Genomic DNA, 72,089 nt, shown 5'->3' on the forward strand with positions numbered 1-72,089 from the left:
CGCAGGAGTCTACCGGGCACTCCCCATTCGAGTTGCTGTTCGCGAGGCGGGTCCGGGGACCCTTGGACTTAGTCCGGGAAGGTTGGGAAGGGAAGTTTGCAAGCCCGGAGATCCCGGTAGTAGACTATGTGAGCCAAATGTGGGAGCGCCTAGCACGGCTGATGGATTTGGCCCATCAGCGATTGGAAGTAGCTCGAAGCCGTCAACGGGACGAGTACAACCATAGCGCCCGACACCAAGAGCTGGGGGTGGGGGAGAAGGTACTGGTCCTCGCGCCAGTACGAGGCAACAAGTTGCAGGCCAATTGGGCTGGACCGTACACTGTAGTGGGGCGACAGGGGACGACGAACGACCTAGTAGCCCACGACAAAGCAGAAAAGCGGGTACGGAACTACCACATAAACCGGCTCAAGGCCTATGTGGTAAGGGAGGTAGGAGCGGTCGCGATATGCTGCCCGCCCATGGACAACCCTGACGTGGACCGCATCCCTGACCTACTGGCAGAGGCCCGACGCCAGACAGGGCTGGCAGATGTGCAGCTTGAAGTCCAGCTTTCGCGCTTGCAGAGTAGGGAGATGGGGGAGGTGTTAGCAGCCCAGGAGGCCCTGTTCACCGCGTCCCCCGGACGTACCTCCCTAGTCGCTCACGAGGTCGACACTGGAGGAGCCCGACCCCTGAGGCAGCCCGCGTTCCGAGTGGCTCCCTCAGTGCTGACCGCGATGAGAAAAGAAGTAGAAGACATGCTGGAGATGGGGGTCATTGTACCATCTCACAGTCCTTGGGCCGCCGGCGTTGTGTTGGTCCCCAAGAAGGACAAAACCACGAGGTTCTGTGTAGACTACCGGCGGCTGAACGAGGTAACCGTTACGGATGCCTATCCGATGCCCCGGATTGATGAGCTGCTCGATAGGCTGGGAGGGGCACGCTTCGTGTCCACTCTGGATCTCAGCAAGGGCTACTGGCAGATTCCTCTGACCAAGGAAGCCCAAGAGCGCTCGGCGTTCATCACCCCGTTCGGCCTGTTTGAATTTACGTGCATGCCTTTCGGAATGAAGAACGCCCCCGCGACCTTCCAGAGGGTGGTCGACCGGATCCTCGTGGGGTGTCAGGTGTTTGCCCAGGCCTACCTGGACGATATCGCTATCTTTAGCGAGACTTGGGAGGAACACTTGGGGCAAGTGGCGCAGATCCTGGAGCGCATCCGGTACGCCGGCCTCACCATCCACCCCGACAAGTGCCAGATGGGGATGGCAGAAGTCGCCTACCTGGGGCACCGAATGGGCAGCGGACAGATCCGCCCCGAGCCGGCCAAGGTGGAGGCCATTCTCCATTGGCCCCGGCCGGCCAACCAGAAGCAGGTTAGGGCCTCTCTGGGAGTCACAGGGTACTACCGAAAATTCATCCCGCAGTATAGTACCCTGGCCAAGCCCTTGACCAACTTGCCGTCCAAAAGGTTCAGTCGACTGATGCCCTGGTCCCCTGACTGTGAGGCGGCCTTCGGGAGCCTTAAGACTGCCCTCTCCACCTCCCCTGTCCTGGCTGCCCCTGACTTCCACCGGCGGTTCATAGTCCAAACTGATGCCTCAGACGTCGGGTTGGGAGCGGTACTGAGCCAAGTGGACCAGGCGGGCCACGAACACCCGGTCGCGTACCTCTCCCAGAAGTTGCTGGACCGAGAGAGGGCATACGCAACCATTGAGAAGGAGTGCCTGGCTGTTGTGTGGGCTCTAAAGAAGCTCCAGCCCTACGTTTATGGGAGGAAGTTCACAATAGTCACAGACCACAGTCCTCTCAGTTGGTTGAACCGAACCGCCGGGGACAATGGGCTTATACTACGGTGGAGCCTGGTCTTACAATCCTATAACTTTACCATTTCTCATAACAAGGTCCGGGTCCACGGGAATGCTGATGGACTCTCTCGGCAGCAGGACACTGATGGGCGGAGACTGACAGCACCGGGCCCACATCTCATCACTGACCCGACAGAGGGTCAGCAGGACTGATTCTGGATCTAAGCTGGGGGAGGTCTGTGGCGGAACGGGTGACGTTTACAGGCATTGTACCCAAATACAGGTTAAGCCTGCCGCAAACCGTCGCACTCCCGCCATCCGGGTGCCATAGCTTAGATGGCGCACGGTGCTAGATGGGGATATGTCCCCTCAAACTGCATTACGTTATGTTTGATAACCAGTTAATTTGTATTGTATTGTATTCAGTGCTGCTTCACTGTCCTCCCCCTCTAGGGTTAATCTTACACTGAAGGAGAATGAGTCACAGGCTGAGAGCGGGAACTTATCTAATGTAAATAAGAAAAAGGAGGGGGCCTGTTTCCTGAGGGAGGGGTGAGTGAGGGATATAGTGGTGCTGGATGAGTTCTCAGTTAGTTGCATCCCAGGAGAGGATGAGATAGCAGTGTGAGCTGCAGGCAGGGGATGTCTACCTCAGAGATGGTACCTGACCTAGGGACAGTAATAGAGGACAAGTGCTGGAGTCCCATCTAACTAAGGAGGATCTGGAGACACCCCAAAGGATGAAAGGTACAGTGGAGAGACCCCATAGTGAGGTAGCCTCTCCCATCCAGCCCAGAGGGGAGAAGCAGCGATGCATTGGTTCTGTGTGTGTCTGTCCCTGTTAATAAACGCGCCGCTGTGGCTTGTCCCCTGTTAATCTGTGTCGCCTGAATCTATCGCCCACATTCTCTTGGCGTAAACCGACCCCCACTGACCCGGTTTCGCCACAGATATTTAAAGCCATATATGCACAGTAAAGTGAGAGGCTTTCTCTACAAGCGTAATTCCCGGCCACAGAGCTGACAACGCTCCGACTTGGAATTCTCACATTACAAAGCCCCTAATGTCACTGTCTATGTACAGACAGTAACATCAAGGGATCCTCCAGGAGCAGAATCCATATATGGACAGTGACGTCAGGGGCTCCCTCCAGGAGTGGAATCCCCAGCCAGTGCAATGCCAGTGTTCTAGCCTAGGATTTTGGCATCTTAAAGCTCCTAACGTCAGTGTCCATTTATGGACAGTGTTGTCAGGGGCTTCCCTAGGAGCAGAATCCCCAGTCAGAGCGTTGCTAACGTCAGGGGCTTTCCGAGCCTAGTGCTTAAAGTAACGCTGTGCCCGGGGAGTTCAGGTGATATATCCCACTCTATGCCTATACAGCCTTTCGTTGGAGGTATACGTAGAGACTTCTCCCAACGCATACCTCTGACGAAAAGAAAAAATTGATTGTGAACATACTCCAAGAAGCCCACAGCTCTGAATAAATATGGCGCAACATGGGTTGTCAGTGCTGCACAAACTGACATCTACACCAGTTAGCATAGATGTCAGCTATAATATCCGCAGGTGTAAATGAAATATGTCATGCAGGAGATCTGATCTCCCGCTGGTCCCGACTTACTAGCTGAAAAGACGCGAAAACAGCATAATGTCTCAAAAAGCTAAAATTTGTACTCAAAACGGGCATGCGCCAAAATTTCCCATTACATTACTTTACAATATCATGTATTATAAAGACATTTACTTTTGAGCTACTTTGACTAAATCGTTAGCAAATGGAAAAAAAAAACACCAAGGAAAAAAATGTAATTAAAAAACTACGGCCTCCTCCATTTCCCCTATAGCCGTCCTTTCCATCTCCAAAATGGTGTGTTTTCTACCATTTTAGGTAGAAAAATTTATATTTGCTCACCATTTAGGCAAAGTAGCAGGAGGGTATATTATGCAGCTTCTCAAACTCTACCTTGAAGAGCTGTGTGGTTTGTATTTTAATAGTAACTTTTTAATCTAAATTTACTTTTTACTCTGCCTGACTTGGTATTTATTTGTACAGAGTTTCAAGCTCACATTGACTTGGTCCTCCCCTATAGGACCTCTCTATCTGTTGAACTAAGTATCATTACTAAAACTTATCTGATTCTGATTCTTAAACATCTAGTTACTACTTCTGATCATACAGTAGAGTCAGCCAAGCATACCAAGTTACCAAGTTCAATCACACAATATTAAAATGAGTAAGGAGCATGGATACATATCAGCATTAGATACACATGGGTAGGGGGGCGTGGCAAGCAGCGAGACCGGACGGACGCACTCACAGAGAGCTCCTGATCAGCGAGCCTCATACCGGGTAATCCGGACCTCTTCCACTGCAAACCCGGGGCCCCCATCGGTGTCACGGTCCTCCTCGCCCCTCGCTGATCACTTTGACGCCGGTCTCAGCCACCTCGGCCGACTTCCGGTTTTGCGGCCTGCTGGCGAGACCGAAGCCGCGGCCTCGATTTATACAGCAGGCGCGGCCCGGAACGGTGCGGGCCTGACAAGTGACCGGAGACCTGAAGAGTGCAGGGCTACTTCCTGGTGCCCGCCTCCGGTTCTCAGCCGCATAAGAGCACGTCCCAGAGGATCTGAGACCTGGGAACTCCACTGAGACGACTGGGGCCGCCAGTTTAGTCTCCCCTCAGCCTGGACGTCTTTAGGGGTCGGTGCTGGTCCGTTGATCAGTACCGACTGTACCTGCCGGAACTCGTTTAGACCTGACCCCCTCTGCAGAGCCAGAGGGGTATCAAGGGACAGCTCAACTTCTCCGGTGTCAAGCTAAGATTACCGCAGCGATACCAATCGCTTCTTCTACACGCACTTCAAGACCACCGACGAATATGTAATATACTTACAACAGTGGCGAGCTTAAATAGAGAAAATTCTTCCGCTACGATATCTTCTTAGTTATTATGGTAAAAATCGGTCCGAAACAAACAGCTACGGTTTCGGGCCCACATCCGCAACCTCCACAAGCAGAGATGGACAAATTTGTAAAAAAACAAGGGGGGAAGTCGAGTAACTCCAAGTCAATCTCACCCTTAAAAGCTACGCAAAAACGGGGAGAACCCGAGCTGGAGCAAATGAGTGAAGACGACCAAAATATAGAGGATAAGGAACTTCCAGTCTCAAGATCCTTTATGAAGCGAATTTTAGCTAAAGCACTTGAACCGCTTGCCAACGATCTCTCTGAAATCAAACAAGAGCTCTTACAAGTGGGTAATAGAGTTGATGCACTGGAAAAGACGCAAACGACCTTGCTTTCCTCCTCTTCTGATCTCACAACCTGTCTACAGTCACAAGAAGGACACATTAATAAAATGTATTCCATACTAGAAGACCACAAAAACAGGGATAGGAGAAACAACCTGCGCATCAAGGGACTCAATTGCCAACGAAGATATTCTTACCGCTCTGACCGAGACGTTCCGGAAATTCCTAGACAATGAAGATTACCCAAACCTAGTTATTGAGAGGGCTCACAGGTCACTCCGACCAAAGCCATCCCCCTCAGATCCCCCGAGGGATATTATTTGCAGAATATTGGATTACAGAATTAAAGATCGCATCATACAGAAAAGCCGACTCTCAACAAACATACTCTATGGAGAGGCCCAAATTGCTATTTTCCAGGACATGGCTTCCACCACTTTATACAAACGTAGGTTCCTGAAACCCTTTACGTCTACATTGAGACAGAGGCAGATCCCATTTCGTTGGCTCTTCCCGTTTGGTCTCTCCTTCTCTGTTAATGGAAAGAGAGTCACAGCTAGATCCTCGTCAGACATCAGAAATATCTGCTCTGAACTTGACATATCTCTGGAGGCTTATCCCGACCTAGAAATGGTGCATGACGCGGCTCGTCTTCAACATATCCCTCAACTACCTCAATGGGAAACAGTTCAGGCACCCAAAGGTCAAAGGGCAAGACGGCGATCCCACAAAGCTCCAAGGTCCCCTTCATTGTCGGACCCTTCTTGAATATAAAGTATTTATTGTCTTATGCTCCAATCAACAGATTACACCCAGATGTATCCTTTCAAAGGACTGTACCGAGTGTGAACGGAGACTAGTTTTTTATGTGGTTATTTTGCATAGCTAGTCTTAATTGAATCTGAGATTTAGCCAATTATTTAGCCAAATGAATCTGCATTTATATTTATATTACCGCTTTTCTGGAATACATATATGTGATACTATATAGAGACGTCTACTCGATGCAACTCATACCTGCTTTGCTTACGCAACATTGATGTCGACTAAGTTACATTTTGTTTCTTCTATTAGGGTTTATATATGTAGGGGGATTTATATCCACAGTCAGAAGATTACTCACCTCATATATAAGATATATCTACTTCGACCAATTCGAGAGCCTCAAAAAGCCCTAGGTACACTCAGTTCATTCTGTTCACCCAAGTGCCTATACCTGATTAAATACCACCATTCTGTTAACATTCACCTAACATTTTCTCTATTGCTCTTCTACGTCAAATGACGATTGTTCACTTGCATCATCTGTTCATGGTGACACGATTCACCGATGATGCATTTACAGTACTGTTACAAGATACCCTAGTTATAGCTATGTTACTTATTCCCCTGTCCCATTTTCTAGGACACATCCCCGAGAGAGACCCCGCTCTTTACGGATCCAATTTGCCACGTCACTATAACTGACTCACATACAACATGGTCAATAGTTTCTTATAACGTCAGAGGCCTAAACTCTCCGGTCAAACGATCACAAATCCTTCAATATCTTAAAAACACTAAAGCAGACATTATATTGTTTCAGGAAACCCATCTACGAGCCCAAAAATTGCCATCTTTTCATAAATCATATTACAATACATGGTTTCACTCGCATTTCCCGTTCAAAAATTCATGTGGAGTTGCAATAGCCCTTGCTAAACATGTACCCTTTGTCTTACAAGATTCACTCTCTGACAGCGAAGGCAGATATATATTCATAAAGGGTCTCTTAGCGGGATCCTTAGTTACGTTGGGTAATCTATATGTAACTAATATCAATCAGGCGTCATGGATCCCATCCACACTTGACACAGTTATGCCCTTTATGGAAGGTATATGTCTGGTGGGGGGAGACTTAAACGTGGCTCTGGAGCCGGACCTCGATTCTTCTACAAAGAAATCCTCGCTTTCACGCAGAGCCCTTTCGCGAATTAAAAAATCACTGCAATCCTTCCCCTTAATCGATACCTGGCGATATATGCACCCAAATGCGATTGATTATACGCACTTCTCATCTCCGCACAATTCGTATCAGAGACTAGACTACCTCTTTCTTCCTCTTTCGTTATTGCCTAACATTGTGGAAGTACGAATTCTGACCGCTATACACTCCGATCACTCTCCCCTACTGCTCCGAGCCTCGCTAACACACAGACCGGCTGGACAAAAGACATGGTCCCTGAACGAAAGTTTACTCAACTCAGAAACAAATAAGAAACGTGTTGCCTCGGCTATACTATCTTATTTCCAAATCAATACTATAGAGCAATGTCCTATGCTGGTGATCTGGGAGGCCCACAAGGCAGTGATTAGAGGTGAATTGATTTCTATTGGCTCGTATCAAAATAGCAGTAGAAGACGGAAACTTTCGGCGTTATATGAGGAAATCTCTCAGCTGGAGAGGCAACACAAAAATGTACAAACACTAGATGTCCTCGCCTCGCTCACGGTCAAAAGACAGGCCCTAAAAGATTTACTCAATAAGCAGTCTGCCAAATTCTATTCTAATTGGAAAAATCAAATATTCATACACGGAGATAAAGTCTCCAAACTCATGATTTCGTTGATAAAGAAGAGGAAATCCAGGTCTTATATTCACTCCCTGAAATTGCCTAATGGTTTGAAAACTAGCGACACTGATCTGATTTCAGAGGCTTTTGTAAATTATTACTCCTCCCTCTATCAAATTCGATCTCAAGAGACTGATGGAGAGCGGAGCAGTAGGAAACAAATCATTAACTCATTTCTTGCGTCCCTAACTTTGCCCCAACTTTCCCCTACACAACAAGCCACTCTGCAGAAATCGGTCACGGAGTCTGAGCTCCAGTCTATCCTGTCGAAGTGCCCTTCGGGAAAAAGTCCAGGACCAGACGGACTTCCCATACATTACTATAAAGTATTTCAGAAAGAACTACTACCTCATCTCCTTGGTTTGTGTAACTCTTTACTACAAGGTTCTAGCTTTCCTAGACAGACTCTAGAAGCGCATATTACCCTGATTCACAAAGACGGTAAGGACCCTGACTTATGTAGTAACTACAGACCTATCTCACTTTTAAATACTGACCTAAAAATATTCGCAAAACTCTTAGCCAATCGACTAAGTCCGATACTACCGGACTTGATTGCTCCGGAACAAGTGGGATTCGTTTCGGGCAGGGAAGGGAAAGATAACTCTCTACGACTATTGCATTTACTACAGTTAGCTAAGGAGAAGAACAGATGTATGACATTCCTGAGCACTGATGCAGAGAAGGCCTTCGACAGGGTAGACTGGACCTTTATGGAAGAAACCTTAGACCGATTTGGAATTCCTAAAATTTTCACCCAAGCTATACTACAAATGTATACCACCCCAACAGCTAAACTCCGTATTAACGGAACCCTCTCATCTAGCTTTCAAATCCTAAATGGAACTAGACAAGGCTGCCCGCTATCACCACTTCTGTTTGTCCTTGTGATGGAGTCATTAATCCAAACTATCAGACAACACCCAGATATAAAAGGTATCACAACTCAATCAACACAACACAAGACAGCAGTATTTGCAGATGATTTACTCATAATCATGTCTGACCCGATTTCAGAAATACCGGCAGTCCTCAAATTTTTTTTCTAAATTTTGTGCTCTGTCCAATTTAAAAATCAACGCAGAAAAATCCGAAGCCTTAGGGATCAATGTTTCTAACTCTACGACACGATTACTAGAATCCCGATATCCAATTAAGTGGCCTCCAAAATGCATTACGTACTTGGGAGTCAAATTGTGTAAACATTGGCCTGACCACTTCGCCTTAAACTATCTCCCTCTCTTGGCCGGCACTAAAGTCATTATAGAATCCTGGTTAGCTCCCTTTATTTCCTGGATGGGCAGGAAAAACTTGATTAAAGGGTTAATCCTGCCCAAATTGAACTACCTATTCCAAATGTTACCTATTCACATTCCACAATCTTACTTCACGAAACTTCGCTCAATGATATTTCAATATATTTGGAATGGCAGGCACCCCAAAATTAGTGCAGAGACGCTTTCACTGCCTAAATCCCTGGGAGGAATTGGGGCTCCTGATTTAAAGAACTATTACCACACGGCTTCGATATCCAGGACTGTAGACTGGTTTCGGAAACAGGAGAATAAATTATGGGTCTCAATTGAGGAACTCCTAGCCCCTGTTCCTCTCAGAGCATTGCTACTTGCACACCCAGACAGCATAACAAACCTTTCATTTAAAAATGCTCTGACCAAGTTAACAATAAAATCACTCTCTCTCTTTAGGGACCTGCTGGTTCCCACACCATCCCCACTGACACGTATCTCAGACTTGGTGGATTTATACCAAGAGGGTTTGGGAAGTCACACTAGTAACCCTTCGGTCAGATTGACTGATACTCTAGACTCCATACTAGATGATGGGACGATCATATCCTTACAGACTTGGACTGAAAATCCAAACCTTCAGAATCTCCATTTAATGCACTATATGTCCCTAAAACAAGCAAACCTACCATACCTCACAGCAGGTTCCTTGGAAAGACCCTTGACTATCTTTGAATCCTTCCTCGGACAAGTAAAAAGCCCACGGAAATGTGTTTCTCAGATTTATAAATTGTTCATTAATAGGAACGTCTCTTTCAAAAGATCATATATCGCACTCTGGGAAAAGGATCTCTCCATTACCTTAAATAAAAAAGATACAAATATCCTTTACAGGAATTCCCATGGTCCTTCCCAGTGTATTAAAACACAAGAAAACTCTTATAAGTTAGTGTCACGATGGTATACCACACCGGATAAAACACATCTCTGGTACCCTTCCATCCCAGACACATGCTGGAGATGTTTGGGGGAAACCGGATCTTACATCCATATCTGGTGGTCATGCGCTAAGATCCAACGTTATTGGATACCTGTATTAGATCTTATAGCAAGAATCTGTGACATCTCAATCCAAATACCCCCAGCTGCCATCTTTCTTAACCTTCCATTGGCAAAAATAAGTAAATCCACAAACACTCTCGTTAAACACCTCTTAACGGGGGCCAAACTTCTCATCCCCCCAAACTGGAGATTGATGCAAGTCCCCACACTCTCTCAATGGATATCCAACGTAGAGCAAATTTACTATATAGAAGAAATAGCAGCACTCTCTAACCGCTCATATACTAAATTTATAGAGATCTGGAGACCCTTGACAATATTCCGCTCCTCAGATCAGTTCTTGGACGTAGCCTTGAATACACAATAGCCAGATCCGATGGGTCACCTTGTTGTATTTGTTAGTTTGCGACTAAGGTATATAACTGTAACCGATATTTCTTGACTTAGAAAAAATTATCTTGTAAATCTCTCTCAACCCCTTCCCCTCCTACTCCCTCTCGTTCATTTTTCCCGCTATCCTCCCCCCATTTGGCCCCTTTACAACCGAGTACTATTATTATACTCTTATAATGTATTGTTCCAAATTTGTATCTTAACCTGAATGTTACGGCATAGCTACGTATGCAATGTTACACTGTATAAATTGACACTTATCATTTGCTTGCTTGTACCTTCATATGCTGTTAAATCAACCTTTTGCTATTCAGTTGTATGATTCACTTTTGTTTAAAACAATAAAAAGAAAATTGAAAAGAAAAATATACACATGGGTAGAACTTATCATTGTCAAACCTTGTTCTTAAAGCTTAAAAAAATGGTTTCAATTTATTAAAGATCCTATCCGACTACTACCATAACAATTGACAGACATCAGGGGCTCCTTCCAGGAGAGTAATCACTAACCAGAGTATTGCCGACGCTCTGGCCATGGATTCCTGGGTTTTTAAACTCCTAACATCACTGTCCATATAGTGAAAGTGACATCAAGGGCTTTCCCAAGTCAGGAGTTCCCGGCCAGTGAGTGCTTGTGATGCTCTGGCCGGGGACTCCAGAGTTTAAAGCCAAATATGGATATTTAAAGCCATATATGCACAGTAAAGGGAGAGGCTTTCTCTACAAGCGTAATTCCCGGCCACAGCGCTGACAACGCTCTGACTTGGAATTCTCACATTACAAAGCCCCTAATGTCACTGTCTATGTACAGATAGTAACATCAAGGGATCCTCCAGGAGCAGAATCCATATATGGACAGTGACGTCAGGGGCTCCCTCCAGGAGTGGAACACCCAGCCAGTGCAATGCCAGTGTTCTGGCCTAGGATTTTGGCATCTTAAAGCTCCTAACGTCAGTGTCCATTTATGGACAGTGTTGTCAGGGGCTTCCCTAGGAGCAGAATCCCCAGTCAGAGCGTTGCTAACGTCAGGGGCTTTCCGAGCCTAGTGCTTAAAGTAACGCTGTGCCCGGGGAGTTCAGGTGATATATCCCACTCTATGCCTATATAGCCTTCCGTTGGAGGTATACGTAGAGACTTCTCCCAACGCATACCACTGACGAAAAGAAAAAATTGAATGTGAACATACTCCAAGAAGCCCACAGCTCTGATAAATATGGCGCAACTTGGGTTGTCAGTGCTGCACAAACTGACATCTACACCAGTTAGCATAGATGTCCGCTATAATATCCGCAGGTGTAAATGAAATATGTCATGCAGGAGATCTGCTCTCCCGCTGGTCCCGACTTACTAGCTGAAAAGACGCGAAAACAGCATAATGTCTCAAAAAGCTAAAATGTTTACTCAAAACGGGCATGCACCAAAATTTCCCATTACATTACTTTACAATATCATGTATTATAAAGACATTTACTTTTGAGCTACTTTGACTAAATCGTTAGCAAATGGGAGAAAAAAAACACCAAGGAAAAAATTTTTTATTAAAAAACTACGGCCTCCTCCATTTCCCCTCTAGCCGTCCTTTCCATCTCCAAAATGGTGTGTTTTCTGCCATTTTAGGTAGAAACATTTCTATTTGCTCACCATTTAGGCAAAGTAGCAGGAGGGTATATTATGCAGCTTCTCAAACTCTACCTTGAAGAGCTGTGTGGTTTGTATTTTAATAGTAACTTTTTAATCTAAATTTACTTTTTACTCTGCCTGACTTGGTATTTATTTGTTCAGAGTTTCAAGCTCACATTGCCGCAGACCCCTCGTAGGACTTCTCCTTTGTAGTTTAGGAACTGCTCTTATCGGTACATGACGCGGGGATGGAATCTTCGTCTAAACACCTGGGATGATGGTGGTTATACTCCAGGAGGACCGAATTGTGACAAAGCTCTTGAGACTGGAAGATATAATTTAAGACACTATGTAGTCGGGGGCGAGTTGTAGATCATGAACATGAATCACTGGAGTAGTTGTACTATTAATGTGTCCTGTACAGTATAGTTAGTGCACCAATGAGGACAGCACCATCATCTGCACAAGGCAGTAGGGAATGTATAGGTCATGAGTAACACAGAAGTTCTACACCCACCCACCGTACGGCTTCCTCTTCAATGTGAAAACCCGCGGTATATGAATTAATAGTGGAGATTGTCGCCCCCTCCTGATGGCTAGATCTCTGTACAAGCAGAGCCAGTTATCTGGCGCAGAACGTTTACATATCGGAGATCAGCGGTGAGAGCTCTGTTCTAAGGATCACGTGGGCGGCTCTTAAAAGAGCCTTTGTGGTTAAATGTGGATAAGCGGCGCTCACTTGCTCTTGGCGCTTTTGCTGCTCTCGGTCTTCTTGGGCAGCAGAACGGCCTGGATGTTGGGCAGGACGCCTCCCTGAGCGATGGTCACACCACCCAGTAGTTTATTGAGCTCCTCGTCATTGCGCACGGCCAGCTGCAGGTGACGGGGGATAATTCGGGTCTTCTTGTTGTCCCGGGCGGCATTTCCGGCCAGTTCCAGGATCTCAGCTGTCAAATATTCAAGCACAGCGGCCATGTAGACCGGAGCGCCGGCGCCGACCCTCTCAGCGTAGTTGCCCTCGCGGAGAAGTCTGTGCACACGACCGACAGGGAACTGAAGTCCTGCCCGGGATGAGCGGGTCTTGGCTTTAGCCCGCACTTTGCCTCTTTGCTTTCCTCTTCCAGACATGTCTATTATCTGATCAGATCTAACGGCTGCGCTCCGACCGTCACTTCTTATACCCAGATGGAGCAGAGGGCTTCTTCTCTGATTGGCCGCATCTAAAACTTGTATTCAACGCCAGACACTGTAGCCAATGAGGAAGTAGAATATTTCTATAGACTCGCAGATAACACCACGCCCCCTCCTCCGTCTCTACCAATAGGAACATCTCCCGCCTGAACTCGAATGGAGCAGGAATAAAGCAGCAGCGGCGGATTCTTCTCATTAGGCTCCAAGTAATGTGCCCCGTCCCTGCAGTAAGAACACAAAGGCTCTTCTAAGAGCCCCCACCAAGTCTACAACAGAGCTGCCGCCTCCATCTTGTGCTTATTCGTGTGCATGTCTTTATTCCCGCTGGTCTCCCATGTCTGGAAGAGTCGTTCAGTCCGTGCAGCCGCTCCTTCATGCTGCAGGATATGGGGGGACATTCCCGGGTGTGATAGCGCAGAGCTGCTGCTGCATTAGGGGCTTGTTATCTGCGGGCTGCACGGGCTGATTCTTCTCTATCCAACGATACCGTGAAACGCACAATTCCAACGTCCGCTACCAATCTCCAGTATAAAGGTGGTGACGTACAAACATGTAACACGTCTTTATTACATCCGTATCGTTCCCCAATTACCGGCATTATGTCCCTGTCCTCTCATGTGACCGGCATATTGTCCCTGTTCCCTCATATTACCGGCATTATGTCCCTGTCCTCTCATGTGACCGGCATAATGTCCCTGTTCCTTCATATTACAGGCATTATATCCCTGTTCCTTCATATTACCGGCATTATGTCCCTGTCCTCTCATGTGACCGGCATTATGTCCCTGTCCTCTCATGTGACCGGCATTATGTCCCTGTCCTCTCATGTGACCGGCATATTGTCCCTATTCCCTCATATTACCGGCATTATGTCCCTGTCCTCTCATGTGACCGGCATATTGTCCCTGTTCCCTCATATTACCGGCATTATGTCCCTGTCCTCTCATGTGACCGGCATAATGTCCCTGTTCCCTCATATTACCAGCATTATCTCCCTGTCCTCTCATGTGACCGGCATAATGTCCCTGTTCCCTCATATTACCGGCATTATCTCCCTGTCCTCTCATGTGACCGGCATTATGACCCTGTTCCCTCATATTACTGGCATTATGTCCCTGTCCTCTCATATTACTGGCATTATGTCCTATGTAGTAGATTACAGGGACACAATGCCGGTCATATGTCCCTGTTCCCTCATCTTCCAGGCATTATGTCCCTGTTGCTTCATATTACCGGGATTATGTCCCTGTTCCTTCATATTACAGGCATCATGTCCCTGTTCCTTCATATTACCGGCATTATGTCCTTCTTCATATTACCGGCATTATGTCCCTGTTCCTTCATATTACCTGCATTATGTCCCTGTTCCTTCATATTACCGGCATTATGTCCTTCTTCATATTACCGGCATTATGTCCCTGTTCCATCATATTACAGGCATTATGTCCTTGCTTCTTCATATTACCGGAATTATGTCCCTGTTCCTTCATACTACAGGCATTATGTCCCTGTTCCTTCATATTACCAGGATTATGTCCCTGTTCCCTCCTCTTACCGGCATTACATCCCTGTTCCTTCACATTACCGGCATTATGTCCCTGTTCCTTCATATTACCGGCATTACGTCCCTGTTCCTTCATATTACCGGCATTATGTCCCTGTTCCTTCATATTACCGGCATTATGTCCCTGTTCCTTCATATTACCGGCATTATGTCCCTATTCCTTCATATTACAGGCATTATGTCCCTTTTCCTTCATATTACCGGCATTATGTCCCTGTTCCTTCAAATTACCGTCATTATGTCCCTGTTCCTTCATATTATCTGCATTATGTCCCTGTTCCTTCATATTACCGGCATTATGTCCTTCTTCATATTACCGGCATTATGTCCCTGTTCCCGCATCTTACCGCCATTTTGTCCTTGTACCTTCATATTACCGGAATTATGTCCCTGTTCCTTCATATTACCGGCATTATGTCCCTGTTCCTTCATATTACCGGAATTATGTCCCTGTTCCTTCATATTACTGGCATTATGTCCCTGTTCCTTCATACTACAGGCATTATGTCCCTGTTCCTTCATATTACCGGCATTATGTCCCTGTTCCCTCACCTTACCGCAATTTTGTCCTTGTACCTTCACATTACCGGCATTACGTCCCTGTTCATTCATATTACAGGCATTATGTCCCTGTCCCTTCATATTACCGGCATTACGTCCCTGTTCCTTCATATTACAGGCATTATGTCCCTGTTCCTTCATATTACGGCATTATGTCCTTGTTCCATCATATTACCGCCATTATGTCCTTGTTTGTAGCCTCAAACTCTGGTTGACTTGTTATTGTAATACAGGTGGAGCAGACTTTGGCGTCTCCACTTTATCGGGTATTGTAATACGGGTGGAGCAAACTTTGTTGTTTTGTGCAAGATTATTGTAACAGCAAAGTCTGTATTGCAATAACCCGGCACAGAGGAGACACCACAGAGTGCTCCTCCTGTATTACAATAACCCAGCACAGACAAGACACCAGAGAGTGCTCCTCCTGTATTACAATAACCCAGCACAGAGGAGACACCACAGAGTGCTCCTCCTGTATTACAATAACCCAGCACAGACAGGACACCACAGAGTGCTCCTCCTGTATTACAATAACCCGGCACAGAGGAGACACCACAGAGTGCTCCTCCTGTATTACAATAACCCGGCACAGACAGGACACCACAGAGTGCTCCTCCTGTATTACAATAACCCAGCACAGACAGGACACCACAGAGTGCTCCTCCTGTATTACAATAACCAAGCACAGACAGGACACCACAGAGTGCTCCTCCTGTATTACAATAACCCAGCACAGACAGGACACCAGAGTGCTCCTCCTGTATTACAATAACCCAGCACAGACAGGACACCAGAGTGCTCCTCCTGTATTACAATAACCCAGCACTGACAAGACACCACAGAGTGCTCCTCCTGTATTACAATAACCCAGCACAGACAAGACACCAGAGAGTGCTCCTCCTGTATTACAATAACCCAGCACAGACAAGACACCACAGAGTGCTCCTCCTGTATTACAATAACCCGGCACAGTCAGGACACCACAGAGTGCTCCTCCTGTATTACAATAACCCAGCACAGACAGGACACCAGAGTGCTCCTCCTGTATTACAATAACCCAGCACAGACAGGACACCAGAGTGCTCCTCCTGTATTACAATAACCCGGCACAGAGGAGACACCACAGAGTGCTCCTCCTGTATTACAATAACCCAGCACAGACAGGACACCAGAGTGCTCCTCCTGTATTACAATAACCCAGCACAGACAGGACACCACAGAGTGCTCCTCCTGTATTACAATAACCCGGCACAGACAGGACACCACAGAGTGCTCCTCCTGTATTACAATAACCCAGCACAGACAGGACACCAGAGTGCTCCTCCTGTATTACAATAACCCAGCACAGACAGGACACCACAGAGTGCTCCTCCTGTATTACAATAACCCAGCACAGACAGGACACCACAGAGTGCTCCTCCTGTATTACAATAACCCAGCACAGACAGGACACCACAGAGTGCTCCTCCTGTATTACAATAACCCAGCACAGACAGGACACCAGAGAGTGCTCCTCCTGTATTACAATAACCCAGCACAGACAGGACACCACAGAGTGCTCCTCCTGTATTACAATAACCCAGCACAGACAGGACACCAGAGTGCTCCTCCTGTATTACAATAACCCGGCACAGAGGAGACACCAGAGTGCTCCTCCTGTATTACAATAACCCAGCACAGACAGGACACCACAGAGTGCTCCTCCTGTATTACAATAACCCGGCACAGACAGGACACCAGAGAGTGCTCCTCCTGTATTACAATAACCCAGCACAGACAGGACACCACAGAGTGCTCCTCCTGTATTACAATAACCCAGCACAGACAGGACACCACAGAGTGCTCCTCCTGTATTACAATAACCCAGCACAGACAGGACACCACAGAGTGCTCCTCCTGTATTACAATAACCCAGCACAGACAGGACACCACAGAGTGCTCCTCCTGTATTACAATAACCCAGCACAGACAGGACACCACAGAGTGCTCCTCCTGTATTACAATAACCCGACACAGAGGAGACACCACAGAGTGCTCCTCCTGTATTACAATAACCCAGCACAGACAGGACACCAGAGTGCTCCTCCTGTATTACAATAACCCAGCACAGACAGGACACCAGAGTGCTCCTCCTGTATTACAATAACCCAGCACAGACAGGACACCACAGAGTGCTCCTCCTGTATTACAATAACCCAGCACAGACAGAACACCACAGAGTGCTTCTCCTGTATTACAATAACCCGGCACAGACAGGACACCACAGAGTGCTCCTCCTGTATTACAATATCCCAGCACAGAGGAGACACCACAGAGTGCTCCTCCTGTATTACAATAACCCAGCACAGACAGGACACCAGAGTGCTCCTCCTGTATTACAATAACCCAGCACAGACAGGACACCACAGAGTGCTCCTCCTGTATTACAATAACCCAGCACAGACAGGACACCAGAGTGCTCCTCCTGTATTACAATAACCCAGCACAGACAGGACACCACAGAGTGCTCCTCCTGTATTACAATAACCCAGCACAGACAGGACACCAGAGTGCTCCTCCTGTATTACAATAACCCAGCACAGACAGGACACCACAGAGTGCTCCTCCTGTATTACAATAACCCAGCACAGACAGGACACCAGAGTGCTCCTCCTGTATTACAATAACCCAGCACAGACAGGACACCACAGAGTGCTCCTCCTGTATTACAATAACCCAGCACAGAGGAGACACCACAGAGTGCTCCTCCTGTATTACAATAACCCAGCACAGACAGGACACCACAGAGTGCTCCTCCTGTATTACAATAACCCAACACAGACAGGACACCACAGAGTGCTCCTCCTGTATTACAATAACCCAGCACAGACAGGACACCAGAGAGTGCTCCTCCTGTATTACAATAACCCAGCACAGACAGGACACCACAGAGTGCTCCTCCTGTATTACAATAACCCAGCGCAGACAGGACACCAGAGAGTGCTCCTCCTGTATTACAATAACCCAGCACAGACAGGACACCAGAGTGCTCCTCCTGTATTACAATAACCCGGCACAGAGGAGACACCACAGAGTGCTCCTCCTGTATTACAATAACCCAGCACAGACAGGACACCACAGAGTGCTCCTCCTGTATTACAATAACCCAGCACAGACAGGACACCACAGAGTGCTCCTCCTGTATTACAATAACCCAGCACAGAGGATACACCACAGAGTGCTCCTCCTGTATTACAATAACCCAGCACAGACAGGACACCACAGAGTGCTCCTCCTGTATTACAATAACCCGGCACAGACAGGACACCACAGAGTGCTCCTCCTGTATTACAATAACCCAGCACAGACAGGACACCAGAGTGCTCCTCCTGTATTACAATAACCCAGCACAGACAGGACACCACAGAGTGCTCCTCCTGTATTACAATAACCCAGCACAGACAGGCCACCACAGAGTGCTCCTCCTGTATTACAATAACCCAGCACAGACAGGACACCAGAGTGCTCCTCCTGTATTACAATAACCCAGCACAGACAGGACACCAGAGTGCTCCTCCTGTATTACAATAACCCGGCACAGAGGAGACACCAGAGTGCTCCTCCTGTATTACAATAACCCAGCACAGACAGGACACCACAGAGTGCTCCTCCTGTATTACAATAACCCGGCACAGACAGGACACCAGAGAGTGCTCCTCCTGTATTACAATAACCCAGCACAGACAGGACACCACAGAGTGCTCCTCTTGCATTACAATAACCCAGCACAGACAGGACACCACAGAGTGCTCCTCCTGTATTACAATAACCCAGCACAGACAGGACACCACAGAGTGCTCCTCCTGTATTACAATAACCCAGCACAGACAGGACACCACAGAGTGCTCCTCCTGTATTACAATAACCCAGCACAGACAGGACACCACAGAGTGCTCCTCCTGTATTACAATAACCCGACACAGAGGAGACACCACAGAGTGCTCCTCCTGTATTACAATAACCCAGCACAGACAGGACACCAGAGTGCTCCTCCTGTATTACAATAACCCAGCACAGACAGGACACCAGAGTGCTCCTCCTGTATTACAATAACCCAGCACAGACAGGACACCACAGAGTGCTCCTCCTGTATTACAATAACCCAGCACAGACAGAACACCACAGAGTGCTCCTCCTGTATTACAATAACCCGGCACAGACAGGACACCACAGAGTGCTCCTCCTGTATTACAATAACCCAGCACAGACAAGACACCAGAGAGTGCTCCTCCTGTATTACAATAACCCAGCACAGACAGGACACCACAGAGTGCTCCTCCTGTATTACAATATCCCAGCACAGAGGAGACACCACAGTGTGCTCCTCCTGTATTACAATAACCCAGCACAGACAGGACACCAGAGTGCTCCTCCTGTATTACAATAACCCAGCACAGACAGGACTCCACAGAGTGCTCCTCCTGTATTACAATAACCCAGCACAGACAGGACACCAGAGTGCTCCTCCTGTATTACAATAACCCAGCACAGACAGGACACCAGAGAGTGCTCCTCCTGTATTACAATAACCCGGCACAGACAGGACACCAGAGTGCTCCTCCTGTATTACAATAACCCAGCACAGACAGGACACCAGAGTGCTCCTCCTGTATTACAATAACCCAGCACAGACAGGACACCACAGAGTGCTCCTCCTGTATTACAATAACCCAGCACAGAGGAGACACCAGAGTGCTCCTCCTGTATTACAATAACCCAGCACAGACAGGACACCACAGAGTGCTCCTCCTGTATTACAATAACCCAGCACAGACAGGACACCAGAGTGCTCCTCCTGTATTACAATAACCCAGCACAGACAGGACACCACAGAGTGCTCCTCCTGTATTACAATAACCCAGCACAGACAGGACACCACAGAGTGCTCCTCCTGTATTACAATAACCCAGCACAGACAGGACACCAGAGTGCTCCTCCTGTATTACAATAACCCAGCACAGACAGGACACCACAGAGTGCTCCTCCTGTATTACAATAACCCAGCACAGACAGGACACCAGAGTGCTCCTCCTGTATTACAATAACCCAGCACAGACAGGACACCACAGAGTGCTCCTCCTGTATTACAATAACGCAGCACAGAGGAGACACCACAGAGTGCTCCTCCTGTATTACAATAACCCAGCACAGACAGGACACCAGAGTGCTCCTCCTGTATTACAATAACCCAGCACAGACAGGACACCAGAGTGCTCCTCCTGTATTACAATAACCCAGCACAGACAGGACACCACAGAGTGCTCCTCCTGTATTACAATAACCCAGCACAGAGGAGACACCACAGAGTGCTCCTCCTGTATTACAATAACCCAGCACAGACAGGACACCACAGAGTGCTCCTCCTGTATTACAATAACCCAACACAGACAGGACACCACAGAGTGCTCCTCCTGTATTACAATAACCCAGCACAGACAGGACACCAGAGAGTGCTCCTCCTGTATTACAATAACCCAGCACAGACAGGACACCACAGAGTGCTCCTCCTGTATTACAATAACCCAGCACAGACAGGACACCAGAGAGTGCTCCTCCTGTATTACAATAACCCAGCACAGACAGGACACCAGAGTGCTCCTCCTGTATTACAATAACCCGGCACAGAGGAGACACCACAGACTGCTCCTCCTGTATTACAATAACCCGGCACAGACAGGACACCAGAGTGATCCTCCTGTATTACAATAACCCAGCACAGACAGGACACCACAGAGTGCTCCTCCTGTATTACAATAACCCAGCACAGACAGGCCACCACAGAGTGCTCCTCCTGTATTACAATAACCCAGCACAGACAGGACACCAGAGTGCTCCTCCTGTATTACAATAACCCAGCACAGACAGGACACCACAGAGTGCTCCTCCTGTATTACAATAACCCGGCACAGACAGGACACCAGAGTGCTCCTCCTGTATTACAATAACCTAGCACAGACAGGACACCAGAGTGCTCCTCCTGTATTACAATAACCCGGCACAGACAGGACACCACAGAGTGCTCCTCCTGTATTACAATAACCCAGCACAGACAGGACACCAGAGTGCTCCTCCTGTATTACAATAACCCAGCACAGAGGAGACACCACAGAGTGCTCCTCCTGTATTACAATAACCCAGCACAGACAGGACACCACAGAGTGCTCCTCCTGTATTACAATAACCCAGCACAGACAGGACACCACAGAGTGCTCCTCCTGTATTACAATAACCCAGCACAGACAGGACACCACAGAGTGCTCCTCCTGTATTACAATAACCCAGCACAGACAGGACACCACAGAGTGCTCCTCCTGTATTACAATAACCCGACACAGAGGAGACACCACAGAGTGCTCCTCCTGTATTACAATAACCCAGCACAGACAGGACACCAGAGTGCTCCTCCTGTATTACAATAACCCAGCACAGACAGGACACCAGAGTGCTCCTCCTGTATTACAATAACCCAGCACAGACAGGACACCACAGAGTGCTCCTCCTGTATTACAATATCCCAGCACAGAGGAGACACCACAGTGTGCTCCTCCTGTATTACAATAACCCAGCACAGACAGGACACCAGAGTGCTCCTCCTGTATTACAATAACCCAGCACAGACAGGACTCCACAGAGTGCTCCTCCTGTATTACAATAACCCAGCACAGACAGGACACCAGAGTGCTCCTCCTGTATTAGAATAACCCAGCACAGACAGGACACCAGAGAGTGCTCCTCCTGTATTACAATAACCCGGCACAGACAGGACACCAGAGTGCTCCTCCTGTATTACAATAACCCAGCACAGACAGGACACCAGAGTGCTCCTCCTGTATTACAATAACCCAGCACAGACAGGACACCACAGAGTGCTCCTCCTGTATTACAATAACCCAGCACAGAGGAGACACCAGAGTGCTCCTCCTGTATTACAATAACCCAGCACAGACAGGACACCACAGAGTGCTCCTCCTGTATTACAATAACCCAGCACAGACAGGACACCAGAGTGCTCCTCCTGTATTACAATAACCCAGCACAGACAGGACACCACAGAGTGCTCCTCCTGTATTACAATAACCCAGCACAGACAGGACACCACAGAGTGCTCCTCCTGTATTACAATAACCCAGCACAGACAGGACACCAGAGTGCTCCTCCTGTATTACAATAACCCAGCACAGACAGGACACCACAGAGTGCTCCTCCTGTATTACAATAACCCAGCACAGACAGGACACCAGAGTGCTCCTCCTGTATTACAATAACCCAGCACAGACAGGACACCACAGAGTGCTCCTCCTGTATTACAATAACGCAGCACAGAGGAGACACCACAGAGTGCTCCTCCTGTATTACAATAACCCAGCACAGACAGGACACCAGAGTGCTCCTCCTGTATTACAATAACCCAGCACAGACAGGACACCAGAGTGCTCCTCCTGTATTACAATAACCCAGCACAGACAGGACACCACAGAGTGCTCCTCCTGTATTACAATAACCCAGCACAGAGGAGACACCACAGAGTGCTCCTCCTGTATTACAATAACCCAGCACAGACCGGACACCACAGAGTGCTCCTCCTGTATTACAATAACCCAACACAGACAGGACACCACAGAGTGCTCCTCCTGTATTACAATAACCCAGCACAGACAGGACACCAGAGAGTGCTCCTCCTGTATTACAATAACCCAGCACAGACAGGACACCACAGAGTGCTCCTCCTGTATTACAATAACCCAGCACAGACAGGACACCAGAGAGTGCTCCTCCTGTATTACAATAACCCAGCACAGACAGGACACCAGAGTGCTCCTCCTGTATTACAATAACCCGGCACAGAGGAGACACCACAGAGTGCTCCTCCTGTATTACAATAACCCGGCACAGACAGGACACCAGAGTGCTCCTCCTGTATTACAATAACCCGGCACAGACAGGACACCAGAGTGCTCCTCCTGTATTACAATAACCTAGCACAGACAGGACACCAGAGTGCTCCTCCTGTATTACAATAACCCGGCACAGACAGGACACCACAGAGTGCTCCTCCTGTATTACAATAACCCAGCACAGACAGGACACCACAGAGTGCTCCTCCTGTATTACAATAACCCAGCACAGACAGGACACCAGAGTGCTCCTCCTGTATTACAATAACCCAGCACAGACAGGACCCCAGAGTGCTCCTCCTGTATTACAATAACCCAGCACAGACAGGACACCAGAGTCTGCTCCACTTGTATTACAATAACCCAGCACAGACAGGACACCACAGAGTGCTCCTCCTGTATTACAATAACCCAGCACAGAGGAGACACCACAGAATGCTCCTCCTGTATTACAATAACCCAGCACAGACAGGACACCACAGAGTGCTCCTCCTGTATTACAATAACCCAGCACAGACAGGAAACCAGAGTGCTCCTCCTGTATTACAATAACCCAGCACATACAGGACACCACAGAGTGCTCCTCCTGTATTACAATAACCCAGCACAGACAGGACACCAGAGTGCTCCTCCTGTATTACAATAACCCAGCACAGAGGAGACACCACAGAGTGCTCCTCCTGTATTACAATAACCCAGCACAGACAGGACACCACAGAGTGCTCCTCCTGTATTACAATAACCCGGCACAGACAGGACACCAGAGTGCTCCTCCTGTATTACAATAACCCAGCACAGACAGGACACCACAGAGTGCTCCTCCTGTATTACAATAACCCGGCACAGACAGGACACCAGAGTGCTCCTCCTGTATTACAATAACCTAGCACAGACAGGACACCAGAGTGCTCCTCCTGTATTACAATAACCCGGCACAGACAGGACACCACAGAGTGCTCCTCCTGTATTACAATAACCCAGCACAGACAGGACACCACAGAGTGCTCCTCCTGTATTACAATAACCCAGCACAGACAGGACACCAGAGTGCTCCTCCTGTATTACAATAACCCAGCACAGACAGGACACCACAGAGTGCTCCTCCTGTATTACAATAACCCAGCACAGAGGAGACACCACAGAGTGCTCCTCCTGTATTACAATAACCCAGCACAGACAGGACACCACAGAGTGCTCCTCCTGTATTACAATAACCCAACACAGACAGGACACCACAGAGTGCTCCTCCTGTATTACAATAACCCAGCACAGACAGGACACCAGAGAGTGCTCCTCCTGTATTACAATAACCCAGCACAGACAGGACACCACAGAGTGCTCCTCCTGTATTACAATAACCCAGCACAGACAGGACACCAGAGAGTGCTCCTCCTGTATTACAATAACCCAGCACAGACAGGACACCAGAGTGCTCCTCCTGTATTACAATAACCCGGCACAGAGGAGACACCACAGAGTGCTCCTCCTGTATTACAATAACCCGGCACAGACAGGACACCAGAGTGCTCCTCCTGTATTACAATAACCCAGCACAGACAGGACACCACAGAGTGCTCCTCCTGTATTACAATAACCCAGCACAGACAGGCCACCACAGAGTGCTCCTCCTGTATTACAATAACCCAGCACAGACAGGACACCAGAGTGCTCCTCCTGTATTACAATAACCCAGCACAGACAGGACACCACAGAGTGCTCCTCCTGTATTACAATAACCCGGCACAGACAGGACACCAGAGTGCTCCTCCTGTATTACAATAACCTAGCACAGACAGGACACCAGAGTGCTCCTCCTGTATTACAATAACCCGGCACAGACAGGACACCACAGAGTGCTCCTCCTGTATTACAATAACCCAGCACAGACAGGACACCAGAGTGCTCCTCCTGTATTACAATAACCCAGCACAGAGGAGACACCACAGAGTGCTCCTCCTGTATTACAATAACCCAGCACAGACAGGACACCACAGAGTGCTCCTCCTGTATTACAATAACCCAGCACAGACAGGACACCACAGAGTGCTCCTCCTGTATTACAATAACCCAGCACAGACAGGACACCACAGAGTGCTCCTCCTGTATTACAATAACCCAGCACAGACAGGACACCACAGAGTGCTCCTCCTGTATTACAATAACCCGACACAGAGGAGACACCACAGAGTGCTCCTCCTGTATTACAATAACCCAGCACAGACAGGACACCAGAGTGCTCCTCCTGTATTACAATAACCCAGCACAGACAGGACACCAGAGTGCTCCTCCTGTATTACAATAACCCAGCACAGACAGGACACCACAGAGTGCTCCTCCTGTATTACAATAACCCAGCACAGACAGAACACCACAGAGTGCTCCTCCTGTATTACAATAACCCGGCACAGACAGGACACCACAGAGTGCTCCTCCTGTATTACAATAACCCAGCACAGACAAGACACCAGAGTGCTCCTCCTGTATTACAATAACCCAGCACAGACAGGACACCACAGAGTGCTCCTCCTGTATTACAATATCCCAGCACAGAGGAGACACCACAGTGTGCTCCTCCTGTATTACAATAACCCAGCACAGACAGGACACCAGAGTGCTCCTCCTGTATTACAATAACCCAGCACAGACAGGACTCCACAGAGTGCTCCTCCTGTATTACAATAACCCAGCACAGACAGGACACCAGAGTGCTCCTCCTGTATTAGAATAACCCAGCACAGACAGGACACCAGAGAGTGCTCCTCCTGTATTACAATAACCCGGCACAGACAGGACACCAGAGTGCTCCTCCTGTATTACAATAACCCAGCACAGACAGGACACCAGAGTGCTCCTCCTGTATTACAATAACCCAGCACAGACAGGACACCACAGAGTGCTCCTCCTGTATTACAATAACCCAGCACAGAGGAGACACCAGAGTGCTCCTCCTGTATTACAATAACCCAGCACAGACAGGACACCACAGAGTGCTCCTCCTGTATTACAATAACCCAGCACAGACAGGACACCAGAGTGCTCCTCCTGTATTACAATAACCCAGCACAGACAGGACACCACAGAGTGCTCCTCCTGTATTACAATAACCCAGCACAGACAGGACACCACAGAGTGCTCCTCCTGTATTACAATAACCCAGCACAGACAGGACACCAGAGTGCTCCTCCTGTATTACAATAACCCAGCACAGACAGGACACCACAGAGTGCTCCTCCTGTATTACAATAACCCAGCACAGACAGGACACCAGAGTGCTCCTCCTGTATTACAATAACCCAGCACAGACAGGACACCACAGAGTGCTCCTCCTGTATTACAATAACGCAGCACAGAGGAGACACCACAGAGTGCTCCTCCTGTATTACAATAACCCAGCACAGACAGGACACCAGAGTGCTCCTCCTGTATTACAATAACCCAGCACAGACAGGACACCAGAGTGCTCCTCCTGTATTACAATAACCCAGCACAGACAGGACACCACAGAGTGCTCCTCCTGTATTACAATAACCCAGCACAGAGGAGACACCACAGAGTGCTCCTCCTGTATTACAATAACCCAGCACAGACCGGACACCACAGAGTGCTCCTCCTGTATTACAATAACCCAACACAGACAGGACACCACAGAGTGCTCCTCCTGTATTACAATAACCCAGCACAGACAGGACACCAGAGAGTGCTCCTCCTGTATTACAATAACCCAGCACAGACAGGACACCACAGAGTGCTCCTCCTGTATTACAATAACCCAGCACAGACAGGACACCAGAGAGTGCTCCTCCTGTATTACAATAACCCAGCACAGACAGGACACCAGAGTGCTCCTCCTGTATTACAATAACCCGGCACAGAGGAGACACCACAGAGTGCTCCTCCTGTATTACAATAACCCGGCACAGACAGGACACCAGAGTGCTCCTCCTGTATTACAATAACCCGGCACAGACAGGACACCAGAGTGCTCCTCCTGTATTACAATAACCTAGCACAGACAGGACACCAGAGTGCTCCTCCTGTATTACAATAACCCGGCACAGACAGGACACCACAGAGTGCTCCTCCTGTATTACAATAACCCAGCACAGACAGGACACCACAGAGTGCTCCTCCTGTATTACAATAACCCAGCACAGACAGGACACCAGAGTGCTCCTCCTGTATTACAATAACCCAGCACAGACAGGACCCCAGAGTGCTCCTCCTGTATTACAATAACCCAGCACAGACAGGACACCAGAGTCTGCTCCACTTGTATTACAATAACCCAGCACAGACAGGACACCACAGAGTGCTCCTCCTGTATTACAATAACCCAGCACAGAGGAGACACCACAGAATGCTCCTCCTGTATTACAATAACCCAGCACAGACAGGACACCACAGAGTGCTCCTCCTGTATTACAATAACCCAGCACAGACAGGAAACCAGAGTGCTCCTCCTGTATTACAATAACCCAGCACATACAGGACACCACAGAGTGCTCCTCCTGTATTACAATAACCCAGCACAGACAGGACACCAGAGTGCTCCTCCTGTATTACAATAACCCAGCACAGAGGAGACACCACAGAGTGCTCCTCCTGTATTACAATAACCCAGCACAGACAGGACACCACAGAGTGCTCCTCCTGTATTACAATAACCCGGCACAGACAGGACACCAGAGTGCTCCTCCTGTATTACAATAACCCAGCACAGACAGGACACCACAGAGTGCTCCTCCTGTATTACAATAACCCGGCACAGACAGGACACCAGAGTGCTCCTCCTGTATTACAATAACCTAGCACAGACAGGACACCAGAGTGCTCCTCCTGTATTACAATAACCCGGCACAGACAGGACACCACAGAGTGCTCCTCCTGTATTACAATAACCCAGCACAGACAGGACACCACAGAGTGCTCCTCCTGTATTACAATAACCCAGCACAGACAGGACACCAGAGTGCTCCTCCTGTATTACAATAACCCAGCACAGACAGGACACCACAGAGTGCTCCTCCTGTATTACAATAACCCAGCACAGAGGAGACACCACAGAGTGCTCCTCCTGTATTACAATAACCCAGCACAGACAGGACACCACAGAGTGCTCCTCCTGTATTACAATAACCCAACACAGACAGGACACCACAGAGTGCTCCTCCTGTATTACAATAACCCAGCACAGACAGGACACCAGAGAGTGCTCCTCCTGTATTACAATAACCCAGCACAGACAGGACACCACAGAGTGCTCCTCCTGTATTACAATAACCCAGCACAGACAGGACACCAGAGAGTGCTCCTCCTGTATTACAATAACCCAGCACAGACAGGACACCAGAGTGCTCCTCCTGTATTACAATAACCCGGCACAGAGGAGACACCACAGAGTGCTCCTCCTGTATTACAATAACCCGGCACAGACAGGACACCAGAGTGCTCCTCCTGTATTACAATAACCCAGCACAGACAGGACACCACAGAGTGCTCCTCCTGTATTACAATAACCCAGCACAGACAGGCCACCACAGAGTGCTCCTCCTGTATTACAATAACCCAGCACAGACAGGACACCAGAGTGCTCCTCCTGTATTACAATAACCCAGCACAGACAGGACACCACAGAGTGCTCCTCCTGTATTACAATAACCCGGCACAGACAGGACACCAGAGTGCTCCTCCTGTATTACAATAACCTAGCACAGACAGGACACCAGAGTGCTCCTCCTGTATTACAATAACCCGGCACAGACAGGACACCACAGAGTGCTCCTCCTGTATTACAATAACCCAGCACAGACAGGACACCAGAGTGCTCCTCCTGTATTACAATAACCCAGCACAGAGGAGACACCACAGAGTGCTCCTCCTGTATTACAATAACCCAGCACAGACAGGACACCACAGAGTGCTCCTCCTGTATTACAATAACCCAGCACAGACAGGACACCACAGAGTGCTCCTCCTGTATTACAATAACCCAGCACAGACAGGACACCACAGAGTGCTCCTCCTGTATTACAATAACCCAGCACAGACAGGACACCACAGAGTGCTCCTCCTGTATTACAATAACCCGACACAGAGGAGACACCACAGAGTGCTCCTCCTGTATTACAATAACCCAGCACAGACAGGACACCAGAGTGCTCCTCCTGTATTACAATAACCCAGCACAGACAGGACACCAGAGTGCTCCTCCTGTATTACAATAACCCAGCACAGACAGGACACCACAGAGTGCTCCTCCTGTATTACAATAACCCAGCACAGACAGAACACCACAGAGTGCTCCTCCTGTATTACAATAACCCGGCACAGACAGGACACCACAGAGTGCTCCTCCTGTATTACAATAACCCAGCACAGACAAGACACCAGAGTGCTCCTCCTGTATTACAATAACCCAGCACAGACAGGACACCACAGAGTGCTCCTCCTGTATTACAATATCCCAGCACAGAGGAGACACCACAGTGTGCTCCTCCTGTATTACAATAACCCAGCACAGACAGGACACCAGAGTGCTCCTCCTGTATTACAATAACCCAGCACAGACAGGACTCCACAGAGTGCTCCTCCTGTATTACAATAACCCAGCACAGACAGGACACCAGAGTGCTCCTCCTGTATTAGAATAACCCAGCACAGACAGGACACCAGAGAGTGCTCCTCCTGTATTACAATAACCCGGCACAGACAGGACACCAGAGTGCTCCTCCTGTATTACAATAACCCAGCACAGACAGGACACCAGAGTGCTCCTCCTGTATTACAATAACCCAGCACAGACAGGACACCACAGAGTGCTCCTCCTGTATTACAATAACCCAGCACAGAGGAGACACCAGAGTGCTCCTCCTGTATTACAATAACCCAGCACAGACAGGACACCACAGAGTGCTCCTCCTGTATTACAATAACCCAGCACAGACAGGACACCAGAGTGCTCCTCCTGTATTACAATAACCCAGCACAGACAGGACACCACAGAGTGCTCCTCCTGTATTACAATAACCCAGCACAGACAGGACACCACAGAGTGCTCCTCCTGTATTACAATAACCCAGCACAGACAGGACACCAGAGTGCTCCTCCTGTATTACAATAACCCAGCACAGACAGGACACCACAGAGTGCTCCTCCTGTATTACAATAACCCAGCACAGACAGGACACCAGAGTGCTCCTCCTGTATTACAATAACCCAGCACAGACAGGACACCACAGAGTGCTCCTCCTGTATTACAATAACGCAGCACAGAGGAGACACCACAGAGTGCTCCTCCTGTATTACAATAACCCAGCACAGACAGGACACCAGAGTGCTCCTCCTGTATTACAATAACCCAGCACAGACAGGACACCAGAGTGCTCCTCCTGTATTACAATAACCCAGCACAGACAGGACACCACAGAGTGCTCCTCCTGTATTACAATAACCCAGCACAGAGGAGACACCACAGAGTGCTCCTCCTGTATTACAATAACCCAGCACAGACCGGACACCACAGAGTGCTCCTCCTGTATTACAATAACCCAACACAGACAGGACACCACAGAGTGCTCCTCCTGTATTACAATAACCCAGCACAGACAGGACACCAGAGAGTGCTCCTCCTGTATTACAATAACCCAGCACAGACAGGACACCACAGAGTGCTCCTCCTGTATTACAATAACCCAGCACAGACAGGACACCAGAGAGTGCTCCTCCTGTATTACAATAACCCAGCACAGACAGGACACCAGAGTGCTCCTCCTGTATTACAATAACCCGGCACAGAGGAGACACCACAGAGTGCTCCTCCTGTATTACAATAACCCGGCACAGACAGGACACCAGAGTGCTCCTCCTGTATTACAATAACCCGGCACAGACAGGACACCAGAGTGCTCCTCCTGTATTACAATAACCTAGCACAGACAGGACACCAGAGTGCTCCTCCTGTATTACAATAACCCGGCACAGACAGGACACCACAGAGTGCTCCTCCTGTATTACAATAACCCAGCACAGACAGGACACCACAGAGTGCTCCTCCTGTATTACAATAACCCAGCACAGACAGGACACCAGAGTGCTCCTCCTGTATTACAATAACCCAGCACAGACAGGACCCCAGAGTGCTCCTCCTGTATTACAATAACCCAGCACAGACAGGACACCAGAGTCTGCTCCACTTGTATTACAATAACCCAGCACAGACAGGACACCACAGAGTGCTCCTCCTGTATTACAATAACCCAGCACAGAGGAGACACCACAGAATGCTCCTCCTGTATTACAATAACCCAGCACAGACAGGACACCACAGAGTGCTCCTCCTGTATTACAATAACCCAGCACAGACAGGAAACCAGAGTGCTCCTCCTGTATTACAATAACCCAGCACATACAGGACACCACAGAGTGCTCCTCCTGTATTACAATAACCCAGCACAGACAGGACACCAGAGTGCTCCTCCTGTATTACAATAACCCAGCACAGAGGAGACACCACAGAGTGCTCCTCCTGTATTACAATAACCCAGCACAGACAGGACACCACAGAGTGCTCCTCCTGTATTACAATAACCCGGCACAGACAGGACACCAGAGTGCTCCTCCTGTATTACAATAACCTAGCACAGACAGGACACCAGAGTGCTCCTCCTGTATTACAATAACCCGGCACAGACAGGACACCACAGAGTGCTCCTCCTGTATTACAATAACCCAGCACAGACAGGACACCAGAGTGCTCCTCCTGTATTACAATAACCCAGCACAGAGGAGACACCACAGAGTGCTCCTCCTGTATTACAATAACCCAGCACAGACAGGACACCACAGAGTGCTCCTCCTGTATTACAATAACCCAGCACAGACAGGACACCACAGAGTGCTCCTCCTGTATTACAATAACCCAGCACAGACAGGACACCACAGAGTGCTCCTCCTGTATTACAATAACCCAGCACAGACAGGACACCACAGAGTGCTCCTCCTGTATTACAATAACCCGACACAGAGGAGACACCACAGAGTGCTCCTCCTGTATTACAATAACCCAGCACAGACAGGACACCAGAGTGCTCCTCCTGTATTACAATAACCCAGCACAGACAGGACACCAGAGTGCTCCTCCTGTATTACAATAACCCAGCACAGACAGGACACCACAGAGTGCTCCTCCTGTATTACAATAACCCAGCACAGACAGAACACCACAGAGTGCTCCTCCTGTATTACAATAACCCGGCACAGACAGGACACCACAGAGTGCTCCTCCTGTATTACAATAACCCAGCACAGACAAGACACCAGAGAGTGCTCCTCCTGTATTACAATAACCCAGCACAGACAGGACACCACAGAGTGCTCCTCCTGTATTACAATATCCCAGCACAGAGGAGACACCACAGTGTGCTCCTCCTGTATTACAATAACCCAGCACAGACAGGACACCAGAGTGCTCCTCCTGTATTACAATAACCCAGCACAGACAGGACTCCACAGAGTGCTCCTCCTGTATTACAATAACCCAGCACAGACAGGACACCAGAGTGCTCCTCCTGTATTAGAATAACCCAGCACAGACAGGACACCAGAGAGTGCTCCTCCTGTATTACAATAACCCGGCACAGACAGGACACCAGAGTGCTCCTCCTGTATTACAATAACCCAGCACAGACAGGACACCAGAGTGCTCCTCCTGTATTACAATAACCCAGCACAGACAGGACACCACAGAGTGCTCCTCCTGTATTACAATAACCCAGCACAGAGGAGACACCAGAGTGCTCCTCCTGTATTACAATAACCCAGCACAGACAGGACACCACAGAGTGCTCCTCCTGTATTACAATAACCCAGCACAGACAGGACACCAGAGTGCTCCTCCTGTATTACAATAACCCAGCACAGACAGGACACCACAGAGTGCTCCTCCTGTATTACAATAACCCAGCACAGACAGGACACCACAGAGTGCTCCTCCTGTATTACAATAACCCAGCACAGACAGGACACCAGAGTGCTCCTCCTGTATTACAATAACCCAGCACAGACAGGACACCACAGAGTGCTCCTCCTGTATTACAATAACCCAGCACAGACAGGACACCAGAGTGCTCCTCCTGTATTACAATAACCCAGCACAGACAGGACACCACAGAGTGCTCCTCCTGTATTACAATAACGCAGCACAGAGGAGACACCACAGAGTGCTCCTCCTGTATTACAATAACCCAGCACAGACAGGACACCAGAGTGCTCCTCCTGTATTACAATAACCCAGCACAGACAGGACACCAGAGTGCTCCTCCTGTATTACAATAACCCAGCACAGACAGGACACCACAGAGTGCTCCTCCTGTATTACAATAACCCAGCACAGAGGAGACACCACAGAGTGCTCCTCCTGTATTACAATAACCCAGCACAGACAGGACACCACAGAGTGCTCCTCCTGTATTACAATAACCCAACACAGACAGGACACCACAGAGTGCTCCTCCTGTATTACAATAACCCAGCACAGACAGGACACCAGAGAGTGCTCCTCCTGTATTACAATAACCCAGCACAGACAGGACACCACAGAGTGCTCCTCCTGTATTACAATAACCCAGCACAGACAGGACACCAGAGAGTGCTCCTCCTGTATTACAATAACCCAGCACAGACAGGACACCAGAGTGCTCCTCCTGTATTACAATAACCCGGCACAGAGGAGACACCACAGAGTGCTCCTCCTGTATTACAATAACCCGGCACAGACAGGACACCAGAGTGCTCCTCCTGTATTACAATAACCCAGCACAGACAGGACACCACAGAGTGCTCCTCCTGTATTACAATAACCCAGCACAGACAGGCCACCACAGAGTGCTCCTCCTGTATTACAATAACCCAGCACAGACAGGACACCAGAGTGCTCCTCCTGTATTACAATAACCCAGCACAGACAGGACACCACAGAGTGCTCCTCCTGTATTACAATAACCCGGCACAGACAGGACACCAGAGTGCTCCTCCTGTATTACAATAACCCAGCACAGACAGGACCCCAGAGTGCTCCTCCTGTATTACAATAACCCAGCACAGACAGGACACCAGAGTCTGCTCCACTTGTATTACAATAACCCAGCACAGACAGGACACCACAGAGTGCTCCTCCTGTATTACAATAACCCAGCACAGAGGAGACACCACAGAATGCTCCTCCTGTATTACAATAACCCAGCACAGACAGGACACCACAGAGTGCTCCTCCTGTATTACAATAACCCAGCACAGACAGGAAACCAGAGTGCTCCTCCTGTATTACAATAACCCAGCACATACAGGACACCACAGAGTGCTCCTCCTGTATTACAATAACCCAGCACAGACAGGACACCAGAGTGCTCCTCCTGTATTACAATAACCCAGCACAGAGGAGACACCACAGAGTGCTCCTCCTGTATTACAATAACCCAGCACAGACAGGACACCACAGAGTGCTCCTCCTGTATTACAATAACCCATCACAGACAGGACACCACAGAGTGCTCCTCCTGTATTACAATAACCCAGCACAGACAGGACACCACAGAGTGCTCCTCCTGTATTACAATAACCCAGCACAGACAGGACACCAGAGTGCTCCTCCTGTATTACAATAACCCGGCACAGAGGAGACACCAGAGTCTGCTCCACTTGTATTACAATACCCGGCACAGAGACACCAGAGTCTGCTCCACCTGTATTACAATACCCGGCACAGAGGAGACACCAGAGTCTGCTCCACTTGTATTACAATACCCGGCACAGAGGATACACCAGAGTCTGCTCCGCCTGTATTACAATAACCACCCTTTACCCAGTCCTCGCCAGTGTGATTGCTTGTTCTCTATCGGCGTCAAGCAGTTTCCCTGGCATCTGTTATAAATCTGACTACTACCCTCATCATTGTTATTTACAGATGTCCCACGCTTCCTTCCGTCTCCTAATGTACAATGTTCCGTTTCTTCTGGACAGTGTGATATTATGACGGGTCATCTGCCCGCAGGATCCGTGTCCCGGCTTCATCACACGCGGCAATGTCTCTCCCTGTCCGGCAGCCACATAATGTATGAAGCAGCATCTGCACCGACACGAGAGCGGCCGCACATAGAACAGGGGGACTAGCGGGAGGCCAGACAATAGCAGGCACAGCTCTGTTGTAGACAAGGTGGGTGGCTCTTAGAAGAGCCTTTGTGTTCTTACTGCAGGGACGGGGCACATTACTTGGCGCTGGTGTACTTGGTGACGGCCTTGGTGCCCTCGGACACGGCGTGCTTGGCCAGCTCTCCAGGCAGCAGCAGGCGCACGGCAGTCTGGATCTCCCGGGAGGTGATGGTGGAGCGCTTGTTGTAGTGAGCCAGGCGGGAGGCTTCCCCTGCGATGCGCTCGAAGATGTCATTGACGAAGGAGTTCATGATGCCCATGGCCTTGGACGAGATGCCGGTGTCAGGGTGGACCTGCTTGAGCACCTTGTATACGTAAATGGCGTAGCTCTCCTGCCTGCTCTTTCTCCGCTTCTTGCCGTCCTTCTTCTGTGTCTTGGTCACGGCTTTCTTGGAGCCCTTCTTGGGCGCCGGGACAGATTTGGCGGGCTCAGGCATGATAACACACTGCGATCTGCTCACAACTGAGATAATAGAATGCTTTACCCTTCCACCGCTGCTGTATTTATACACGGGCTATGCAAATGAGCAACGCTGCCTGACCGCTGTTCTACTGGAAGAGCAAGTCATGTGACCTATGGAATCGTCATAAGCCACTCCCAGTGCAGCTAATTGGTGGTTCCCACAAGTCTGTTCTCTGTTGGTGGCTTTAAATCTATCCAATCACAGGAGCTGGTGAGCGGTGCAGTAGCTTATAAAAGGCAGCAGAAAGGGTGTGATTGTTACGATACGGTTAGGAGATTTCTCTGCTTTAGCGATGTCTGGACGTGGTAAACAAGGAGGCAAAGTGCGGGCTAAAGCCAAGACCCGCTCATCCCGGGCAGGACTACAGTTTCCTGTCGGTCGTGTGCACAGACTTCTCCGCAAGGGCAACTACGCTCAGAGGCTCGGCGCCGGCGCTCCGGTCTACCTGGCCGCTGTGCTTGAATATCTGACCGCTGAGATCCTGAAGACCCGAATCATCCCCGTCACCTGCAGCTGGCCGTGCGCAATGACGAGGAGCTCAACAAGCTGCTGGGTGGTGTGACCATCGCACAGGGAGGCGTCCTGCCCAACATCCAGGCCGTTCTGCTGCCCAAGAAGACCGAGAGCAGCAAAAGCGCCAAGAGCAAGTGAGCGCCGCTCATCCCACATTTAACCACAAAGGCTCTTTTAAGAGCCACCCACATGGTCCTTAGAACAGAGCTCTCACCGCTGATCTCCGATATGTAAACGTTCTGCGCCAGATAACTGGCTCTGCTTGTACAGAGATCTAGCCAGCAGGAGGGGGCGACAATCTCCATTATTAATTCATGTACCGCGGGTTTTCACATTGAAGAGGAAGCCGTAGGGTGGTGGGTGGGTGTAGAACTGCTGCGTTACTTATGACCTACACATTCACTACTGCCTCGTGCAGATGATGGCGCTGTCCTCATTGGTGCACTAACTATACTGTACTGTACAGGACACATTAATAGTACAACTACTCCAGTGATTCATGTTCATGATCTACAACTCGCCCCCGACTACATAGTGTCTTAAATTATATCTTCCAGTCTCAAGAGCTTTGTCACAATTCGGTCCTCCTGGAGTATAACCACCATCATCCCAGGTGTTTAGACGAAGATTCCATCCCCGCGTCATGTACGGATAAGAGCAGTTCCTAAACTACAAAGGAGAAGTCCTACGAGGGGTCTGCGGCAATGCTTTATATACACAGGAGACGCTATTAGGGTAACAAACCATTCCTCTCAAGGACTCTTAGCTTCTAATTCTGCCCTGGTGTACACCACCAACTAAATGTGAACAAATGAAAAAGGGAGGGGAAGAGAAGGGCGAGAAGCGCACGGATCAAAGGATCTCTCGAATTAAGAAAAAATATCGATCAATAAAACAACGAGCTTAGAGAGGTATATTCTACCTAACAGGGAAGGGGTGAACGGTCCCTATGTAGAGAACACCCCATTTAATGAACAAATCCCATTCAGCATTGTGACTTATCGTAGATAAAGGGGAATAAAAGGGAAAGGTACATAAATCAAATATCAAAAGTGGGGGCATAAAGGGGACAAACTGGGCTGTAATGTTCGTCTCCCTCAAGTACCGCACTATTGGAGCTCTGATATTAGATGTTACTTCTGAATAGAGCTGCATCAAGTTGTCCTTTTCATTCTCTGAATGCGTCTCAGTAAATGTTACTCTGCAGCAACTTCATGCGTTAGTGGGATGAGGGGAGTCCTAAGTATAGACAACGCACAGTGTTAGTACGAAGTAGAAATAGGTGCATTCTGTTTCCTGTCATTGTATTGCCAGCAGCGCGATTATACCAGCAGTCTGGCAAAGTGACATACAAGACAATGCAAGTCCATACTTATGTGGAACTTGGTGCTACAAATTGCTAGTTTGTTTTGAAAATCTGGTAACATTTGTAGCAATGAGAGCAGCTTGGAAAACACGGCCCCTCCAACATTGGGTTTTACTCTTGTAAAATGCCGTATCAGCTGCATCAGTTTCTCCTTTTTCATTCATTGAACGCGTCTCACTAAATGTTGCTCTGCAAGAAACTGCACGCGTTACTGTAATAAAGTGAGTCCTATATAGGGACAGCAGACAGAGTCATTATTAGTACTAGAGGTTACCAGATTTATTGCCAGCAGCCTTATTAATCCCAGCCGTCCCGCAGAATGAGATACGGAGCAATACGAGCCGATACGTGTGTCAAAGTTGGTCCCAGTAACAGATTTATTGTTTGTTGTAAGAATCTGGTAACATTAGTAGCAGTGACAGCAGCTAAGAAAACACTGGCCCTCTCTCCAAGGATTGCGGAAAGCACGTTGCCCAGCAGCAAGCTGGACGCCGAAGAAGCAACACCGCAAGTCCGCTGTCTGATCCACTGCTCGGGCGCTTATACAGCGCTATGAGCAACTAAGCGGATATTCAGCGGTGAGTTTCTGCCACTCGTGTACATGCAGGCATCGGCACAAACGGCGTCCGGCAGCGCCGCTACGAGGTGTATTCCTGCCGGAGGATCACTCGCCAGCAAGTATAGCACTAAGGCACTCTTTCCCTTCAGATTAACACTCTCTGGTCCAAGACCGAATTCAGTCAGCTGCTTCTAGGACGCTATTAGGGGACACACTGCGGTCCACATATCCGGCTCCTCACTGGAAGACCGACGTGATACTGAAGCCCTTACCCCCGTGTATATAGAAGTAGAAGGTCACTGCTCAGATACACGAGCGGTCACCAGCAGACATCATAGCTGATCTATAGAGGATGTGGCGGCTCTGAGAAGAGCCTTTGTGTTGTGGCTGAGCAGGAGCGGAATTAACCTCCGAAGCCGTAGAGTGTGCGGCCCTGGCGTTTGAGCGCGTACACCACGTCCATAGCGGTGACGGTCTTCCTCTTGGCGTGCTCGGTGTAGGTGACGGCGTCACGGATGACGTTCTCCAGGAAAACCTTCAGGACGCCGCGAGTCTCTTCATAGATGAGACCGGAGATGCGTTTGACGCCTCCCCTGCGAGCTAAACGGCGGATTGCAGGCTTGGTGATGCCCTGGATGTTATCACGGAGCACCTTCCTGTGCCGCTTGGCACCGCCCTTTCCGAGTCCTTTTCCTCCTTTACCACGACCAGACATCCTGTAAGCTGGAGCTGAAGAGAACTATTGTACCGAGAACCGCGGGGTGCGTCTTTATATAGACCTTGGGTGGACCAGAGAGAGAACTGTAATGCATGTCACTTCCGGGGCGTTTCTCTCAGCAAATTCACATTACCAATCCCTCCCGCTGATTGGCTTAACTGAGATTTTGAATTTCACGCTCATTTTCCAATACCGGCCGCTCTTTTCCCGCTTCTAGCGCGACTGCTGTGTAATCTCTATCTGCCCCAAATCTAAAGACTAATGTTAAGTGAAACAGAAGCGGCCGGGCGAGCGGGCACTCTACGTGACTTCCCCCTCCCTGACATTCCCCCTACTCATTTCTAGCCTTCACTGGCAGAGATGCTGGGAAGGAGCCGGGAGGAGGCCCCGGGATCTCTGCCATAGTCCTGCCGATCTGCACGTCGCTGTCATCGGACAAGATACATGTGTTTGCGGGAGCTCGTGCCCTCTATTCCCGGCACTTGTCACTATCACAGGGTTCTTTACCACAATGTCTAACGTGCGGGAAGCTGATTGTCAGATGCGGGGGCGACCTGGAGCTGCAGAGAGCCCAGAAGGGTAACCCGGCACAGACGCGATGTCGGAGTGTCTTCCGCCTGTCTTACTGTAACTTGGCACAGAGGAGACACCAGAAACTGCTCCACCTGTGTTACAATAACCCAGCACAGAGGAAACACCAGAGTTTGCTCTACTTATGTTACAATAACTCGGCACAGGCAGGACACCAGCGTCTGCTCCACCTGTATTACAACTTCACAGCACAGAAAAGACACAAGTCTGCTCCTCCTTTACTAAAATAACCTGACACAGGCCAGACCCCAGAACCTGCTCCTCCAGCAGTACATTACCCGGACACAGACAGGACACTAGAGACTACTCCACCTGTATAACTAGAACCTGACACAGGACAGACCCCAGAACCTGCTCCTCCAGCAGTACATTACCCGGACACAGACAGGACACTAGAGACTACTCCACCTGTATAACTATAACCTGACACAGGCCAGACCCCAGAACCTGCTCCTCCAGCAGTACATTACCCGGACACAGACAGGACACTAGAGACTACTCCACCTGTATAACTATAACCTGACACAGGCCAGACCCCAGAACCTGCTCCTCCAGCAGTACATTACCCGGACACAGACAGGACACTAGAGACTACTCCACCTGTATAACTATAACCTGACACAGGCCAGACCCCAGAACCTGCTCCTCCAGCAGTACATTACCCGGACACAGACAGGACACTAGAGACTACTCCACCTGTATAACTATAACCTGACACAGGCGAGACCCCAGAACCTGCTCCTCCAGCAGTACATTACCCGGACACAGACAGGACACTAGAGACTACTCCACCTGTATAACTATAACCTGACACAGGCCAGACCCCAGAACCTGCTCCTCCAGCAGTACATTACCCGGACACAGACAGGACACTAGAGACTTCTCCACCTGTATAACTATAACCTGACACAGGCCAGACCCCAGAACCTGCTCCTCCAGCAGTACATTACCCGGACACAGACAGGACACTAGAGACTACTCCACCTGTATAACTATAACCTGACACAGGCCAGACCCCAGAACCTGCTCCTCCAGCAGTACATTACCCGGACACAGACAGGACACTAGAGACTTCTCCACCTGTATAACTATAACCTGACACAGGCCAGACCCCAGAACCTGCTCCTCCAGCAGTACATTACCGGGACACAGACAGGACACTAGAGACTACTCCACCTGTATAACTATAACCTGACACAGGCCAGACCCCAGAACCTGCTCCTCCAGCAGTACATTACCCGGACACAGACAGGACACTAGAGACTACTCCACCTGTATAACTATAACCTGACACAGGCCAGACCCCAGAACCTGCTCCTCCAGCAGTACATTACCCGGACACAGACAGGACACTAGAGACTACTCCACCTGTATAACTATAACCTGACACAGGCCAGACCCCAGAACCTGCTCCTCCAGCAGTACATTACCAGGACACAGACAGGACACTAGAGACTTCTCCACCTGTATAACTATAACCTGACACAGGCCAGACCCCAGAACCTGCTCCTCCAGCAGTACATTACCCGGACACAGACAGGACACTAGAGACTACTCCACCTGTATAACTATAACCTGACACAGGCCAGACCCCAGAACCTGCTCCTCCAGCAGTACATTACCCGGACACAGACAGGACACTAGAGACTTCTCCACCTGTATAACTATAACCTGACACAGGCCAGACCCCAGAACCTGCTCCTCCAGCAGTACATTACCCGGACACAGACAGGACACTAGAGACTACTCCACCTGTATAACTATAACCTGACACAGGCCAGACCCCAGAACCTGCTCCTCCAGCAGTACATTACCCGGACACAGACAGGACACTAGAGACTACTCCACCTGTATAACTATAACCTGACACAGGCCAGACCCCAGAACCTGCTCCTCCAGCAGTACATTACCCGGACACAGACAGGACACTAGAGACTACTCCACCTGTATAACAATAACCTGGCACAGGCCAGACCCCAAAACCTGCTCCTCCAGCAGTACATTACCCGGACACAGACAGGACACTAGAGACTTCTCCACCTGTATAACAATAACCTGACACAGGCCAGACCCCAGAACCTGCTCCTCCAGCAGTACATTACCCGGACACAGACAGGACACTAGAGACTACTCCACCTGTATAACTAGAACCTGACACAGGCGAGACCCCAGAACCTGCTCCTCCAGCAGTACATTACCCGGACACAGACAGGACACTAGAGGCTTCTCCACCTGTATAACTATAACCTGACAAAGGCCAGACCCCAGAACCTGCTCCTCCAGCAGTACATTACCCGGACACAGACAGGACACTAGAGACTACCCCACCTGTATAACTATAACCTGACACAGGCCAGACCCCAGAACCTGCTCCTCCAGCAGTACATTACCAGGACACAGACAGGACACTAGAGACTACTCCACCTGTATAACAATAACCTCACACAGGCCAGACCCCAGAACCTGCTCCTCCAGCAGTACATTACCCGGACACAGACAGGACACTAGAGACTACTCCACCTGTATAACTATAACCTGACACAGGCCAGACCCCAGAACCTGCTCCTCCAGCAGTACATTACCCGGACACAGACAGGACACTAGAGACTACTCCACCTGTATAACTATAACCTGACACAGGCCAGACCCCAGAACCTGCTCCTCCAGCAGTACATTTCCCGGACACAGACAGGACACTAGAGGCTTCTCCACCTGTATAACAATAACCTGACACAGGCCAGACCCCAGAACCTGCTCCTCCAGCAGTACATTACCCGGACACAGACAGGACACTAGAGACTACTCCACCTGTATAACTATAACCTGACACAGGCCAGACCCCAGAACCTGCTCCTCCAGCAGTACATTACCCGGACACAGACAGGACACTAGAGGCTTCTCCACCTGTATAACTATAACCTGACACAGGCCAGACCCCAGAACCTGCTCCTCCAGCAGTACATTACCCGGACACAGACAGGACACTAGAGACTACTCCACCTGTATAACTATAACCTGGCACAGGCCAGACCCCAGAACCTGCTCCTCCAGCAGTACATTACCCGGACACAGACAGGACAATAGAGACTTCTCTACCTGTATAACAATAACCTGACACAGGCCAGACCCCAGAACCTGCTCCTCCAGCAGTACATTACCCGGACACAGACAGGACACTAGAGACTACTCCACCTGTATAACTATAACCTGACACAGGACAGACCCCAGAACCTGCTCCTCCAGCAGTACATTACCCGGACACAGACAGGACACTAGAGACTACTCCACCTGTATAACTATAACCTGACACAGGCCAGACCCCAGAACCTGCTCCTCCAGCAGTACATTATCCGGACACAGACAGGACACTAGAGACTACTCCACCTGTATAACTATAACCTGACACAGGCCAGACCCCAGAACCTGCTCCTCCAGCAGTACATTACCCGGACACTGACAGGACACTAGAGACTTCTCCACCTGTATAACTATAACCTGACACAGGACAGACCCCAGAACCTGCTCCTCCAGCAGTACATTACCCGGACACAGACAGGACACTAGAGACTACTCCACCTGTATAACTAGAACCTGACACAGGCCAGACCCCAGAACCTGCTCCTCCAGCAGTACATTACCCGGACACAGACAAGACACTAGAGACTACTCCACCTGTATAACTATAACCTGACACAGGCCAGACCCCAGAACCTGCTCCTCCAGCAGTACATTACCCGGACACAGACAGGACACTAGAGACTACTCCACCTGTATAACAATAACCTGACACAGGCCAGACCCCAGAACCTGCTCCTCCAGCAGTACATTACCCGGACACAGACAGGACACTAGAGACTTCTCCACCTGTATAACTATAACCTGACACAGGCCAGACCCCAGAACCTGCTCCTCCAGCAGTACATTACCCGGACACAGACAGGACACTAGAGACTTCTCCACCTGTATAACTATAACCTGACACAGGCCAGAACCTGCTCCTCCAGCAGTACATTACCCGGACACAGACAGGACACTAGAGGCTTCTCCACCTGTATAACTATAACCTGACACAGGCCAGACCCCAGAACCTGCTCCTCCAGCAGTACATTACCCGGACACAGACAGGACACTAGAGACTACTCCACCTGTATAACTATAACCTGACACAGGCCAGACCCCAGAACCTGCTCCTCCAGCAGTACATTACCCGGACACAGACAGGACACTAGAGACTACTCCACCTGTATAACTATAACCTGACAGAGGCCAGACCCCAGAACCTGCTCCTCCAGCAGTACATTACCCGGACACAGACAGGACACTAGAGACTTCTCCACCTGTATAACTATAACCTGACACAGGCCAGACCCCAGAACCTGCTCCTCCAGCAGTACATTACCCGGACACAGACAGGACACTAGAGACTACTCCACCTGTATAACTATAACCTGACACAGGCCAGACCCCAGAACCTGCTCCTCCAGCAGTACATTACCCGGACACAGACAGGACACTAGAGACTACTCCACCTGTATAACTATAACCTGACACAGGCCAGACCCCAGAACCTGCTCCTCCAGCAGTACATTACCCGGACACAGACAGGACACTAGAGACTTCTCCACCTGTATAACTATAACCTGACACAGGCCAGACCCCAGAACCTGCTCCTCCAGCAGTACATTACCCGGACACAGACAGGACACTAGAGACTACTCCACCTGTATAACTATAACCTGACACAGGCCAGACCCCAGAACCTGCTCCTCCAGCAGTACATTACCCGGACACAGACAGGACACTAGAGACTACTCCACCTGTATAACTATAACCTGACACAGGCGAGACCCCAGAACCTGCTCCTCCAGCAGTACATTACCCGGACACAGACAGGACACTAGAGACTACTCCACCTGTATAACTATAACCTGACACAGGCCAGACCCCAGAACCTGCTCCTCCAGCAGTACATTACCCGGACACAGACAGGACACTAGAGACTTCTCCACCTGTATAACTATAACCTGACACAGGCCAGACCCCAGAACCTGCTCCTCCAGCAGTACATTACCCGGACACAGACAGGACACTAGAGACTTCTCCACCTGTATAACTATAACCTGACACAGGCCAGACCCCAGAACCTGCTCCTCCAGCAGTACATTACCCGGACACAGACAGGACACTAGAGACTTCTCCACCTGTATAACTATAACCTGACACACCCCAGAACCTGCTCCTCCAGCAGTACATTACCCGGACACAGACAGGACACTAGAGACTACTCCACCTGTATAACTATAACCTGACACAGGCCAGACCCCAGAACCTGCTCCTCCAGCAGTACATTACCCGGACACAGACAGGACACTAGAGACTACTCCACCTGTATAACTATAACCTGGCACAGGCCAGACCCCAGAACCTGCTCCTCCAGCAGTACATTACCCGGACACAGACAGGACACTAGAGACTACTCCACCTGTATAACTATAACCTGACACAGGCCAGACCCCAGAACCTGCTCCTCCAGCAGTACATTACCCGGACACAGACAGGACACTAGAGACTTCTCCACCTGTATAACTATAACCTGACACAGGCCAGACCCCAGAACCTGCCCCTCCAGCAGTACATTACCCGGACACAGACAGGACACTAGAGACTTCTCCACCTGTATAACTATAACCTGACACAGGCCAGACCCCAGAACCTGCTCCTCCAGCAGTACATTACCCGGACACAGACAGGACACTAGAGACTACTCCACCTGTATAACTATAACCTGACACAGGCCAGACCCCAGAACCTGCTCCTCCAGCAGTACATTACCCGGACACAGACAGGACACTAGAGACTACTCCACCTGTATAACTATAACCTGACACAGGCCAGACCCCAGAACCTGCTCCTCCAGCAGTACATTACCCGGACACAGACAGGACACTAGAGACTACTCCACCTGTATAACTATAACCTGACAGAGGCCAGACCCCAGAACCTGCTCCTCCAGCAGTACATTACCCGGACACAGACAGGACACTAGAGACTACTCCACCTGTATAACTATAACCTGACACAGGCCAGACCCCAGAACCTGCTCCTCCAGCAGTACATTACCCGGACACAGACAGGACACTAGAGACTACTCCACCTGTATAACTATAACCTGACACAGGCCAGACCCCAGAACCTGCTCCTCCAGCAGTACATTACCCGGACACAGACAGGACACTAGAGACTACTCCACCTGTATAACTATAACCTGACAGAGGCCAGACCCCAGAACCTGCTCCTCCAGCAGTACATTACCCGGACACAGACAGGACACTAGAGACTTCTCCACCTGTATAACAATAACCTGACACAGGCCAGACCCCAGAACCTGCTCCTCCAGCAGTACATTACCCGGACACAGACAGGACACTAGAGACTACTCCACCTGTATAACTAGAACCTGACACAGGCGAGACCCCAGAACCTGCTCCTCCAGCAGTACATTACCCGGACACAGACAGGACACTAGAGACTTCTCCACCTGTATAACTATAACCTGACACAGGCCAGACCCCAGAACCTGCTCCTCCAGCAGTACATTACCCGGACACAGACAGGACACTAGAGACTTCTCCACCTGTATAACTATAACCTGACACACCCCAGAACCTGCTCCTCCAGCAGTACATTACCCGGACACAGACAGGACACTAGAGACTACTCCACCTGTATAACTATAACCTGACACAGGCCAGACCCCAGAACCTGCTCCTCCAGCAGTACATTACCCGGACACAGACAGGACACTAGAGACTACTCCACCTGTATAACTATAACCTGACACAGGCCAGACCCCAGAACCTGCTCCTCCAGCAGTACATTACCCGGACACAGACAGGACACTAGAGACTACTCCACCTGTATAACTAGAACCTGACACAGGCCAGACCCCAGAACCTGCTCCTCCAGCAGTACATTACCCGGACACAGACAGGACACTAGAGACTACTCCACCTGTATAACTATAACCTGACACAGGCCAGACCCCAGAACCTGCTCCTCCAGCAGTACATTACCCGGACACAGACAGGACACTAGAGACTACTCCACCTGTATAACTATAACCTGGCACAGGCCAGACCCCAGAACCTGCTCCTCCAGCAGTACATTACCCGGACACAGACAGGACACTAGAGACTACTCCACCTGTATAACTATAACCTAGCACAGGCCAGACCCCAGAACCTGCTCCTCCAGCAGTACATTACCCGGACACAGACAGGACACTAGAGGCTTCTCCACCTGTATAACTACAAGCCGGCAAAAGACAAGACACCGTAGTATTGTCCCTATGCCCTTATATTACTGCCATTATGTCCCCTGTAGCAGGGCACAGGGACATAATGCCGGTAATATGTCCCTGTTCCCTCATCGAGGCATTATGTCCCTGTTCCTTCATATTACCGCATTATGTCCCTGTTCCTTCATATTACCGGCAGGGAAATAATACCGGTAATATGAAGGAACAGGGACATAATACATGTAATATGAAGGAACAGGGACATAATGCCGGTAATAAGAAGGAACAGGGACATAATGCTGGTAATATGAAGGAACAGGGACATAATGCCGGTAGTAAGAAGGAACAGGGACGTAATGCCTGTAATATGAAGGAACAGGGACATAATGCCGGTAATATGCAGGAACAGAGACATAATGCCGGTAATATGAAGGAACAGGGACATAATGCCGGTAGTATGAAGGAACAGGGACATAATGCCGGTAATATGAAGGAACAGGCACATAATGCTGGTAATATGAAGGAACAGGCACATAATTCCTGTAATATGAAGGAACAGGGACTTAATGCCGGTAATATGAAGGAACAGGGACATAATGCCTGTAATATGAGGGAACAGGGACATAATGCCGGTAATATGAAGGAACAGGGAAATAATGCCTGTAATATGAAGGAACAGGGACATAATACCTGTAATATGAGGGAACAGGGACATAATGCCTGTAATATGAAGGAACAGGGACATAATGCCTGTAATATGAAGAAACAGGGAAATAATGCCGGTAATATGAAGGGACAGGGAAATAATGCCTGTAATATGAAGGAACAGGGACATAATGCCGGTAATATGAAGGGACAGGGACATAATGCCGGTAATATGAAGAAACAGGGACATAATGCCTGTAATATGAAGGAACAGGGAAATCATGCCGGTAATATGAAGGAACAGGGACATAATGCCGGAAATATGAAGGAATAGGGACATAATGCCTGTAATACGAAGGAAGAGGGACATAATGCCGGTAATATGAGGGAACAGGGACATAATGCCGGTAATATGAAGGAACAGGGAAATAATGCCTGTAATACGAAGGAAGAGGGACATAATGCCGGTAATATGAGGGAACAGGGACATAATGCCGGTAATATGAAGGAACAGGGACATAATGCCGGTAATATGAAGGAACAGGCACATAATGCTGGTAATATGAAGGAACAGGGACATAATGCCGGTAATATGAAGGAACAGGGACATAATGCCTGTAATATGAAGGAACAGGGAAATGATGCCTGTAATATGAGGGAACAGGGACATAATGCCGGAAATGTGAGGGAACAGGGACATAATGCCGGTAATATGAAGGAACAGGGACATAATGCCGGTAATATGAAGGAACAGGCACATAGTGCCGGTAATATGAAGGAAAAGGGACATAATGCCGGTAATATGAAGGAACAGGGACATAATGCCGGTAGTATGAAGGAACAGGGACATAATGCCTGTAATATGAAGGAACAGGGACATAATGCCGGTAATATGAAGGAACAGGGACAAAATGCCGGTAATATAAAGGAACAATTACATAATGCCTATAATATAATGGAACAGGGACATAATGCCTGTAATATGAAGGAATAGGGACATAATGCCGGTAATATGAAGGAACAGGGACATAATTCTGGTAATATGAAGGAACAGGGATATAATGTCGGTAATATGAGGTAGCAGGGACATATTACCTGCATTATGTCCCTGTACCCTCCTACAGGGGACATAATGCCAGTAATATGAAGGAACAGGGAAATAATGCCTGTAATATGAAGGAACAGGGACGTAATGCTGATGAAATGAAGGAACAGGGACATAATGCTTGTAAGATGAGGGAACAGGGACATAATGCCGGTAATATGAAGGAACAGGGATATAATGCCGGTAATATGAAGAAACAAGGACTTAATGCCGGTAATAAGAAGGAACAGGGACATAATGCCGGAAATATGTAGGAACGGGGACATAATGCCGGTAATATGAAGGAACAGGGACATAATGCCTATAATATGAAGAAACAGGGATATAATGCAGTTAATATGAAGGAACAGGGACATAATGCCTGTAATATGAAGGAACGGACATAATGCCGGTAATATGAAGGAACAGGGACATAATGCCGGAAATATGTAGGAACGGGGACATAATGCCGGTAATATGAAGGAACAGGCACATAATGCCTGTAATATGAAGGAACAGGGACGAAATGCCGGTAATATGAAGGAACAGGGACATAATGCCTGTAATATGAAGGAACAGGGACTTAATGCCGGTAATATGAAGGAACAGGGACAAAATGCCGGTAATATAAAGGAACAAGTACATAATGCCTATAATATAATGGAACAGGGACATAATGCCTGTAATATGAAAGTACAGGGATATAATATGAGGGAGCAGGGACATATTACCGGCATTATGTCCCAGTACCCTCCTACAGGGAAATAATGCCTGTAATATGAAGGAACAGGGACGTAATGCCGGTGAAATGAAGGAACAGGGACATAATGCTTGTAAGATGAGGGAACAGGGACATAATGCCGGTAATAGGAAGGAACAGGCATATAATGCCGGTAATATGAAGAAACAAGGACATAATGCCGGTAATAAGAAGGAACAGGGACCTAATGCCTATAATATGAAGGAACAGGGACATAATGCAGGTAATATGAAGGAACAGGGACATAATGCCGGAAATATTTTTGGTAACGGGGACATAATGCCTGTAATATGAAGGAACAGGGACATAATGCCTGTAATATGAATTAACAGGGACATAATGCCGGTAATATGAAGGAACAGGGACATAATGCCGGTAATATGAAGGAACAGGGACATAATGCCGGTAATATGAAGGAACAGGGACATAATGCCGGTAATATAAAGGAACAGGGACATAATGCCGGTAATATGAAGGAACAGGGACGTAATGCGGGTAATATGAAGGAACAGGCACATAATGCTGGTAAGATGAGGGAACAGGGACATAATGCCTGTAAGATGAGGGAACAGGGACATAATGCCGGTAATATGAAGGAACAGGGACATAATGCTGGTAAGATGAGGGAACAGGGACATAATGCCTGTAATATGAAGGAAGAAGGACATAATGCCGGTAATATGTAGGAACAGGGACGTAATGCGGGTAATATGAAGGTACAGGGACATAATGCCGGTAATATGAAGGGACAGGCACATAATGCCTGTAATATGAAGGAACAGGGACATAATGCCGGTAATAAGAAGGAACAGGGACCTAATGCCTATAATATGAAGGAACAGGGACATAATTCAGGTAATATGAAGGAACAGGGACATAATGCCGGAAATATGTAGGAACGGGGACATAATGCCTGTAATATGAAGGAACAGGGACATAATGCCTGTAATATGAAGGAACAGGGACATAATGCCGGTAATATGAAGGAACAGGGACATAATGCCGGTAATATGAAGGAACAGGGACATAATGCCGGTAATATGAAGGAACAGGGACATAATGCCGGTAATATAAAGGAACAGGGACATAATGCCGGTAATATGAAGGAACAGGGACGTAATGCGGGTAATATGAAGGAACAGGCACATAATGCTGGTAAGATGAGGGAACAGGGACATAATGCATGTAAGATGAGGGAACAGCGACATAATGCCTGTAATATGAAGGAAGAAGGACATAATGCCGGTAATATGTAGGAACAGGGACGTAATGCGGGTAATATGAAGGTACAGGGACATAATGCCGGTAATATGAAGGAACAGGCACATAATGCCGGTAATATGAAGGAACAGGGACATAATGCCTGTAATATGAAGGGACAGGCACATAATGCCTGTAATATGAAGGAACAGGGACATAATGCCGGTAATATGAAGGAACAGGCACATAATGCCGGTAATATGAAGGAGCAGGAACATAATGCCTCGAAGATGAGGGAACAGGGACATATTACTGGCATTATGTCCCTGTACCCTCCTACACCGGACATAATGCCGGTAATTTGAAGGAGCAGGAACATAATGCCTCGAAGATGAGGGAACAGGGACATATTACTGCCATTATGTCCCTGTACCCTCCTACACCGGACATAATGCCAGTAATATGAGGGGACAGTGGCATTATGCCGGTAATATGAGAGGACAGGGACATAATGCGTGTAATTAGGAAACGATACGGATGTAATAAACACGTGTTACATGTTTGTACGTCACCACCAGCGATGTCAGTTATTTCCACAGTCCCAGAGCAGAGCCTGTACTAGCGCTCTGCTCGGGACTCCGCTCTGGGTAAGACCTTGACAACACTGTCCATATATGGGCAGCGATGTCAGGGAATTCCACCGAGTCCCGGAGCAGAGCCTGTATTAGCGGCGCTGTGTCCCGCGGGCCGAGTGCTTGACACCCCTGCTCTAGTTCTAGTCTATTCCGGCTCATTGTAGTAAAAGAGGAGCATTCTGGTGTCTTGTCTGTGCTGGGTAATTTGGATACAGGTGGAGCAAACTATAGTGTCTTGTCTGTGCCTGGTCATGACCTGCCTAGGTAGAGTCGTGTGTTAACCTTAAACCATACTATCCCCCACCCCCATTTAGTAACGACACATGACACCGAGGTTGGATGTGAAATGGCCACAGATGCCGTTTATTAATTTCACAGTTTTATAAAAACAATTTAAATCCGAAACATTCGGATAACTAGTTAGGAATCCACCAGAGAATTCCTCCTAATAATTCACATGACCCAACATGGGTCAGAATCATAAATAACAATTAAACGTTAACATTAACCCGAGCAGAGGAAGTCCTTGAAGCCCCTTCAGATGTTCCTTTCAAGAACACACCGAATTAGCCATCTGCAAACCACTAATTACCTCCAGCCGTAAACCAGCTCGGAAGCACCGTTCACCTCTGCAGATGGCTCCAACCACTAGAAGTCCACTTCAAGGGGATAACACCCGATGAAGCCCTCAAGTGATATACCGACCACTAGAAGTCCACTTCAAAGGGATAACACCCGATGAAGCCTTCAAGTGACATACCTTCTACCAGAAGACCACTTCAAAGGGATAACACCCGATGAAGTCTTCAACCATGTACCTTTTTTGGGGGACGCATACCCCCGATGTGACCCCCCCACCATTTTGTACTGACTGGCCTCAAGGACTCCCCCCGCCACCGCGAAACAGGCCTTGACCACCTTAAGCCTGTGAGTTCCTCCACACCACCACCGCCCTTTCTATGCCTTCTGCTATAGCCAAGCTCCAAATATCAATGCCAACCTCGGTCAGATGAACCCCGTCACTCCTCCAGAAATTCCCCAATCCTGACTCCAAATCCCTATGCCTCACGCAAATGCCCCCGTTCTTTGCCACAAAACGGGACACCGCCCGGTTAACTTTTATCCGAGCCTTATTGACTCTCTCCACCGATCTAGCTAACCGCCAATGCTTCCTTGGGACTATGTCCGACCACACTACCACCAACTTGGGATAAGATACCCACAAACACAACAAATCATGTTTGATATCCCGCACCAACTCACGAAAAGGGCGGACTCCTAAGTCATTCCCACCCACGTGCAACACTAAAACCTCCGGAACCCTATCAAGCCGCGCATATGTCTGTAATTCCGCCAACACCCTGTTCCACGACATACCTCTAAACCCCAGCCAATGCACAACCGCATCCTGTCGCGGAATGCGCAACTGGCGACCATCCGGGCGGACGTCCGCCCTCAAAGCCCCCCAGTGCACGTACGAATGACCCATCAACCACACCAGACAAGGAGGCGAATCTGAAACGGAAAACACAGTTAGGCACCACCATATAACATTTGCAAGCATAAACAACAAAATTACAACATATGGGGGCGGACATAGGACTTAAACCTTTTAGACTCCCAACGACCAATACGCCTCACCCCCTCATCATCCAACCCCCAGCGCCCTGCTTCCGTTGCTGCGCCAATCCGGAAGGAATGAGATGAATATGAGCCTGCCGCAACCCCAACCGCCGTCAAACATTTTTTAAAAACAGCTCCAAACTGAAACCTGGACAAGAACGACCCGTCCACATGACGTAACAAAGGCAAATCTGGAGACCCCCTGTTTTTTGTAAAACCCCGCATGCACTCTACTGGGCACATGACCGACCCCGGGAGAGCGAACAAAACTATCAGTTTTCCCTTCCCTAATTGGTCAGTTTTTGATCTACGCAACCATACCTCCAACCGATCTGCAAAAAGGCTCACCTCCCCAGATCTCAGCCCCCCTGCCTGTTTAGTACTTGGCGACACCAACTCACCTACTCTAAATGCTCCGAAGAACGCCAACGAGAAAGCCAACCGAAACAAATCCATTTCATCTGAAGAACGACATACCGATGCCAATGAACCGCCCAACAAGCCCAGCAAAGCAAACGACACCGGCCTTCTACTATCCGCCTCCACCCTACCTCTGCGCAACCCCTTCAAAGCCTGCGATACCAGAAATTCCTTCGATACATCCCGCAAGCCCCGCAACTTAAGCCCAAACGCCACCGCGGATATAAACCGGTTCACCTTCGCTACTGAAAACCCCCCCTCCCAGGCATCCCCTAACCAATACAAAAGTGCCACCAACCTGTCTCTATCCGTATTGACATCACCCAACTCTCTTACCCACTCCTCCCACTGCCTCCAACAAGCAGCATAAGCCCTCCACGTCGTGCGCGCCAAAGACCTTTGTAACAGCTGCTCTACGGGACCGATACCAGATCCCATAGATGATCCGGACACGCCAAACCGAGACGTTCCGCTCCCGGGGCCAATTGCCGAAACCGGTCCCACTGCGAGCGAGAAAGAGCATCAGCAACACAATTCCGTACACCCGGGACATGCACCGCCACCACCCACGCGTTCAGCGACAAACACACCAACACTAAATGTCGCAACAATTGAACTACCGGAGGAGAGGACGCCGTGATGTTATTAATGGCAAGCACCACCCCCATGTTGTCGCAGTAAAAACGGACCTTCTTATCCCTGAGCCTGTCCCCCCAAATGGTAGCCGCCACCACGATGGGAAACAGCTCGAGCAGGGCCAGATTCCGCGTCAATCCACTGGACACCCAGCTAGCCGGCCATTGACCTGCGCACCACGGACCTCCCCCGTAAGCTCCAAAGCCACCCGCCCCAGCCGCATCCGTGAAAATATTCAGATCACTCGTATCCTGCGCTGGGGCCATCCATAGCGAGCGACCATTGTACTGGCCCAAGAAGTCATCCCAAACCTGAAGATCAGCTCGGTGCTCCTCCTTGAGCCTCACAAAATGATGCGGCGCCCGCACTCCCGCCGTTGCCGCCGCCAACCTTCTACCAAACACCCTCCCCATCGGCATAATCCGGCAGGCGAAATTCAACTTCCCCAGCAGCGACTGAAGCTCCCTCAGGGACATTTTCTTCCTTCTACAAGCCCGTCGCACCTCCAGCCTCAAAGCACCCAACTTATCCGCCGGGAGCCGACACTCCATTGCCACCGAGTCAATTTCGATTCCCAAGAAAGAAATCGTCGCTACCGGGCCCTCCGTTTTTTCCGGCGCCAAAGGGATCCCAAAATCCCTCGCCACCTTCTGCAGGGCATGAAGCAAGTTACCGCAAACCGGCGAACCCCCCGGGCCAACGCACAAAAAATCATCTAAGTAATGGATCAACGAATCGACCCCGGATACTCCCCTCGTTACCCACTCCACGAAGCTACTAAACGCCTCGAAGTATGCACAAGAAAGAGAACACCCCATCGGAAGGCACCGATCCACGTAAAAGGCCCCATTCCAAAAACAACCCAACAGCCGTTGGCTTTCTGGATGGACCGGCAACAACCTGAACGCCGCCTCGATGTCGGTTTTTGCTAGCAGCGCCCCCGGACCCGCAGCCCGCACTAACCCCACCGCCTTATCGAATGAGGTATAAACTACGGAACACAACTCGTGATCAATCCCGTCATTTACCGACGAACCTTTGGGATACGATAAATGTTGAATCAAACGAAACTTTCCGGGCTCGCGTTTAGGGACAATACCCAAAGGGGACACAACTAAATCTTTCACCGGCGACTCCACAAATGGCCCCGACATGCGCCCCAACGAAACTTCTTTTAACAACTTTTCCGACACGACTTCCGCATGCAAGTAAGCCGATTTTAAATTTCTCCGCGTAACCGGAACCTCATAAGGAGGCGGAGGAATAACAAAACCAACACTAAACCCTTCATAAAGCAACTTAGCTGCCGCCCTATCCGGATACTCATTTAGATAAGGGGCCATCCTTTCCACCCTCACCGGCGACACCCCCTTGACCAGCCCCGTGCTGGTTCCCGGACCTCTTTTTCCGCAGACATTTTGCCGCCCCGTGTGACGCACCATTACACTCGGAGCACACGTGCTTGAACTTGCACGTGGCCCCAAACTTGCACTGGCCTTCATTGAATTGCCAGCAAAACCCCGCCTTTCCCCCGCCGCTTGGTCCACTCTGACTAGTCTGGCCTCCCTGGCCACCGCTCCCGGGAAAGGGCTGCCTAACCGGAGCCGTAACCCGTAACCAGAGAGCAATATCCTTCTGGTCCCACCGAATCGCTCATCATATCGCAGCCACGCCTGACCCCCATACGCCCTATGAGCCTCCCCAATAGCATCAAAATAACAAAATAACGCCGAACAATTTTCCGGCGCCTTTTCCCCTATCACACTAGCCAATATGGCGAACGCCTGCGACCAATTAACGAACGTCTGCGGGATAAGCCTATACCGCCGCCGTTCCTCCTCGTCCTTTTTACTCTCATCCCGCTTGCTCTTATCCAAATTGAATTTAGCCAGCGGCAAGAGAGAAAAAATTTCAACATATTCATCTTTCCAGATCCGATCACGCACCTCCTGCTTTAAATGCGCCCCCAACGGACCCTCAAAACAAACATACACCTCCCCCCGAGCACGATCGTCCATGCGCACTCGATCGCCGTCCTTCTGTGCCTCAGTCTGCACCGACACCGCGACCGCCTCTCTAACCGCCACCACAGGACGCGCCTGTAACGATCCCACGTCCCTGGGGCCTTCCCAAACTACCGCAGGGGACACTTCCGTTACTACCGGCGCCGCGGCCCTATCCAGGCGCCCCACCAGCTCCCGTAAGCAACCCACTAAATCTGCCAAACCCGCTCCGTCGCGTCCGCCCGCGCCACTACCGGCCCCCGATGCTATGCTAGCAGCCCCCCCGCCGACACCCGACATAAAAATCGCTGGATAAGACAATAATGGAGTTATACACTCACCGGGCTGCACAGGCGCTGTGTTCCCGTCAGCCGGACCATCCTGACCTCGACGATAGACGTCCAGTTCACCTTCCTCCAGTTCTTCTCTCGCCGACGACTGTCCCTCCCAACGACCTCTTCGGAAAGGGGATGAGGACGCGCTGACCGATGGGCCGGCAACCTGCCGCCCGACCGCCGGGACCCAGACTTCCGACCGGACCTGTTGCCTCGACGTCGCTGCAGATCTAGTCGTCCGTCTAGACGATCCTGACGAAGCCTGCCCCCTGGCCGGAACATCACCATGCGGGGCGGCCGTACCTTGCTCTCGACATCTTCCATCTGATGGGGGAGGGGTGACAGGGAGCCCAGCCTGCGACTCCCTGCTTACCGCCGGACCCCGTCGCGGCCTGGGATTCCTGCCAGGACGCAGGGCCTGGGAAGGGGCGGTCCTCCCAGCTGCCTGGCCTGCAGCGTCCGGGATCGGGCTCCCTCTGCGACGCCGTGTCCGCGGGACTACCTCCGGACTCAGGCGCTCTGGAGGTCGGGACCGCCGAGAGGGACGGGTCGACACAGCCTGCATCGCCGTCACCCCTGCCACCGCTCTCTGCCTGCCCAGCGCAGGAGCGGTTGTTGCCGACTCCCCCCCCGCCGCCATAGCCATGCTCGTAGGGGGGCCGGGGGAGGGGAGCCTGTCCCTTACAACAGACCCCGAACGCTGTGCCCGACGTGGCGAAACGGCGTCCGGGATCCGCGTTAATGCAGCCACGGTCTCCTCCAGCCATCCGGGACCGTGGTGCACAGCAGCGGCGCGCAGCCGCTCTAAAATCAGGGCCTCTGCCATTACTAAAACACCGGGCAACGGGGAGCTTTGCTTAATGTGTGTTACTCCTCCCGCTGCTTCCGGCTCAATGCCGAGAAACAGCGGGAAGCGCAGTAACGGCCCCCCCGCCCCCCTTAACTCCTCCCCGTCCCTCCTTCAGCTCCTTCAACTTTCCCTGACCTCGTAACATTAACCCTTTCCCTACCAGGACGGTCATGTCGGCTTCCCTTAAGCCTGCAGCTGCGTCCAGCCTCTTCTTTCTATTACTAAAGGAGCAGTCTCTGGTGTCTTTCCTGTGCTGGGTTATTGTAATACAGGTGGAGCAGATTCTAGCGTACTGTATGTGCTGGGACTTGGGTTCCTGTAATACAGGTGGAGCAGATTATAGCGTATTGTATGTGCTGGGACTTGGGTTCCTGTAATACAGGTGGAGCAGATTCTAGCGTACTGTATGTGCTGGGACTTGGGTTCTTGTAATACAGGTGGAGCAGATTCTAGCGTACTGTATGTGCTGGGACTTGGGTTCTTGTAATACAGGTGGAGCAGATTCTAGCGTACTGTATGTGCCGGGACTTGGGTTCCTGTAATACAGGTGGAGCGTACTCTAATGTCTTGTCTGTTACAGTACACTAGAATCTGTTCCATCTGTATTACATCAATACGTATGTTCTGGGTTATATGAATACAGGTGAAGTAGACTCTGGTGTCTATTCTGTGCGGGGTTATTGTATTACAGGTGAAGTAGACTATAGTTGTTTGTCTTTTCCGGATTATTATAATACAGGTGGAGCAGACTATAGTTTGTTGTCTTTTCCGAATTATTATAATACAGGTGGAGCAGACTATAGTTTGTTGTCTGTTCCGGGTTATTGTAATACAGGAGGAGCACTCTGTGGTGTCTCCTCTGTGCCGGGTTATTGTAATACAGGAGGAGCACTCTGTGGTGTCTCCTCTGTGCCGGGTTATTGTAATACAGGAGGAGCACTCTGTGGTGTCTCCTCTGTGCCGTGTTATTGTAATACAGGAGGAGCACTCTGGTGTCCTGTCTGTGCCGGGTTATTGTAATACAGGAGGAGCACTCTGGTGTCCTGTCTGTGCTGGGTTATTGTAATACAGGAGGAGCACTCTGTGGTGTCTCCTCTGTGCTGGGTTATTGTAATACAGGAGGAGCACTCTGGTGTCCTGTCTGCGCTGGGTTACTGTAATACAGGAGGAGCACTCTGTGGTGTCCTGTCTGTGCTGGGTTATTGTAATACAGGAGGAGCACTCTGGTGTCCTGTCTGTGCTGGGTTATTGTAATACAGGAGGAGCACTCTGTGGTGTCTCCTCTGTGCCGGGTTATTGTAATACAGGAGGAGCACTCTGTGGTGTCTCCTCTGTGCTGGGTTATTGTAATACAGGAGGAGCACTCTGTGGTGTCCTGTCTGTGCTGGGTTATTGTAATACAGGAGGAGCACTCTGGTGTCCTGTCTGTGCTGGGTTATTGTAATACAGGAGGAGCACTCTCTGGTGTCCTGTCTGTGCTGGGTTATTGTAATACAGGAGGAGCACTCTGTGGTGTCCTGTCTGTGCTGGGTTATTGTAATACAGGAGGAGCACTCTGGTGTCCTGTCTGTGCCGGGTTATTGTAATACAGGAGGAGCACTCTGGTGTCCTGTCTGTGCCGGGTTATTGTAATACAGGAGGAGCACTCTGTGGTGTCCTGTCTGTGCTGGGTTATTGTAATACAGGAGGAGCACTCTGGTGTCCTGTCTGTGCTGGGTTATTGTAATACTGGAGGAGCACTCTGGTGTCCTGTCTGTGCTGGGTTATTGTAATACAGGAGGAGCACTCTGGTGTCCTGTCTGTGCCGGGTTATTGTAATACAGGAGGAGCACTCTGGTGTCCTGTCTGTGCTGGGTTATTGTAATACAGGAGGAGCACTCTGGTGTCCTGTCTGTGCCGGGTTATTGTAATACAGGAGGAGCACTCTGTGGTGTCCTGTCTGTGCTGGGTTACTGTAATACAGGAGGAGCACTCTGGTGTCCTGTCTGTGCCGGGTTATTGTAATACAGGAGGAGCACTCTGTGGTGTCCTGTCTGTGCTGGGTTATTGTAATACAGGAGGAGCACTCTGTGGTGTCCTGTCTGTGCTGGGTTATTGTAATACAGGAGGAGCACTCTGTGGTGTTTCCTCTGTGCTGGGTTATTGTAATACAGGAGGAGCACTCTGTGGTGTCCTGTCTGTGCTGGGTTATTGTAATACAGGAGGAGCACTCTGGTGTCCTGTCTGTGCTGGGTTATTGTAATACAGGAGGAGCACTCTGGTGTCCTGTCTGTGCTGGGTTATTGTAATACAGGAGGAGCACTCTGGTGTCCTGTCTGTGCCGGGTTATTGTAATACAGGAGGAGCACTCTGGTGTCCTGTCTGTGCTGGGTTGTTGTAATACAGGAGGAGCACTCTGGTGTCCTGTCTGTGCTGGGTTATTGTAATACAGGAGGAGCACTCTGGTGTCCTGTCTGTGCTGGGTTATTGTAATACAGGAGGAGCACTCTGGTGTCCTGTCTGTGCTGGGTTATTGTAATACAGGAGGAGCACTCTGGTGTCCTGTCTGTGCCGGGTTATTGTAATACAGGAGGAGCACTCTGTGGTGTCCTGTCTGTGCTGGGTTATTGTAATACAGGAGGAGCACTCTGGTGTCCTGTCTGTGCCGGGTTATTGTAATGCAGGAGGAGCACTCTGTGGTGTCCTGTCTGTGCTGGGTTATTGTAATACAGGAGGAGCACTCTGTGGTGTCCTGTCTGTGCCGGGTTATTGTAATGCAGGAGGAGCACTCTGTGGTGTCCTGTCTGTGCTGGGTTATTGTAATACAGGAGGAGCACTCTGGTGTCCTGTCTGTGCTGGGTTATTGTAATACAGGAGGAGCACTCTGTGGTGTCCTGTCTGTGCTGGGTTATTGTAATACAGGAGGAGCACTCTGTGGTGTCCTGTCTGTGCTGGGTTATTGTAATACAGGAGGAGCACTCTGTGGTGTCCTGTCTGTGCCGGGTTATTGTAATACAGGAGGAGCACTCTGGTGTCTTGTCTGTGCTGGGTTATTGTAATACACGAGGAGCACTCTGGTGTCCTGTCTGTGCTGGGTTATTGTAATACAGGAGGAGCACTCTGTGGTGTCCTGTCTGTGCTGGGTTATTGTAATACAGGAGGAGCACTCTGTGGTGTCCTGTCTGTGCCGGGTTATTGTAATACAGGAGGAGCACTCTGGTGTCTTGTCTGTGCTGGGTTATTGTAATACAGGAGGAGCACTCTGGTGTCTTGTCTGTGCTGGGTTATTGTAATACAGGAGGAGCACTCTGGTGTCCTGTCTGTGCCGGGTTATTGTAATACAGGAGGAGCACTCTGTGGTGTCTCCTCTGTGCCGGGTTATTGTAATACAGGAGGAGCACTCTGGTGTCCTGTCTGTGCTGTGTTATTGTAATACAGGAGGAGCACTCTGGTGTCCTGTCTGTGCCGGGTTATTGTAATACAGGAGGAGCACTCTGTGGTGTCCTGTCTGTGCTGGGTTATTGTAATACAGGAGGAGCACTCTGTGGTGTCTCCTCTGTGCCGGGTTATTGTAATACAGGAGGAGCACTCTGGTGTCCTGTCTGTGCTGGGTTATTGTAATACAGGAGGAGCACTCTGGTGTCCTGTCTGTGCTGGGTTATTGTAATACAGGAGGAGCACTCTGGTGTCCTGTCTGTGCTGGGTTATTGTAATACAGGAGGAGCACTCTGGTGTCCTGTCTGTGCTGGGTTATTGTAATACAGGAGGAGCACTCTGGTGTCCTGTCTGTGCCGGGTTATTGTAATACAGGAGGAGCACTCTGGTGTCCTGTCTGTGCTGGGTTATTGTAATACAGGAGGAGCACTCTGTGGTGTCCTGTCTGTGCTGGGTTACTGTAATACAGGAGGAGCACTCTGTGGTGTCCTGTCTGTGCTGGGTTATTGTAATAAAGGAGGAGCACTCTGGTGTCCTGTCTGTGCCGGGTTATTGTAATACAGGAGGAGCACTCTGTGGTGTCCTGTCTGTGCTGGGTTATTGTAATACAGGAGGAGCACTCTGTGGTGTCTCCTCTGTGCTGGGTTATTGTAATACAGGAGGAGCACTCTGTGGTGTCCTGTCTGTGCTGGGTTATTGTAATACAGGAGGAGCACTCTGGTGTCCTGTCTGTGCTGGGTTATTGTAATACAGGAGGAGCACTCTGGTGTCCTGTATGTGCCGGGTTATTGTAATACAGGAGGAGCACTCTGTGGTGTCCTGTCTGTGCTGGGTTATTGTAATACAGGAGGAGCACTCTGTGGTGTCTCCTCTGTGCCGGGTTATTGTAATACAGGAGGAGCACTCTGTGGTGTCCTGTCTGTGCTGGGTTATTGTAATACAGGAGGAGCACTCTGTGGTGTCCTGTCTGTGCTGGGTTATTGTAATACAGGAGGAGCACTCTGGTGTCCTGTCTGTGCTGGGTTATTGTAATACAGGAGGAGCACTCTGTGGTGTCCTGTCTGTGCTGGGTTATTGTAATACAGGAGGAGCACTCTGTGGTGTCCTGTCTGTGCTGGATTATTGTAATACAGGAGGAGCACTCTGTGGTGTCCTGTCTGTGCTGGGTTATTGTAATACAGGTGGAGCACTCTGTGGAGTGCTGTCTGTGCTGGGTTATTGTAATACAGGAGGAGCACTCTGGTGTCCTGTCTGTGCTGGGTTATTGTAATACAGGAGGAGCACTCTGTGGTGTCCTGTCTGTGCCGGGTTATTGTAATACAGGAGGAGCACTCTGGTGTCCTGTCTGTGCCGGGTTATTGTAATACAGGAGGAGCACTCTGGTGTCCTGTCTGTGCTGGGTTATTGTAATACAGGAGGAGCACTCTGTGGTGTCTCCTCTGTGCCGGGTTATTGTAATACAGGAGGAGCACTCTGTGGTGTCTCCTCTGTGCCGGGTTATTGTAATACAGGAGGAGCACTCTGTGGTGTCTCCTCTGTGCCGGGTTATTGTAATACAGGAGGAGCACTCTCTGGTGTCTCCTCTGTGCCGGGTTATTGTAATACAGGAGGAGCATTCTGTGGTGTCTCCTCTGTGCCGGGTTATTGTAATACAGGAGGAGCACTCTCTGGTGTCTCCTCTGTTCCGGGTTATTGTAATACAGGAGGAGCACTCTCTGGTGTCTCCTCTGTTCCGGGTTATTGTAATACAGGAGGAGCACTCTGGTGTCCTGTCTGTGCTGGGTTATTGTAATACAGGAGGAGCACTCTGTGGTGTCCTGTCTGTGCTGGGTTATTGTAATACAGGAGGAGCACTCTGGTGTCCTGTCTGTGCTGGGTTATTGTAATACAGGAGGAGCACTCTGTGGTGTCCTGTCTGTGCCGGGTTATTGTAATACAGGAGGAGCACTCTGTGGTGTCCTGTCTGTGCTGGGTTATTGTAATACAGGAGGAGCACTCTGTGGTGTCTCCTCTGTGCCGGGTATTGCAATACAGACTTTGCTGTTACAATAATCTTGCACAAAACAACAAAGTTTGCTCCACCCGTATTACAATACCCGATATTTTTTTTGGTGCAAGTTTGTTGTAGCCGCAAACTCTAGTGTGTTTAGTCGTTATTTTAATACAGGTGGAGCAGACTCTGGTGTCTGTGCCTGGTTATTGGAGCAGTCTCTGGTTTCTTCTACACGCTGTAATAGAACAGGGAAATAATGCCTGTAATAAGAAGGAACCGGGACATAATGACGGTAATATGAGGGAGCAGGGACATAATGCCGGTAATATGAAGGAACAGGGACAAAATGCTGGTAAGATGAGGGAACAAGGACATAATGCCTGTAATATGAAGGAACAGGGACGTAATGCCGGTAAGATGAGGGAACAGGGATATATTACTGGCATTATGTCCCTTTTCCCTCATACATAGGGCATAATGCCTGTAATATGAGGGAACAGGGACATAAAGCCTGTAATATGAAAAAACAGGGACATATAGCATGTAATATGAAGGAACAGGGACGTAAAGCCTGTAATATGAAGGAACAGGGAAATAATGGCGGTAAGGTAATGGAACAGGGATATATTACCGGCAATTTGTCCCTGTTCCCTCATCTTACCGGAATTATGTCCCTGTTCCTTCATATTACCGGCAATATGTCCCTGTTCCTTCATATTACCGCCATTATGTCCCTGTTCCTTCATATTACCGGCATTATATACCTGTTCCTTCATATTACCGGCATTATGTCCCTGTTCCTTCATATTACCGGCATTATGTCCCTGTTCCTTCATATTACAGGCATTATTTCCCTGTTACTTCATATTACAGGTATTATGTCCCTGTTCCTTCATATTACCGGCATTATGTCCCTGTTCCTTCTTATTACAGACATTATGTGCCTGTTCCTTCATATTTCCGGCATTATGTCCCTATTCCTTCATTTTACCGGCATTATGTCCCTGTTCCTTCATATTACCGGCATTATTTCCCTGTTCCTTCATATTACCAACATTATATCCCTGTTCCTTCATATTACCAGCATTATGTCCCTGTTCCTTCTTATTACCGGCATTATGTGCCTCTTCCTTCATATTACAGGCATTATGTCCCCGTTCCTTCATATTTCCGGCATTATGTCCGTGTACCTTCATATTACCGGCATTATGTCCCTGTTCCTTCATATTACCGGCATTATGTCCCTGTTCCTTCATATTACCGGCACTATGTCCCTGTTCCTTCATATTACCGGCATTATGTCCCTGTTCCTTCATATTACCGGCATTATGTCTCTGTTCCTTCATATTACCGGCATTATGTCCGTATTCCTTTATATTACCGGCATTATGTCCCTGTTCCTTCATATTACAGGCATTATGTCTCTGTTCCTTCATCTTACCAGCTTTATGTCCCTGTTCCCTCATCTGAACTGGCATTATGTCCCTATTCCTTCATATTACCGGTGTCGCTGCAGAATTTACATTGTCCATTAACGTTGGACATTATCTGCATTTGTCTATGAGTTCCAAATTAATGAATGCTCTCTCAATGGTGGATCTGAGAGAGGCCGGCCGGCTGGAGAGAGACCATGACACGCAGCGTCAGTGTTCAAACAGTCTCTGCCCACAGGGGGCAGATCCATCTTTATTTATAAGAAAATGAGAGTAGGGTGTAACCTCGTACTTGCAAAGCATGAGCATTCTTAATATGGTAATATCCCAAAACTCCACATGTATCTTTAGCCATAAGAAATACAATGTCAGCACGTTTTCCCACGTTGCCTTTGTAACAGCTGAAATGCAAAGCCATAAACTAAACGACTTGAAATAGAATAGCCATCCCCCCATGTAGGCTCTTGTTTCAGCAGGTTTTTGAGCTTTAGTGACAACTCAACTGTCCATTTAAAGCAATATATGTTCACACATATAAAGATAATTAAAATATCTTTGACACCGGCATTATGTCCCTGTTCCCTCATCTGAACCGGCATGATGTGCCTGTTCCTTCATCTTACCGGCATTATGTCCCTGTTCCTTCATATTACCGGCATTACGTCCCTGTTCCTTTATATTATCGGCATTATGTCCCTGTTTCTTCATATTATCGGCATTATGTCCCTGTTCCCTCATCTTACCGGCATTTTGTCTCTGTTCCCTCATCTTACATACATTATGTCCCTGTTCCCTCATCTTAACGGCATTATGTCCCTGTTCCTTCATATCACAGGCATTATGTCCCTGTTCCTTCATATTACAGGCATTATTTCCCTGTTCCTTCATATTACCGGCATTATGTCCCTGTTCCTTGATATTACCGGCATTATGTCCCTGTTCCTTCATATTACCGGCATTATTTCCCTGTTCCTTCAAATTACCAGCATTATATCCCTGTTCCTTCATATTACCAGCATTATGTCCCTGTTCCTTCTTATTACCGGCATTATGTCCCTGTTCCTTCATATTACATGTATTTTGTCTCTGTTCCCTCATCTTACATGCATTATGTCCCTGTTCCCTCATCTTAACGGCATTATGTCCCTGTTCCTTCATATTACAGGCATTATTTCCCTGTTCCTTCATATTACCAGCATTATGTCCCTGTTCCTTCATATTACCGCCATTATGTCCCTGTTCCTTCATATTACCGCATTATGTCCCTGTTCCTTCATATTACAGGCATTATGTCCCTGTTCCTTCATATTACCGGAATTATGTCCCTGTTCCTTCATATTACAGGCATTATTTCCCTGTTCCTTCATATTACTGGCATTATGTCCCTGTTCCTTCATTTTACCGGCATTATCTCCCTGTTCCCTCCTCTTACGGGCATTATGTCCCTGTTCCTTCATATTACAGGCATTATGTCCCTGTTCCTTCATCTTACCGGCATTATCTCCCTGTTCCCGCCTCTTACCGGCATTATGTCCCTGTTCCTTCATATTATCGGCAGTACGTCCCTGTTCCTTCATATTACCGGCATTATGTCCCTGTTCCTTCATATTTCCGGCATTATGTCCCTGTTCCTTCATATTACCGGCATTATGTCCCTGTTCCTTCATATTACCGGCATTATGTCCCTGTTCCTTCATATTACCGGCATTATGTCCCTGTTCCTTCATATTACCGGCATTATGTCCTTATTCCTTCATATTACCGGCATTATGTGCCTGTTCCTTCATATTACCGGCATTATGTCCCTGTTCCTTCATATTACAGGCATTATGTCCCTGTTCCCTCCTCTTACCGGAATTATGTCCCTGTTCCTTCATATTACAGGCATTATTTCCCTGTTCCTTCATATTACCAGCATTATGTGCCTCTTCCTTCATATTACAGGCATTATGTCCCTGTTCCTGCATATTACAGGCATTATGTGACTGTTCCTTCTTATTACAGGCATTATGTGACTGTTCCTTCATATTAGGGTCATTATGTCCCTGTTCCTTCATATTACTGGCATTATGTCCCTGTTCCTTCATATTTCCGGCATTATGTCCCTGTTCCTTCATATTACCGGCATTATGTCCCAGTTCCTTTATATTACAGGCATTATGTCCCTGTTCCTTCATATTACCTGCATTATGTCCTTATTCCTTCATATTACAGGCATTATATCTTGTTCCCTCATATTACCGGCATTATGTCCCTGTTCCTTCATATTACCTGCATTATGTCCTTATTCCTTCATATTACAGGCATTATATCTTGTTCCCTCATATTACCGGCATTATGTCCCTGTTCCTTCATATTACAGCCATTATTTCCCCGTTCCTTCATATTACAGGCATTATGTCCTATTCCTTCATATTACCGGCATTATGTCCCTGTTCCTTCATATTACAGGCATTATGTCCCTGTTCCTTCATATTACCGGCATTATTTCCCTGTTCCTTCATATTACCGGCATTATGTCCCTGTTCCTTCATATTACAGTCATTATATCTTGTTCCTTCATATTACCGATATTATGTCCCTGATCCTTCATATTACAGCCTTCATGTCCCTGTTCCTTCATATTACCGGCATTATGTCCCTGTTCCCTCATCTTACAAGCATTATGTGCCTCTTCCTTCATATTACCGGCTTTATGTCCCTGTTCCTTCATATTACCGGCATTATGTCCCTGTTCCCTCATCTTATCAACATTATGTCCCTGTTCCCTCATCTTACCAGCATTATGTCCCTGTTCCTTCATATTACTGGCATTATGTCCCTGTTCCTTCATATTTCTGGCATTATGTCCCTGTTCCTTCATATTACCGGCATTATGTCCCTGTTCCTTCAAAGTACCGGCATTATGTTCTTGTTCTTTCATATTACAGGCATTATGTCCCTGTTCCTTCATATTTCCGGCATTATATCCCTGTTCCTTCATATTACAGGCATTATTTCCCTGTTCCTTCATATTACCAGCATTATGTCCCTGTTCTTTCATATTACCGGCATTATGTCCCTGTTCCTTCATATTACCGGCATTATGTCCCTGTTCCTTCATATTACAGGCATTATTTCCCTGTTCCTTCATATTACTGGCATTATGTCCCTGTTCCTTCATTTTACCGGAATTATCTCCCTGTTCCCTCCTCTTACGGGCATTATGTCCCTGTTCCTTCATATTACAGGCATTATGTCCCTGTTCCTTCATCTTACCGGCATTATCTCCCTGTTCCCGCCTCTTACCGGCATTATGTCCCTGTTCCCTCATATTATCGGCAGTACGTCCCTGTTCCTTCATATTACCGGCATTATGTCCCTGTTCCTTCATATTTCCGGCATTATGTCCCTGTTCCTTCATATTACCGGCATTATGTCCCTGTTCCTTCATATTACCGGCATTATGTCCCTGTTCATTCATATTACCGGCATTATGTCCTTATTCCTTCATATTACCGGCATTATGTCCCTGTTCCTTCATATTACCGGCATTATGTCCTTATTCCTTCATATTACCGGCATTATGTCCCTGTTCCTTCATTTTACCGGCATTATCTCCCTGTTCCCTCCTCTTACCGGAATTATGTCCGTTCCTTCATATTACAGGCATTATGTCCCTGTTCCTTCATCTTACCGGCATTATCTCCCTGTTCCCGCCTCTTACCAGCATTATGTCCCTGTTCCTTCATATTATCGGCAGTACGTCCCTGTTCCTTCATATTACCGGCATTATGTCCCTGTTCCTTCATATTACCGGCATTATGTCCCTGTTCCTTCATATTACCGGCATTATGTCCCTGTTCCTTCATATTACCGGCATTATGTCCCTGTTCCTTCATATTACCGGCATTATGTCCCTGTTCCTTCATATTACCGGCATTATGTCCCTGTTCCCTCATCTGAACCCGCATTATGTGCATGTTCCTTCATCTTACCGCCATTATGTGCCTGTTCCTTCATATTACCGCCATTATGTCCCTGTTCCTTCATCTTACCGGCATTATGTCCCTGTTCCTTCATATTATCGGCATTACGTCCCTGTTCCTTTATATTATCGGCATTACGTCCCTGTTCCTTCATATTATCGGCATTATGTCCCTGTTCCCTCATCATACCGGCATTATCTCCCTGTTCCCTCCTCTTACCGCCATTATGTCCCTGTTCCTTCATATTATCGGCAGTACGTCCCTGTTCCTTCATATTACCGGCATTATGTCCCTGTTCCTTCAAAGTACCGGCATTATGTTCTTGTTCTTTCATATCACAGGCATTATGTCCCTGTTCCTTCATATTTCCGGCAATATGTCCCTGTTCCTTCATATTACCGGCATTATGTCCCTGTTCCTACATATTACCGGCATTATGTCTCTCTTCCTTCATATTACAGGACTTATCTCCCTGTTCCCTCCTCTTACCGCCATTATGTCCCTGTTCCTTCATATTATCGGCAGTACGTCCCTGTTCCTTCATATTACCGGCATTATGTCCCTGTTCCTTCAAAGTACCGGCATTATGTTCTTGTTCTTTCATATCACAGGCATTATGTCCCTGTTCCTTCATATTTCCGGAAATATGTCCCTGTTCCTTCATATTTCCGGCATTACGTCCCTGTTCCTTCATATTACAGGCATTATGTCCCTGTTCCTTCATATTACAGGCATTATGTCCCTGTTCCTTCATATTATTGGCATTATGTCCCTGTCCCTTCATATTACCGGCATTATGTCCCTGTCCCTTCATATTACCGGCATTATGTCCCTGTTCCTTCATATTACAGGCATTATGTGCCTCTTCCTTCATATTTCCGGCATTATATCCCTGTTCCTTCATATTTCCGGCATTATGTCCCTGTTCCTTCATATTACCGACACTATGTCCCTGTTCCTTCATATTACCGGCATTATGTCCCTGTTCCTTCATAGTACAGGCATTATGTCCCTGTTCCTTCATATTACCGGCATTATTTCCCTGTTCCTTCATATTACCGGCACTATGTCCCTGTTTCTTCATATTACAGGCATTATGTCCCTGTTCCTTCATATTACAGGCATTATGTCCCTGTTCCTTCATATTACCGGCATTATGTCCCTGTTCCTTCATATTACAGGCATTATTTCCCTGTTCCTTCATATTACCGGCATTATGTCCCTGTGTCTTCATATTATCGGCATTATGTCCCTGTTCCCTCATCTTACCGGCATTTTGTCCCTGTTCACTCATCTTACCAGCATTATGTCCTTGTACCTTCATTTTACCGGCATTATGTCCCTTTTCCTTCTTATTACCGGCATTATGTCCCTGTTCCTTCCTATTACCTGCATTACGTCCCTGTTCCTTCTTATTACCGGCATTATGTCCTTGTTCCTTCATATTACCGGCATTTTGTCCCTATTCACTCATCTTATCGGCATTATGTCCCTGTTCCTTCATATTACAGGCATTATGTCTCTGTTCCTTCATCTTACCGGCTTTATGTCCCTGTTCCCTCATCTGAACTGGCATTATGTCCCTATTCCTTCATATTACCGGCATTATGTCCCTGTTCCCTCATCTGAACCGGCATGATGTGCCTGTTCCTTCATCTTACAGGCATTATGTCCCTGTTCCTTCATATTACCGGCATTATGTCCCTGTTCCCTCATCTGAACCGGCATGATGTGCCTGTTCCTTCATATTACCGGCATTATTTCCCTGTTCCTTCATATTACCGGCATTATGTCCCTGTTCCTTCATATTACCGGCATTATGTCCCTGTTCCTTCATATTACAGTCATTATATCTTGTTCCTTCATATTACCGAAATTATGTCCCTGATCCTTCATATTACAGCCTTCATGTCCCTGTTCCTTCATATTTCCGGCATTATGTCCCTGTTCTTTCATATTACCGGCATTATGTCCCTGTTCCTTCATATTACAGGCATTATGTCCCTGTTCCTTCATATTACCGGCATTATTTCCCTGTTCCTTCATATTACCAGCATTATGTGCCTCTTCCTTCATATTACCGGCATTATGTCCCTGTTCCTTCTTATTACAGGCATTATGTGCCTGTTCCTTCATATTACCGACACTATGTCCCTGTTCCTTCATATTACCGGCATTATGTCCCTGTTCCTTCATAGTACAGGCATTATGTCCCTGTTCCTTCATATTACCGGCATTATTTCCCTGTTCCTTCATATTACCGGCACTATGTCCCTGTTTCTTCATATTACAGGCATTATGTCCCTGTTCCTTCATATTACAGGCATTATTTCCCTGTTCCTTCATATTACCGGCATTATGTCCCTGTGTCTTCATATTATCGGCATTATGTCCCTGTTCCCTCATCTTACCGGCATTTTGTCCCTGTTCACTCATCTTACCAGCATTATGTCCTTGTACCTTCATTTTACCGGCATTATGTCCCTTTTCCTTCTTATTACCGGCATTATGTCCCTGTTCCTTCCTATTACCTGCATTACGTCCCTGTTCCTTCTTATTACCGGCATTATGTCCTTGTTCCTTCATATTACCGGCATTTTGTCCCTATTCACTCATCTTATCGGCATTATGTCCCTGTTCCTTCATATTACAGGCATTATGTCTCTGTTCCTTCATCTTACCGGCTTTATGTCCCTGTTCCCTCATCTGAACTGGCATTATGTCCCTATTCCTTCATATTACCGGCATTATGTCCCTGTTCCCTCATCTGAACCGGCATGATGTGCCTGTTCCTTCTTCTTACAGGCATTATGTCCCTGTTCCTTCATATTACCGGCATTATGTCCCTGTTCCTTCCTATTACCGGCATTATGTCCCTGTTCCTTCATATTACCGGCATTACGTCCCTGTTCCTTTATATTATCGGCATTATGTCCCTGTTCCTTCATATTACCGGCATTATGTCCCTGTTCCTTCATATTACCGGCATTATGTCCCTGTTCCTTCATATTACCGGCATTATTTCCCTGTTCCTTCAAATTACCAGCATTATATCCCTGTTCCTTCATATTACCAGCATTATGTCCCTGTTCCTTCTTATTACCGGCATTATGTCCCTGTTCCTTCATATTACATGTATTTTGTGTCTGTTCCCTCATCTTACATGCATTATGTCCCTGTTCCCTCATCTTAACGGCATTATGTCCCTGTTCCTTCATATTACAGGCATTATGTCCCTGTTCCTTCTTATTACAGGCATTATGTGCCTGTTTCTTCATATTTCCGGCATTATGTCCCTGTTCCTTCATATTACCGGCATTATGTCCCTGTTCCTTCATATTACCGGCATTATGTCCTTATTCCTTCATATAACCGGCATTATGTCCCTGTTCTTTCATATTACAGGCATTATGTCTCTGTTCCTTCATCTTACCGGCTTTATGTCCCTGTTCCCTCATCTGAACCGGCATTATGTCCCTATTCCTTCATATTACCGGCATTATGTCCCTGTTCCCTCATCTGAACCGGCATGATGTGCCTGTTCCTTCATCTTACCGGCATTATGTCCCTGTTCCTTCATATTATCGGCATTATGTCCCTGTTTCTTCATATTATCGGCATTACGTCCCTGTTTCTTCATATTACCGGCATTACGTCTCTGTTCCCTCATCTTACCGGCATTTTGTCCCTTTTCCTTCATATTACCGGCATTATGTCCCTGTTCCCTCATATTACAGGCATTATGTCCTTGTTCCTTCATATTACCGGCATTATGTCCCTGTTCCTTCATATTATCGGCATTACGTCCCTGTTTCTTCATATTACCGGCATTACGTCTCTGTTCCCTCATCTTACCGGCATTATGTCCCTGTTCCCTCATATTACATGTATTATGTCCCTGTTCCTGCATATTACAGGCATTATGTCCCTGTTCCTTCATATTACCGGCATTACGTCCCTGTTCCTTCATATTACAGCCATTATTTCCCTGTTCCTTCATATTACCGGCATTATGTCCCTGTTCCTTCATATTACCGGCATTATTGTCCTTTTCCTTCATATTTCCGGCATTATGTCCCTGTTTCTTCATATTACCGGCATTATGTCCCTGTTCCTGCATATTACCGGCATTATGTCCTTATTCCTTCATAT

General features: G+C 48.5%; 2 protein-coding genes and 1 pseudogene across 2 annotated transcripts; 1 reads left to right on the plus strand and 2 right to left on the minus strand.

Moving 5' to 3' along the window:
• Positions 1-12,711: 12,711 nt before the first annotated feature.
• Positions 12,712-13,104, minus strand: LOC142697988 (histone H2A type 1-like). The gene has a single exon (XM_075847747.1). It carries the CDS (start codon positions 13,102-13,104, stop codon positions 12,712-12,714), a length of 393 nt encoding a protein of 130 aa, XP_075703862.1.
• A 22,382-nt stretch (positions 13,105-35,486) lies between these two features.
• LOC142697987 (histone H2B 1.1-like) lies at positions 35,487-35,867 on the minus strand. The gene has a single exon (XM_075847746.1). It carries the CDS (start codon positions 35,865-35,867, stop codon positions 35,487-35,489), a length of 381 nt encoding a protein of 126 aa, XP_075703861.1.
• A 319-nt stretch (positions 35,868-36,186) lies between these two features.
• On the plus strand, positions 36,187-36,545 carry LOC142697989 (histone H2A type 1-like; annotated as a pseudogene).
• The last annotated feature ends 35,544 nt before the right edge of the window (positions 36,546-72,089 follow it).

The sequence above is a fragment of the Rhinoderma darwinii genome, assembly GCF_050947455.1.
Source record: "Rhinoderma darwinii isolate aRhiDar2 chromosome 11 unlocalized genomic scaffold, aRhiDar2.hap1 SUPER_11_unloc_10, whole genome shotgun sequence".
In the NCBI taxonomy this organism is placed as follows: domain Eukaryota; kingdom Metazoa; phylum Chordata; class Amphibia; order Anura; family Rhinodermatidae; genus Rhinoderma; species Rhinoderma darwinii.

What these genes read in the sequence shown, in the direction of transcription:
- LOC142697988 (XM_075847747.1), bottom strand. Translation starts at nt 13,104, where the DNA reads ATGTCTGGAAGAGGAAAGCAAAGAGGCAAAGTGCGGGCTAAAGCCAAG.
- LOC142697987 (XM_075847746.1), bottom strand. Translation starts at nt 35,867, where the DNA reads ATGCCTGAGCCCGCCAAATCTGTCCCGGCGCCCAAGAAGGGCTCCAAG.